General features: G+C 41.3%; 2 protein-coding genes across 4 annotated transcripts; both read right to left on the bottom strand.

Annotated features, from left to right (window-relative positions):
* Positions 1-14,747: 14,747 nt before the first annotated feature.
* LOC147620415 (uncharacterized) lies at positions 14,748-15,251 on the bottom strand. The gene has a single exon (XM_086825526.1). The coding sequence runs from the start codon at positions 15,249-15,251 to the stop codon at positions 14,748-14,750; it is 504 nt and encodes a 167-aa protein (XP_086681652.1).
* Positions 15,252-26,905: 11,654 nt separating this feature from the next.
* Positions 26,906-29,712, bottom strand: LOC147620416 (uncharacterized). 3 transcript variants are annotated; one of them, XR_015269922.1, is made up of 5 exons: positions 29,454-29,712; positions 28,719-29,167; positions 27,988-28,588; positions 27,295-27,896; positions 26,906-27,194 (listed from the first exon to the last, which is right to left on the bottom strand). XR_015269922.1 is itself a non-coding variant. In XM_086824630.1 (4 exons), exons 1-4 carry the CDS (start codon positions 29,535-29,537, stop codon positions 27,456-27,458), a joined length of 1,575 nt encoding a protein of 524 aa, XP_086680756.1. In that variant the 5' UTR covers positions 29,538-29,712; the 3' UTR covers positions 26,906-27,455. The 3 variants fall into 3 exon arrangements, 2 of the variants coding, with proteins under 2 accessions (XP_086680756.1, XP_086680757.1); XM_086824630.1 differs by having other exon boundaries at positions 26,906-27,896; XM_086824631.1 differs by having other exon boundaries at positions 26,906-27,896; positions 29,531-29,709.
* Positions 29,713-72,089: the final 42,377 nt, after the last annotated feature.

Here is a 72,089-nt window from a genome sequence, read left to right on the forward strand (position 1 = left end):
TTTCTCCTCATCATCTGGCATGCCTTGACTTCTGTACCTCATTTTTTTCTTTCTCTTTTTCTTCTCTTTCATGTTCCTAACTTGTTCTTGTCAGTATTCCTTCTAGATTTCCTTACTTTTCTTCTCTCGAGACGCTTTTGTTGCTCTGGCCTATAATTGGACCTAGTTGGTGGTTCAACATCAGCTTCTTTTTTGTGCCAATCTCTACTCTTTTCTTGATCAAGTTTTCTTGATTTTCCTCAAGATACTCTCCCGAGTGGAATTTCTTGCATCATTCTCACCATTCCTTGTGCGCTCTTCACTAACTTGGGGATCTCTTCCTGGACCTTTTGTTGTCCTGCCCATTGGTCTGGTTTCTTTTCCACTTAACATTCTTGCCTATCAGTGTCTTGCAAAGTCCTTGTGATCTTGTCATGGCCATAACTTCTGGTGGCTTCTCTTGTTCCTTTCCTGCATCATTGTCCACCTTTACCATGTTGATAGCAGCTGCATCCTTTCTTGTTGGGTTTGCCTCCCTTTGTGGTCTTGCCTCCTACAGTTCCTGCTGCTGATGGCGCTAGAATATGGGGCAATCATTTTGTCTATGCCCTAAACCATTGGAGTAGAAGCAAGCTCCCCTTGGGCCAAATCTTCCACCTCCTCCAAATTTTCCACCTCCTCCAAATCTTCCACGTCCTCTTCCATATGGTCTACTGATTTGAGGTCCTGTGGCAACCTGGTTGATAGCTGGGGCTTGCTGCTACCTTTCCACCACCACCCTTGGATTCTTGTTTCCAGTATTATAGCAACACATCTCTGCTGAGTGATTGTTCCTCCCATAGATAGTTCATACTTTGCTGGGATTATCTTAATTGGCACTCCTCTTTCGTATGCCCTTGATTGTTGCACCTCGTGCACCAAACATTTGGTCTGAGCCCGGATCCTACATGTCCTACGACAATCTTGGCTAGGGTGGCCATTAGTTCTTCCTGAACCTTCTCTACCTGCTTCTTGCCTTTCTTTTTCTAGGGCTTCTTTGGCATCCAAATACTGACTAGATTTTGACTCTAAGGTATCTTCTCTAGAATCCATTTTTGAGGTTTCTTCCTTTTGTCTTTCTTCTTTTTCTTGGAGTCTTTGTTTGTTTGCTTTAGGACCCCTTCAACTCTGGCAACTCCTGCTACTACTTGTTCGAACATAAGGGCATCTAGGTCATATGAGGCTACTGCAATCTGGAGCTTTTCCCTCGGTCCTCTCACAAACCACTGGCTTGGCACGTGGTTGGAGCAGGGTTGGTCTAGGTGCATCAACATTGCTCTAAATTTAGCTACATAGTCTTCTGTTGGCCTCTTTTTCTACGTCATCCTCTATAGCTTTTCTAGCACCTCCATTATGGTCTTGTCTTTCCTTAATCTTTTTAGAAAAGCCTTCTTCACTTCTTCAAATGTCTGGAAGTGCTCTAGATCATATTGGGCGTACCAGCTCTGGTGGCTTTGCCACCCAACATTATCGTAAAGTACTCTATCTTTTGTGGGCAACAGAGCTTTGGGGGCGAGGAATGTAGTTTCAAAGGTGAAGATGTGGGTGTCTGGATCCTCCTCGCTCTTGCCCTTGAATTTAGGGTACTTGAGGGACATCCTACCCATAGCTTCTAATTCTTCTCCTTCTTGACCTTTTTGCCTCATTTTTGGTGGGTCCTGGTGATCTTCTTTTTTATCCTTGAGAGGTTCTAGAATCTGTCTTTTAGTCTTCATTTTTGGTGGGTCCTGGTGATCTTCTTTTTTATCCTTGAGAGGTTCTAGAATCTGTCTTTTCAACTACCGTGGAATCCCGTCTATTAGTCTTCTTGGATGGTGCAGTGGTTCTACAGCACAGCATGTCTACGGTGGTACCGCATAGCCCTATTTGAGATCCCTTCATTCTCCATGCCTGGTCCATTGTGCTCTTATGACTCTCTAGTTAGCATTCTTGACACTAGTTAGTGTGTGCTTTCTTTCTGGAATTCTTTTGACTAGCTTACCCTACTGTGCAGGACTTAACCTAGAACTAGCCTCTATCTTTCTACTCCCCCACCTGGCGTACCCATTCCCTAGCAGGATTTCCAAAAGTGTCGGTGTCCAGTCGAGACCCGGCATTTACGTGGTTCTAGACCACCTACTAGTCAGCTCCAAAGGAGATGTGACTAATGCAACTATGCCCAATGCGTTACGTCACGGATCTGCCTAAGTTAGGGAAGTCAATCAAGACAGTGCAGAAGTTAGTTCCTACATGTGACAAGATTCCTAACATGGCTCTTGATCCTGTTTCCAGATAGGAGTCACGTCCACATAGGAAATTTTACTCTTGATCCACATTCTAGTTAGAAGACATCCCCCGACAGGAAAGTACCACACAGACATCCCCCGACAGGAAAGTACTTCACATAGACAAGGAAACAAATAGACTTATACAGTATAAAAAATGGAGAGTTTTATAGAAAAATCACTGTATCACTAGAGTGGAGGCTTAGCCCAAAAATACAACATAGTAACACACCCAATTGTCACTCTCAACTCTCTCTATCTTGTATCTCTGTTCCCTTGGATAGTTCCCTTTTCCTCTTTTACATTGGCCTGGGTACTACCCATTGGCAAGATCAATTACAAGGTTGTTACAAGAAAGAAGAATCATGCTCGAGAGTTTATTACCCAACGGATACACTGGGCGATGAGGCTCGCGCGGCAAGGCTGTTGGATGGCCACCAACAGCCACTTTGTAGGCTATTCAGTAAGCCTAAAGAGCTGCTCGTAGCTTGTGTTCCCAATCACTTCTTAATGTTTCAACTATTTTGGTTAGAATAACACACAAGGATTTATTTATGCTTTATGCCTCTCCATTTGCTTGCAAATAGTAGAGGGTTGCTTTTATATGTACCACAACAAATTCTACCAAAATAAGTTTGATTATTTCATTAATAAAATGGGCTCTTCTAGTGGGTAATCAAATTGTGTAAACACATTTTTATATAAAAATTTGGTAGTGGACCTAGCATCATTCGCTTTTCACATTGCTCTAGCTTCAATGATCTGCATGTACATGAGTAGATCCTTTCCTAACAATGATCCTTTCCTAACAATGATCTGCATGTACATGAGTAGATCCTTTCCTAACAATGATTCAAAAATAAAATTCCAAGAGGATAAGTAACAAGTGTTTTATGTGTCCAGTTGCACAGGGTTTGTTTACAAGGTAAAGCAATGCTTAATGATCCAAGAAAAATACAAAGGTATTAGCCAATAAGTAGTGGTGATGCTTCTTGACTGTATATAGCATGGCTAGTACTTCTTGTGTTGTTCCTTGTGGTGGCATAGTTTTGCTCAACATCTAGCAAAACTCACCAGGAAATCCTTGTGTTCTTTAGGTTATGCTAAGACACATCCAATTGCAAATGATAATGCATCTATGTGAACTTAAAACACAATGTTTCGCTATAGTGTTTATAAGATTAGAGCAGTTGCTAGGGCATTTTTGACTTTCTCATATGCCCATTGGTACTCATTCGGTCCATTCAAAGAAGATCAGCAATTTGTAGAGCGATTGAGCATAAATGGCATATAAAAATATGAATCATCTATAATACCTGACATGGCACATAAATTGTTATATTCCTTTATAAAGTTTTGTGGTGGTGGCAATTCAAGAATTAGTTTAATTTTTCTATCATCTGTGGAGATGCCATTTTTTTACACAATGTGCCCTAGGATAATTCCATGTTTTTTCCAAAACTGGCATTTGCGTAGATTGGGAGATATTCGATACAATCTACATCTCTTAAAAAACTTTGTAGACATGCCAAATGCTCTTTCCACATTAAATTAGCATAGAGATCATCTATAAAGATTTCAAGAATTATTTTTATAAGTGGTGCACATGAGGCATTAAAATGTGGCCGACATTTGTTAGGCTAAAAGACATGACCTTGTAAGCGAATATTCCCATTTTGTGGCAAATGCTATCTTGTGTTGGTTAGCTGGATCAATGAATAGTTAGAATCCATCTAAGAAGCTGCAAGCCTCTTTTCTCGCAACTCTTTCCAACACATACTCTGTATATGAAAGTGGGTAGTGGTCTCAAACCATGGTGGCATTCACCTTTTTGAGGTTAATACAGACTTTGCATTTGCCATTTTTCTTAGGCATAATTACAGTTGGTGAGACCCACTCCGTATACTTTATCTCATAAATGAATCCTATACTAATGAGTTTTTGCAGCTCATCCTTGACCTTTTAAGCATATTTTTCATTCATTAGATAGGGTCATTACTTAATTATTTTGCACCTTCCATAATTTAAATGGTGTGTTTGACCACTTTAACACTAGTTCTGTAATTGGACACTAAAGTGTCCTGAGGACACTAAAGTGTCCTGAAAGTTAGCATTTTTCTTGAATTTTTGTGGGCAATCTATTAAGAGTTTTGAAATGCTTAACATCCACAGATGTTCCTCAAGACCCCAAAAAAATTTGAGATTTTTTAAATTGCACTTTTCTTAGCTTTTGCAAGGCAATATTTTAATTTTCTTAGACACATGCTGATAAAACGCATGATTTTTGCTGTTTTCAAAATAGTAGTAATTTATACATAACTTTTAGAAGGGACATAGTTTGATCATGAAACTTGGCTTGATGGAAAGCCCATGATGTAAACTAAATCTTGGAATCATCAAACGATAATTATTGGATAAATTTTTGACTCGCTAATATTGAAATGATGTTTTTTATACAGGTGGAGCATGAATTTTTCTCCTTCCATATGCAAGCTAATAATGTAAAACTTGAGGTGCACCCATATTATATAGGGTAAATACTACTTTGTTTTGAATTTTCCAAAACTTTAGAGCCACTTTTTGGGCCTCTTCTCATACATGGCCTTTTGCGCATCCTGTTTTTAATACATAAAATGTCTAATTATGAGCCTAATTTTGATTTTCATCAAAGGAAAAAGCTGTGTAAGTGCATTATTTGTTGTAACTATAGGTGTAGACTACTTGTGCAAGCATAGTTATGATTAGTTTTTGAAAAAAGATGATCAAATTTTGTATTTTTATTTTTTACAGTTTTTTTAGAACTAGGCGATAAGAACCTACTTAAGTGGAGGCTAAGTTAGTGTCATACACATCAAATTATGGCTTATTTATCTCATCTCAAGCATGAAAACCAATAATCAACATTCTCATTGATAGGGCTACAATTTTTTTTAGTGGCGTGATTGAGTTTTGATAATACGTGTTACTTTTGCTGATTTTATACAACTTTTTTGGAAAAAATTCTAGGAAAGGAAAATGATTTTTTTGGTGAACTTCTACCTCCTTGGACTGATGTATGCTATCAAAATATCTTGGGAAAAATGCTATTGATATCATTGGATTTTTTTTTGAGAGAATGATGCTTGCATATTTGGAAAAATCCTGAAAAATCCTGAAAAATGTTCATTTTCAAGACATATGCTACTTTGTTGCTTATGTACTTCCAAATAAAAAGGCATTTTATATGTTTAGCATTTTTTACATAAGCATAGGGTTATGTTCTACATGCCCAATGAAGCATTTTGGTTTTTAAAGCCTACATTAGGAGTTTGATTTTTTTTCGCAACCCCCAAAAAAGGACACTCAAGTGTCCTGTTTTGGTACCAAACTAGTGTTAAGTGGATAACTTTCATGTCAGTATACTTCCGAATACATTGTTATATTCTTTGATTAAATTAAGCGACTCTTTTTCTTCTGGGGGTGAGAGTTCTTTATCAATAAACATGTATCAGTTCTTCTTCAAGATCTTCAAGACCTCTTTCAATTTTGCAGGGCCATCATATGAAGCATTAATACCTTTATTCTTAGTGCGTTGATTTGTAGTGAACAATGCGATCTATGATGTTAATAGGACTTGAAATAGTCTAGCACAAGGTATAGATCCTCCTCTTTTGGTGCATTTTTAATCTCCTTGAGCTTTGCCTTTATCTCTTTATTGGTTTTGACTATTAAAGCTTTGCCTTTATCTATTTATTGGTTTCCACTACTAAAGCTTTATTTTTCCTTCTCCTAGGTAGCTGAATGTGAGAGGTTAGTTTTTGTGGTATCTCTACAATGTTGATGTCTCCCTTTAGCTTACTAATCGTGTACAAAAGAAAACAAGAAACAACAATCCTAGATGGTGGTCTTGGTGCCAACGTTGTCACTAAGAAATGTTGGCAGGCTTGGGGAAAATCACCCCTTGCCCACACAAACCTAATAGTGAAACTTGTAGATAGATACTTCCAAACCCATGGGAATTCTCATTGATGTTAAAATAAAAACCTTAGGAATGGGCTTCTAACACACATTGGTAGTCATGAATTTTGAAATCCCAAGATTGTATAATAAAGTAATTCTTGGACGTCCTTACATATGTGACAAGCATGATTTTAGTACATGATATTGGGACATAGATCGGATTTATTTACATAAGAATAATCAAAAAATTAAAGTGGATTTGAAGACCTAGAAGACACATTCCCTCACATGAAATATTATTTTGGATGAGTTGAACACAACAACACGATTCACTATAATCAATGTTTGTCAAACATGCAATAAATGTATGATGGACGAGAGTTCATGTGAGCCAAAATTGGCACCTACTCTAAAACCTGATGATTCAAATAACTGGATGCATAGACTAGCAAGTAGGGACACTCTAACCTAGAAGTTGGGAACATGGTTGGGGCATCTCAATGGCACATAAATCACATCATTATATATAATAAGCACAACCAGTATTTTGAGTAACGTGCCTATTCATAACTCCACATCAGATAGAAATAATTCTATAATAGAAGAGACACATGCTCAAATAAAAAATCCACGATGACAAACAAAACCAAAAAAGAAAAGAACAGCTAGTGCTACATGGCAAGGACATGGAGATGAAAATTAGATAAGATATGTCCAGGCCGTCAAATTCCACACTACCTTTGCAAAACAGTGGGAAGTCGAGCTTAGTTAGGTCTCCACACTAGTTAACATTAGGTCATCACTCTCACAGTCGAGCTTAGTTAGGTCTCCACACTAGTTAACATTAGGTCATCACTCTCAAAGTATTGGCCAAGTTTATTCATTGGTACTTTTGCAAACTAAGCTTGTCCCATCATCACTATCATCATCTCGGTCAACCACTTTGGCTTGCAATTTACCCTCCATCCAATCTTTTAAATCCTTCCATAGATGTATATAATTTCCTTGTAGGATTGATCCTACTGGAACTTGAAGATAAGAATGATTTTAACCATGCAATATCACGGGCTCTATAACCCGACTCACTACTAGGAGATGGGCTAGATTTGGAAATTGCGTAAGGAAATGTCATGGATCTCTGATTTGGTGTGGATAGTTCTGAATATGTGAATCTTCATTATATGAATAAATCATCTCCTCTATCACTCGAGAAAAGATTGTCTTGTCATGTATAAGTAGCTTATCCTTCTTCTGTATCCTCAACCATTGCATCTAGAAGAGCTTTGAGTGGGCTCAAGGGGTCCTTAATTGGTAAATCGAGAGCCCCTTGTCCAATCCATTTTGATGTCAAGGGTGGATTCACTTCTTGCATAGGCTTAGGATCATGGATCTCCTCAATCTCTTAGGGTATAAGTTTCTCATACAACGCAGTCACTTGTTCAAGTAAGGGTTTGATTTTTTCTTGTAATGTTTAGCCAAATGTTGTGCCAGCTTGATCTTCTCTTTTTTAACAATTGGATTAGGGTATTCAAAGAGTTTCAAAACCTCATTTAGGTAGCTTACACCATTGCTAAGCTAGCCCTAAAGGGGCTTGGGCTAATTCTAAGCAACCGTGGAGCATTCAACAAAAAACCAGTTAGTGTGTTTAGGCACCGTTTTTGGGCTATAGAGGATGATTTTGACTAATTCCTCTTAGCCACCAGTTAGCTATATTAGTTGTTAAACATGTCCACAAAGTCTGGAGACAAATGGCTAGGATAATGGGCAATGGCAAGCTTATGAAATTTGGGCCACAAGAGGGTGAAGAGGATAAGCTTGAGATTAGTAGCTAATTAGGTGATTAATGAAGAGATTATACTAATACGAGTTAAAGCTAAGCTAATGGGGAGCTTAAACCAAGCTCTAATACCATGTTGAAATTCATGGATCAAGCTTCCTAATGACAATCAACTATCTAATTAGATCATAATCCTAATTTAATTAACATGTGATTAGTGCTAAGCTAAGCTAGGGTGGGTGATACCTAATAACAAACATAATGAATGAAGTAAGCTAATTTAGCTTAAGACTCAAGCATAATCAGGTTACAAGATTGAGACTTGTACTCATAGAGAGGCTTGAGAGCTTGCTACATTTTTCATTTCTTGAAATGGTTCCCTTTTATATGAGGAGGTACACTCTTGGGCTTGTACATCAATGTGGGATAAGTCTCCCCTTTTCTCTCTAGGTTACATGTCACCTCAAATCTCAACAATCATGCCAAAAAAGAATGGAAAGATAAGAGTGTATGTTGATCTCAAAAAGGTCAATGCAGCTACTAGAAAAGACCACTACTCTCATTACCATATATGGAGCATGTATTAGAATGGGTAGCAAGTGAAGAAGCCTACAACTTCTTAGACGGTTTTTCAAGTTACAATCAAGTGTCAATTACACCAGAGGACCAACACAAGGCAACCGTCAATACAATGTGGGGACCTATGCTTATAAGGTTATGCCTTGTGGCCTCACTAATTCCCCTGTAACTTTTGTGCACAGCTTTCAAGCACTACTTTGCAAAAGTGGCTTGAGGTATTCATTAACGGTCTTTGCGCACACTCATGATGGACTGAATATCTAACTTGCTTAAAGAAGGTGTTTGAGAGATGTCGATTATATCGCATATCCTTAAACCCTTTAAAATGCCAATTTTGGGTCAAGCCATGTTATATTAAGGTACATTGTGTCGAAGAATGGTATTTCCACCGATGAGAGCAAAGTGAAGCTGATTATGGAATTACCCCCACCAACAAACTACAAGGGTGTACAACGGTTTATGGGGCATATTGTGTACTATCAAAGATTCATCATATTCTATGCTCAAATTGCCATTGTATAGACTACTCATAGTCTTTGAATGGACCGAAGAATGCCAACACGCATATAATCAGTTGAAAAAGGCACTGGCTAGTGCACCAATTTTGAGACCACCCAATTGGGACCTTGTGTTCCATGTGCACACATCGATGCATCAAATTTTGCTATTATAGGATGCGTATTGGGGATGCGTATTGGATCAACTTGGGGAATTCAAATTGGATAACCTAGTTTGCTTTGCCAGTCGATAATTAAATGATGCAAAAAAAATACACCACAATTGAACGTGAAGGACTAGCCATGGTATATGATGTTAAGAAATATATACATTACATTGGCCAATAAGTTTGTATTTTTTGTGGATCATCAAGCCCTATTATATTTGGTGCTGTATGTGCTTATTAGCATACTGTGAGTGCTAATTAGCATACTTTAAGTGCTGGTTAGCATACTGTAAGTGCTACTTAGCATACTAAATGTGCTAGTTAGCATAATGAATGTGCTTGTTAGCATACTGTTTGTGCTAGTTTAGCACTATTTGTGCTAGTTAGCACACTGAATGTACCAATTAGCTAACTGAATGTGCTACTTAGCATACTGAATGTACCAATTAGCCTATTGAATGTGTTAGTTAGCATACTGTCAGTGCTAGTTAGCATTCTGCAAGTGCTAGTTAGCATACTGTGAGTGCTAGTTAGCATTCTGCAAGTGCTAGTTAGCATACTGTGAGTGCTAGTTAGCATACTGTGAGTGCTAGTTAACATACTGCACATGCATGGAAGCATACTGTAAGTGCTAGTTAGCATATTGTAAGTGCTGTGGCTACATACAGTATGCTTCCGTGCATGGCCTGTATACTAATTAGCATAACTAGCATAATAACCGCCTTCTAACTCTCATAATTGCAGGTTGAGCTCTTCTACAGATTCAAAGAAAAGCATCCATATTGCAAAATAGGTATGAGAATGTTTGAGATGATGAAGCCATTTTTTGTACGGCGGCTGAAAGATAGATACACATGCTACTGCGAATATCATGTGCAGATGTCCTTTTTAAAGGACACTTAACCATATGCGGTCTTAGTCATTCGGGCTGCATGGAGCCCAATGCAGATGTACATGCAGCGTTTGCATCAGAGGTGATGAAACTAGCAGGGGTTGCATGGCTTTATGTCAAACTTTCAAAGGTGTCACACATCTATGGGAGTCAGTTCTCTGCCCGAAGCAGATAGATGCTGGTTACCACAATAGTGAGTGTTTGATGGGCAAATGTAAGAAATGTGGTGTGAAAAAGCTAGAAACATGCTGCTTAGAGACACAAAGCCCAGGTAAGAGTATCTTTGTAAAATTGTTTGCATATGTGGAGGCAACAGATAAACACGGAGACAAAAAAAAGAGAAAAGATCTTGTGACTAAAGAAATGCAATGCTGGGAGTTTCTTCAACTCTTACAGACCAAGCTGAAGGTTTTTATCAAACATAACTATATCGCTCGATGGCAAGCACAATAGTTCAAGGATTGTATTCTTAGATTTCCTGACGATGTGGTTGTGTTGGTTGTAGACTTTGCAGAAAACTATGCATTCAAGGAGCAAAATGAGATTCAATCCATGCATTGGCACTCAAGTCAAGTAACTATTTTTGTGCACATAACATACTACCGCCCGCAGGGAAGGGGAAGTAGTCAAGAAAATCCACTTCTTCATATCAGATGATGAGTGCATAACACATTGTTTGTCCAACATTATTTTATGCTACATTGTGGCTGGTTACAGAGAGAAGGTGTCACTCCAAAACGTCACTGGGTCTGGTCAGATGGTGCTGCCTCACAGTTTAAGGCTACTAGGCCTTTCTATTTTGTTGCAAGGTATGCTGGACTGACAGGAATGGAGATGAGCTGGTTCTTCTTTGGATCAGGACATGGCAAGGGAGAGCATGATGGTGCAGGCGCAGTTGTTAAAAGATCATTGACACATGAACAACTGAAGCCTAATGGGGCCACTTTAAAGTGTGTTGCTGCAGATGTGGTTGCCTATTGCCAAGCCAACCTATCAAAGGGAGCAGCTGCATCATATCCTCTAAAAGAAAGGGAATGTGCCCGTGTGTTTTGGGAGATCAAAGTAGGTGATGTAAACAGGGAGGTTAAATGGAATTGTGCCACGGTTGAGAAGTCTCGCACCTTGCATGCTTTTCACGGTCATAACTGGCAGGATGCAACTGCCATTGCCACAAGACCATTGGCATGCTTTTGTGATGCATGCATGAACCATAGTTGGAATCGCGGCACTAACAAATCTCATGTGCAGCCTTGGGATTATCACATTCTGATGCCATTGTCTGATGAAGTTGAGGATGAAGAAGACACTCCGACTGATGATGCCCTTGAAGGACAGATCATTGGATATGAAAAATTCATGTATGAAGGCCACCATGATGCATTAAGTAGTGCTTTGTGTGTTGGTGACACTTTTGCAGTGAATCCGGATGCTACAACCAATGATGAGAATGTAGACTTTTACTTGGTAAAGTGCATTGCAGTAAAAGAAAAGGCAAAACAGGGTTACATTTATGAGTGGAACAATGTAATTGACAAAGGCTCTTATGTCGTGCAAGGACTGTATTACAAGCAAGTGGATGCATACACCTTCAAACTAGACTACAATCAACCTATGTTCACATACTTTCAAATCTTGTACGTTGTATCAAGATACCCATGAAACACATGCAAAAGAGAAGGCAAATGTACACAATCACCCCCCGAAGATTATGAAGCAATCTATAACAGCATGCCATTCGGTTTTTGACATGAGCGTCATGGTCTTTTATTTTATTTTGTATCTTGCGTATGCTTACTACTACCACAGTATATGCTAATTGTGTACTAACAAGCTTCTACAAAGTGTGTGCTAGCTAGCATACAGTGTATCCTAACTAGCATATAAAGTATGCTAACTAGTATATAGTATAGGTTAACTAGCATGGCTAACTAGCATATACTGTATGCTAACTCGCACAGTATACTAACTACCTAATTTATATTGTGTGCTTACTAGCATATAGCGTATGCTAGAGCTAGCATACAGTATATGCCAACTAGCATATACTGTATGCTAACTAGCATATAGTGTATGCTAACTAGCACAGTATATGCTCACTGTATGTACACTAGCTACTCTACTATATAGCGTGTGCTTACTAGCATATAGTATATGCTAACTAGCATATAGTGTATGCTAACTACCGCAGTATATGATAATTGTTTACTAACATGCTTCTACATAGTGTGTGCTAACTAGCATAAAGCGTATGCTAACATACAGTATATGCTAGTTAGCATATACTATATGCTGACTAGCATATACAGTATGACTAACAAGCTTCTACAAAGTGTGTCCCAGCTAGCATAAAGCGTATGCTAACTAGCATACAGTGTATGCTAACTAGCATATATAGTATGCTAACTAGTATATAGTATAGGCTAACTAGCATATATACAGTTAGCATATATAGTATGCTAACTAGTATATAGTATAGGCTAACTAGCATATACTGTATGCTAACTCGCACAGTACATGTTAACTGTATACTAACTACCTAATTTATATTGTGTGCTTACTAGCATATAGCGTATGCTAACTAGCATACAGTATATGCCAACTAGCATATAGTGTATGCTAACTAGGATATAGGGTATGCTAACTAGCACAGTATATGCTAACTGTATACTCACTAGCTACTATATAGCGTGTGCTTACTAGCATACAGTATATGCTAACTAGCATATATTGTATGCTAACTACCACAGTATATGATAATTGTGTACTAACAAGCTTCTACATAGTGTGTGCTAACTAGCATAAAGCGTATGCTAACTAGCATACAGTATATGCTAGTTAGCATATACTGTATGCTAACTAGCAAACAGTATATGCTGACTAGCATATATAGTATATGCTGACTAGCATATACAGTATATGCTAACTAGCATATAGTGTATGCTAACAAGCACAGTATATGCTAACTGTATACTAACTAGCTGCTATATAGTGTGCTAACTAGCATACATGATTATGCTAACTAGCATATAGTGTATGCTAACTACCACAGTATATGCTAACTATATACTTGCTACTTTATAGTGTGTGCTACCTAACAAAAAACCCAATACATAATTCTGTAACACATAAAAATGGAATAGTAGGAGGCAACTGTTGAAAAGATTATCTCATCATTAACTTCCAGCATTAAATAACATTACATAGGGTTTAATTTTACAATGAGTCACACCTGCCAAAAATCTTTATGCCTCCTCAGGAGGGCATTTGTAGTGACCGGGCTTTTTTGCTCCCTCCTTTTTCTCTGCTTTCTCCTTTTCCTCTGCTTTTTCCTTTCTCTCTGCTTCTAGGTCGCCTCTCTGCTGTCCCTTTTCTTTTCTTTCCCTCTCCAGCCTAGCTTTCTCCTCTCTCTCTGCTTCTAGGTCATCTTCCTTTTGTTTGCGAGACGAAGTTCTGCTTGTCTCTCAGCCTCTAGCAACTGTGACTGCATCAGAGAAGTTATCAGAGCCTGTATCAAAGAAATTGTCAGGCACATACGCTGCCCGATCATCCGACTGCTGCAGCCAAAGAAAAAGCCAATCTTTCAAAGTTTCTATAAGAAACTGTTGTCTCTCCTCAGCACTCTGGTCCTCTAGCTTCAGAGTAACGAGCCAAGCTTGTGCTGGGTTCTGAAACACTTTTTAGAGACTATCATCAATCAGAAGCATGTTTTGGGCGTTGTACGCCGGATTGTATTTCCAAAACAAGGCTAAATATTTCATAAACACAAGTTTATTCAAGATCTGCCAGGGTTGCGGACTGCAGTGCTCTTGCGCAAAAAACGGCAATCCTTGGCACTTGCAATTTAAAAACAGCCCTGTAAATATTCATGACTTTACGATGCATGCTTGTGCTCCAAATATACACACTGAAGAACTGAAGACACCGGTCCAAAAACATGTGGCTGTCCTTGTGAGACAGAACACCTGCTTATCCTCTACATTGTATTTTAACATTTCATCTGCATATGCAGGGGGCTTTTCGCCGAAGCGAGTCTCCACCACCCTCAGCAAAAGACCGTTGAGATCTAGTAAAAGAGCGCTTTTTTCATCACACAGTTGCTTAGGCATCCATATTGGGCGTGGAAGAGGATACCATTCAACATATATAACCTCCCCTGATGCGTGAACATAATTTAGGCGCTCAAAAATTCTACGGGCACGCTGTGAATATCGTTCGAGCCGCTTTTCAATCTCCAATTTTTGTCTCCTTATCTACCTCACTTTGCGGATTCGCCATTTCCGTAATTTCTGCCATTGCATGGCAGCATTTACATCAGGCAAGGCAATTAATGCCAGTTTCTCTTCCTCTGCAAAGAAACAGCGATACGAAGTGAAGAAGTTCATAGATTGGCAGAAAATTATAATGGACTGCTGCTCAACATTATATTACACAAAGACATTTTCACCGGGAAAATAAAAAAAAGTACATGACAGCCACAAGAGGCATTAGGTTTTCAAAATGGCATAGCCATAAGAGTGAAGGGCATAGGTATGGGAACACTAAGTAAAGGCTAAACAACTGAACAGTGACAGTTGCTTGCTTACAGTACAGAATCTGGGCAAAAAAGGAAAGGTCTTAACACAGTTTTTTGCAAGCTCTTGAGCGGGTGGCTTTCTTTTCACCTTTGGTGCTTTCAGCTTTGTCCTCCATCTTCTTTGGGGAACCATAGCCGTTGCTTGCAGTTTCTTCAGGTACCTCTTCTGGGCCCACTTTTCTCTTTACTTTAGCCTTTCGCAAAAAACCCTCAAGAGGGCTATTATCACCAACTTCCTGCGGGTCCTCTATGCTGTTAGTCTTCAATGTTTCCCTTGATGCACTGGCACTAGCCATTGTCTGCTGAGAAGTTTTTACTGTGTCAATTGCAGCAGGCATGGCACGCGCATGAGGAACCATGATAAAAAAATCATCTTCTTCTGATTTACTGCTCACGTCACCGCCTTCCTCTGTTGTTTTCATGCTTGCACTTTGCATTTGCTGGGATCCCACATCTACTCCTTCATTCATTGTATCTAGCTCACCACCCTTCTCAGTCGAAGGATTCTCAGTTGTTTGCAGCCTTTCCCTTACCTTTGGTGTCATGCACACTGCCCACATCATGTAGGGGCTTTGAGAAGCCTGCAACAAAAAAATCTTTGATTACACCCTTTATAAGCATGTCATGTATGCTACATAGTATGCTTCATATGCTAACTATGTGTGCAGCTAGGCCAGTATGCTAATTAGCATTCCCGTGTATGCTAGCTAGCATAATCATATATGCTAACTAGAATATCAAGTATGCTAACAAGCATACCAGGTATGCTAACTAGTAAACCTTATAATCTCTAAGCAATTCAAGTGTACCCAAAAGCTTCTATGTGCTTACTAGAGCACAATATATGCTAATTAGTATATCCAACATGCTTAATAGCATATCAAGTATGCTAATTAGCATATCCAATATGCTAGTTAGCATACAGGATATGCTAATTAGCATATCTAGTATACTAACTAGCATACTGGATATGCTAATTAGTATATCCTGTATGCTAACTATCATTCTAGCTAGCATATCCGGTATGCTAATAAGCATATCCAATATGCTAACTAGCATACCTAGTATGCTAACTAGTAGACCTTATAACCTCTAAGCTAATCCAATATGCTCCAAAATGCTTACTAGCATATAAAAATTGGTAATTAGCATATCCAACATGCTTAATAGCATATCAAGTATGCTAACTAGCATATTCAGTATGCTAATTAGCATAACCAGTATGCTAGTTAGCATATTGGATTGCTATCTGAAATGCTAATTAGCATACAGGATATGCTAATTAGCATATCCTGTATGCTAATTAGCATTTCAGATAGCAATCCAATAATTAGCATATCCTGTATGCTAATTAGCATTTCAGATAGCAATCCAATATGCTAACTAGCATACTGGATATGCTAATTAGCATTCAATATGCGAACTCCGGTATGCTAATAAGCATACCCAATATGCTTACTAGCATATTGGATATGCTAATTAGCATCCACTCATCCAACTATCATATCCAGTGTGCTAGTTAGCATACTGGTTACGCTAATTAGCATATCTTGTATGCTAGTTAGCATATCCAGTATCCTAACTAGCATATCCATTGTGTTTATTAGCATTCTGGATACGCTTTTTAGCATATCTGGTATGCTAGATAGCATGCTAGTTAACATATCCCGTATGCTAACTTCCCGTATGCTAGTTAGCATACTGGATATGCTAGTAGGCCTACTTGATATGCTAATTAGCATATCCGGTATGCTTGTTAGCATATTGGGTATGCTAACTAGCATATATGCTGCTATGCTAGTTAGTATTATACAGGGTGGTATGCTTACTAGGATGCTAGTTAGCATACAGAGTATGCTAACGACGAGGATGCTAGTTAGCATGCAGGGTATGCTAACTAGCATATACGGTATATGCTAGTTAGCATCCTACTAGCATATCTAGTATGCTAACTAGTATACTAGATATGTTAATTAGCATATGCAATATGCTAACTATCATACTGTATATGCTAACTAGCATATCTAGTATGATAACTAGCATACCTGGCATGCTAATTAGCATATTCATTATGCTAACTAGCACACCTTTTATTCCCAATATGATCAAGCTTGCAGACTGTATGTCTTGTATGCTAGCTAGCAAGCATACATTCAAGTATGGTTTCTTATCAATCTCTGGTGTGGTTGGATGTCGTTGTGTTGCAAGGTTGCACAACCATGCGGTAGGTATGCTTTTTTTGCAGAAGGGAGCCCTACATATGGTCCCAAGGGAGCATGTAGCAGCAAAGCACAGAAGGTGATAATTATGCTCACAAGGGAGCTTGACCATTGCAAGGAATGGTTGGACCTCAAGGGACAGACCACAGCCAGTACACAGGTTTGTTCCGATGTTATCTTGCACCTCTCTATCCTTCATAAAACTAGCAAGGGCTAGATTAGTTAGGGCAGTTTGGAGAAACGAGCCCTACAGCTTGGACTGCATGTGCATTAGAAGTTCAAGTTGGCTTTCAGAGTTCTGCACCTTGGATTTTGCAATTTCCACCTCAACCTACAAAACCAAGACAAAAAGAGCATGGTAAGTACATGAGTTACCTGAGCACATGTACCAAACATAAAGTGCAGAGATGAAACTTACGGACACTTACCAGTTTACAGGTTATGTCTATGTCACTATCTATGGGGTCATCTTCACTCACGAAGAGAAAACCCCATAGCCTCTATGGTGTCTTTGGTTGTCTCTATTCTGACTTCAAGCTCCATCTTTCATCGGGCATCCACATCATTGCTTTGCAATAGAGCCTGCAACTCCATCTCAGCTGCTTGCAACCTCTGTCTCATGGCCATGACAATAGGAGTGACCTTCGCATTTTTTGCATTCAAAGCCCAAGCAAGTTCCAGGCCCTCTTGCACTTTGTTTAGATTCTGTTTCTCATAATGTAGCTGTGTTTTCATTTGAAGGACAGCTGCCTTCATGCACTGCCATTCCTCCAACCCACAAAATGAAGAAGCTTCCATCTCTTGTCGACTATCTTGATGAGGCTGAAGTGTGGCCTTGGTAGATTTGGCGATACTCTTTCCTACCAATGCCATGTTTTTCTCGCAGATGTCAGCAGACTCATCCTCAAGTGGGGTGATGAAGTGCAAAGGCCAGAGCACCATGGAGCCCGCAAGCAAGGTGACGCATTCGCGTTCTCCTATACCCAAAAAACGTAGAGCCGCGTCGCCTTCTCCTATACACAGAAAACGCAGAGCCCCTTCTGCTTCTCCATCTCCCTACAAAAGCGCAAAGCGATCTCAAGGTTCCCCAATGTCCCTCTCGGGTACTCTCTCTCTCTCTCTCTCTTGTGCGAGTTCTGTGTGTTTTCTCTTCTACTTTCGGCTTCAGTACCACAAGAAGCTCCATGCAATACAGTTAACATGTCCATGCAATATAGTTGAGCACATTTCCCTTTACAGTTGAGCACATTTCCCTTTGATGTGTGCAAGCCGATGGAAAGCTCCGAAGGTCGTGATCCCCATGTAGGAAAAATTCTGTACAACTTTGGTAGAGTTCACTGCTGCTTATGGCCTTTCCATGGAGGGTTTAGATCCCAAAATGGTTAGGTGTGGGAGCAGGTCACTGATGCTCAAGCCAGTACCGCATCAAATGCAGCACCATCCACACCGAAATGTATAAGTTGATGATGAAACTGCACTACAATGTGTACCAGAAGGCCCCAACCAACCTGAAAATTTTCTCTGCATTTGCAAAGGGTTTCGTGAAAGAATTCAGTCCTGCCGTGATTGCAAGCGAGACCATTAGGTTCAATTGGGCCGAGTTTGTAGTGCAGTACTTGCAGGATATTCGAGAGAAGGGCTATTATGAGGGCCATGTTAACAAGTGGAGACTATGCAATCTTCAGCTTCCAGCTTGTTGTTGCTGGCTTCAAAGACTAGCTCGTAATTCAATATACCACAACTTTCATTGATTATTCTTTTTTTTTGAAGTGCTCATTTGAGCTTTTTGTATTAGCCAGAAGTTTTAAATATGATTACTAATATAGTGACTTACATGCCTAAACTTATGCTAACTAGGAATGCTTGTTCACACATGTGAACTAGCATAAAAAGCGTAGCACGTTAACATGCTTCTATCCATTAACAAAGAGATTAGATGATAATTAAGATATGATTAGTGAGCAATTAATTGATAGCTTAATGTAGGCATGGATAATCAAAAACCAGCAAATTCTCATTAGGCCAATGCCTCGATTTATAGAGTTTACATCCAAGCATCTAAGATGTGATTAGTGAGCAATTAATTGATAGCTTAATGTAGGCATGGATAATCAAAAACCAGCAAATTCTCATTAGGCCAATGCCTCAATTTATAGAGTTTACATCCAAGCATCTAATCCCACTGATTTCTCCTTGATTCACTCTATCTCTTTTGCTTGATTCTCTCCACCTCTCCCAGAATATCTCCACACCTCCTAAATCTCCTCATGCTACCCTTTATTCTCTCTCCCACTAGATTCTTCTCACCTTTTCACAGGTTCTCTCACATTTACAGATTCTCTTTTATATCCTCTAGGGCTTGTTCCTGCACACACCCTATTCACTTGTATATTTCAGCATGTTATACCTACACGCACAATTGAGAGGAGATGATATTGGGAAGATCCTGGATTTGTGCCACCAATTGTATCATCCCATGGGAGAAAAGGCGAGTGTAACTCTAGCATGGCAATGAACCCCTGACCATCCCATTATGGAGTCCCTTGAATAAAGGGAAGAAAGCAATTGAATGCGACATGGAGCCTCCCAAAAACAAGCAAATCAAGAGGATCCATGGACAAGGCATTAGTTTCAAACAAATCTCACACCTCAAGGGGACTGTCGAAAAAGCACTATATGCATCCAGTAAGGCAACAGTAGATTCCCAACTTCCAGTTCAAAGCCCAAGGCTATTATGATCATATCAACACCTCAGGGGTGTCTAGGCAACAAAATAAGGATCAATGCAAGGGGCAAGGGAACCAGACCATGAAGAAGAAGCAGCAACCCCAGACAAGCTCAAGCACCGTTAAGAAGTCAAATAAAGAGGGGGGTATTACTCTACATGCATATTTTTTGATGAGCATATAGGACCATCTAGGGTATCGCCGTTTGCATCATGAATAAGGGAAAGCAACCATTTCACGACGTGAAATCCTCCGCTTGGTAGCATTTCATGCCATGAAAAGCTACACACTATTTCACATCATGAAAAGCTAGGCTTTTTGACACCGTGAAATGGCCAAAAAGATCCAACGAATCGCATCTAGCCACATGGCATACCCAATTAAAATAGCCACCATGCCCACGATGGCTGGATCATAAAAACGATTACCATCCCCTTTTCTTGCACTTTGCATTACTTATCTTCTTCAAAAATATTATTCATTGGAGTGCGATTCTTCAGCCCAACACTTCGCCGCCTCCACTTCAGGAGCTCATCATGTGGATACTTCAATCGTTCTCATCAATCTTGCATGTGGATACTTCAATCGTTCTCATCATGTTTTCTTGCATGTGAAATAAACTCAATCATTCTTGAAACCCTATTACATGTTTTATCGATGCTATAATGCTTGCATTTGATTTTATTCTTTTTTATCTCATCAATTCTCCTACTTTGCATTGTCTAAAGTCATGCACTTGAATGCTTCCCCTCACAACAATCGTTCATGACATAGAGATCTCAAGACATGAAATAGGAGTCTACTATTTCACAGCATGAAATAAAAAACCTATCATTTCACAGCCAAACCATTTTCACATCTCATGCCTCCGTTTAATGTTAGTGCTCGTCTAACACATGTAATCGATCCCAAGAAAATAGCAACTAACAAAAACAGAACTGACCCCATAACCCTTTTCACTTTGTGAAATGCAATTTGCACTTTCACGAACTAACCCTTTCACGTTCTGAAATGCAATCTACACTTTCATGAACTAACCCTTTCTACGTCGTGAAATGCAATCTGCACTTTCACGGACTAATTCTTTTCACGTTGTGTGGTGGCTAGGTGATGGCCTCTATACACCACCAGCAAACACACAAGAAGAGAATGTAAGAGACAAAACTAGGGGACACTCAAATCCTAACTCCAAGGCACCAATCAACTCAACTCCTGTCCTCTACTCTCCACCTGATTATTATGAACACCTCTACACCCTCCCAACCTCCTTGTCTGGTCCAGATGCCTCCTCCAACTGTCCTCTTAGGTCAACATTGACCTCCAACACCTTTGAACATCTATCTTTTAGCCTCTCGTGACCACAACTGATATACAATTAACCAAAATCCCCTCTAGGTAACTTAGAACTGGTTGATTCTGCCTCCGAAGTCTACCTTTAGTCCCCCCATCACAATCCTAACCTCCAGGCCTTTAGAATGTCCTTCTCTATATCAACCAGCCTCAAAGCCTTACTTCAGGTCGTCACCTATCTTATCACCTCTCCTCTCCTAACTCTCTGGTTGATGACCTTCTAACCTAGATACACTCTAGCTGATCCACAGTTGTCCGAAATCTGACTCTGGAACTTTTGACACCTTTCTACCTCAGAACCTACCTAGCTGACTGCTGACTTCAACCAACTCACAATTCTTCCTCTAGTGTCCTTTCACACCCACAGATCCTTAGACAGCTCAGAACTCACCCGAATCTAGCCCAACACAACCTCAAATAACAACAGTTGACTCACAACTGCCTCAGAAACACCATTAGATCACTAGTCCTCATGACTCCAAACTGTCAGATCGAGCTCACATGCACTTCTCCTAAGCTCATACAAGCCAATTCAACCTTCTACACTTTCAGCTGACTGACCTGATGCTCAGCGCCTGACAGAACTAACCTTGTACCTACTCAACTAATCCTCACTCAGAAATCAATTCCCTAGTCGTAAAACTGGCACATAGAGAGGTTCAACCTTCATGATCTCTATGAAAACAACACCTTTTCCACAAACCGTAAATCAAACAAAAGTCTTTATATCTACTCACAATAGGTACAATCCAAAACCTTATGTCTTTATTAGATAAACCAAAAATCTTCTATGTCTCAATAGCCCTGAGACTAGGACTCCAAGAAAAATAGGAAAAACAACAAGAGGTTCAAAGATCTTCCACAGATGGACTACAACCACAACTCTCCAAAGTTTTACCCTTAACCATGACTACAAACCTAACAGAATTTAACTTTCTTAGAGCTGATATAATTGAGAAGTTCTGGACTAAAAAAAGTATCTAATGGTGGTGCTATTCAGATGTCCAAAGAAACTCACCTCCTTTGTCAACTCTGGTCTTTTCAGGGGGAAAGGCAACACCATGCCTTCTCTGTACATGCACTGATCGCTGGCACATGTACCCGTACAAGGGGGCCCGAGCCCTTCGGGAAGCCCTGCGGCTTGGGCCTAAAGCGCACTGTGCTTCAACAAGTGAGAGTATTCGGTGGAACCGGTGAACCATGCATCTAACCCGCGGCGGGCAGACCCGCACCATCTCTTGTGCCGCTTTGTTTCATCCAAACTACTCACACTGTGTTGTCCTTCTATCTATAAACATCCACAGGGTCTATAGCTTGCACTTCTTCCTAAAAAGAAAAACACCCTCTAAGGTGTCATCTAACGGAACACCCATAGCAGTATCCACACCTCCATCCACGTATTCATGCACATATGACTGTTGGTCCATGCTAACATCATCAACCCTTGTATCAACATAGAATGGTAATTTTGACAAAGAAAAAGTGTGAATATGAGCCAAAGTCTGACAAATAGCCTCTCCATAATCACAAGCCTTAAAGCTGACACACTCATTTTCATGAGCATCTAAAACCAAAAGGTCATATAAAACTTCATCCAATAGGTTTCCATCATCATTAGAATCTGTCGCATCATATCCATGGGTATTATCACATGGAGGTGTTGTCCTCTTACTTTCATACGCTACCAAGTCCTGTAATGCCTCATTTAGAAACATATCCAAGTCTTGGGTCAATTTGCACACCTGAGCATGGAAAGTATTTGGTATTTTCATGGTGATGGACATGAGAATGTTCATGTTTTTGTTTAATATGCTGGCAACAGATGGAGCTTGAAAGATGATAGGAGAAAAGCACTCTTCCTTACACAAGGTTTAAAGGGGTATGCCCTCTTGTGGTGGTGGCAAGACTTGCATGCTGAGATCAAATGCAACTGGAGGCTTCTATCTGAAGCTCTCATGTGTAGGTTTGAAGTTAGTGATGATCACTATGCAACATGGTTGGATGTGGAAGACTTGATCCAAGAAGATAATGAACCTATTAAAACGACTTTATGATCGGATTTGAGGAGCTTTGGTTTGATTATGTTTCTTTCTTTGATGAGATAGATCATGTGCATGAGATGCTTCAATTAGTTAGCTTCGTTCAAAGTTTGAATGACAAGTTGTAGGGTGTTGTGTCAACGATGCCATACATATGCAGAGGCAGTACATTATGCATGTTACCAAGAGCAAGCAATCTTGAAGAGGAAGAAGCATGCTAGAAGACAAAGTCTAAATGTGAAACATGAAGAAGGGGTTTTTTGGGAGCAAAAGAAAGTGACTGAGGATAAAGGAGTAGGTGTGGTTGATGATCATGCACTGTATTGGTCCACATATCCAACAGAAGATGGTGAGGTAGTAGTCACAAATGCTTTAAATACATGTATTGAGTATGAAGATATGTTGCATGGATTACTTGATGAATATGGAGATGCTGAGGATGCATGCAAGGAGCTAAGTGAGTTGTAGGTTGTTATTGAGTATGAAGATATGTTGCATGGATTACTTGATGAATATGGAGATGCTGAGGATGCATGCAAGGAGCTAAGTGAGTTGTAGGTTGTTATTGTGTGTGATGACATGCATAAGTGCAGAGGTGAAATTTGATGCAAGCAAGTTGAATTTTTTGTTCAATATCAACAAATTACATCATTGTTGTATCAAAATTTGGGACTAAGCAAAGGACAAAAAATCTACTTTGTGAGGCTAAACAAAACATCTAAACTCAAATAGTTTGGGAGGTAGTCCTACAAAATCGAGAGACCATTGCAAGGAGGTCATCAGGCATCCATGAGTCATCTACCATAGTGGTTAACTCTCTCTGCTTTCCAATCTACAAGAGAAAAAAAGGAACCCAATATTAGAAATGAGTGAGTAATCAACAAAGTTAATACACATCAATTGATGGAAATCACCTTTTTTCTTTTTTATTTGAAGCTTACCTCTTATTTTCTCGAACCCCATGATGTTGTAGTGCTCACGAGCTCTGCAAGGCTCCAATACTTACTAGCATTCACTCTTTCAGCTAAGCCACCAAGCGTCCTAATAGATACCTCAATTGGTACAACCTTCTCCTCTAATACTTGAAGTGGTATCCATTTTCCATGCTTTTTTATCCACATTGTTCATAGTGGAAGTGAACATACAAAGCACAATGTGCTTTAAAGTATCAAAAAAAGATAGATGAATCTATAATTTTGCCCTTATAGATGTCATTATTGTGTATCCCCTCCACTACATTATCCCAGTTGTCCCTTAGCAAGGTATGCATTTGCATTCCTTCTATCACTTTACATCTGAACATGGTGCGAGCTTGGGTGAATACGATGCCACAAAAAATATGCATAAAAGTATGAATGTGACAAAATCAACACTTGAGGCCTACCGACCTAGACGACTTTAAATACTTTAAACATGTGTGGATGTCACAAGCCATCTTTGATTTCAAATAAGTGACAAGTGTGTGGTTTTGGCCACTCTAGAATAGATAGTGGAGAACTAGGGATGGGTTCAAGATTCCCAAACCCACCAATCCCGAGTGAGTGCTATAGGTACGAGTGAGTAAAAGAAAACTCTACTATGTAAAAGCTCTATGGGCCTATGTGAAGGAAGCATTGACTCACCAATATTTGTATGGATAGCTTAAAATGTCTCTGTGAGGCTCCATAAGAATTGTTCCTCAACCAAGTTTGAAGGAAATATCTATGCAAAATAAGGCACAAGCATAAAAACTCATCGAAAAGTAAAACACAAATATGGAATGAAAGTTGGTACATTATGATAAATAGGCATACGAGGTGCTTACAATTGCAAGGAAACCTGGTTCCTCCATGTTAGGGTCGAATATGGATGTCGATAAGCCCATACACGTACTGCACACTGGAGCCACAAACCTTCCTCCTTATTTTTCTTGAACCCAAGTAACTTACCCTTTCAATGATGATTTAAAACACCTTGCTGACGAAAATGGTGTGGACCACGTGCACTTGGGTGCAAAAAACCCACACACCCTTATGAAAACTTACTCCTAGCCCTTCTCTCATTTCATCCTTTGTGTTGTATAATAGGAGCTCTTTAATCTCCTCCTTATGTCTTCTTAAAGTTCTTGATGAGACCATAATCTGATGGGAAGAGAGAGAGAGAGAGAGAGAGAGGAGAGAGAGGAGAGAGAGAGAGAGAGAGAGAGTTTAGGGAGGAAGACAAGATAAGGGACTATCAAAGGGGAGATTTTCTAGGAAAGATTTGCAAATGGACAATAATGTGTAGAGAAAGAAAGAGAGAGCCTGGAGAGGGAGAAGATCAAGAACTATAGAAGGGGAGATTAGCAAGAGAGTAGTTTATTGCAGGATTAAGAGCTTGGACTAGAGATTTGTAACTAGACAATAATATGTAGAGAGAGAGAGAGAGAGAGAGAGAGAGAGAGACCTTAGAAAGGAAGAAGGTTAGTGAATATAGAAGGGGAAGATTAGTGTTTATGGAGGGTAGAGAGAGGAAAGGAGTTTGGGGAGAGAAGATTAGTGTTTATGGAGAGGTAGAGAGAGAAAGAGAGCAAGAGAGCTTGGGAAGGGAGAAGATTAGGAGCTATGAAAGGGAAATTAGTAAGAGGGTAGTTTGTTAGAGGTTTAGAAGCTTAGAAAAGAAATGGAGGTTGAAAAATGACTCTCACCATAGAATATATATATATATATTGGGAGAGGTGAGTTTTCGGAGGGAAATGGGACCATTTTGGAAGAAGTTAAAAATTTTAAATTTTTGGGCCTTTTTGATGCATGAGAATTGAAGTGGACTCATTTGTGCATAAAATTGGGAGGGGCAAGGGAGGCTAGAAGTTAGTGGTTCTTAAAGATTAGTGGGAGTAGACAAGACTAGTAATTAGGGAGACAAGCATAGTCCCCTTCCCCCCTCCTTACTTTTCAAGTAGATAGAATATGCACACTCCTCTTTTCCTATTGGTCTATTCCTAATGAAATGTTAGTCAAAACGACCCTTTTAAAGTTCAAATGCCTCCTAATAATGACGAGGGAGTAAAGGCCAAGAGAACCTACTCTGATACCAATTGTGAAACTAGAGTCAAAGGTAGTTACACACACATAGATGTAGTAAGCAAGAAGAGATAGATAGAGGCATCGCAATCAAAGGTAGTAACACACACATAGATGTAGTAAGCAAGAAGAGATAGATAAAGGCATCGCAATCAAAGGTAGTAACACACACATAGATGTAGTAAGCAAGAACAGATAGATAGAAGCATACTAATCAAATTAGATTGAGTATGAGTGAAGTAAAAGTGATGTGACATGATAAGGTCACTTTACGCACTTACTCATAAGAGTGTGTGTACACACACTTGAGAAAAGAGAAAAAACCACGTAAGGAGGAAAAATTACCCTAATCCATTATTAACCTATGTCCACACATCACTTTAAATGGCTACACCCATTTATGTAACAGCCATGTAATCATAGGTTTCTCTTTTTGTAAGAGATACTTTGTACACATTCACACATCTTTCACTACATATTTATCTCTTGGCCCTTTACGCTCTTGGCTTCTTTGCTTCTATGTGTGTAAACCTACAATAGTTATGATTGTACTATAACCAATTCCCAACCCTCTTTCATATTTCAACAAATCTTACCTTTACTGTGAAGATCTCTAGCTTCCTTACCTTCATGAATGACCAAGGGTGGTGAGAAAAGAGGACACCACCAAATATATTATGCTATCTATCATAGAAACCAAATAGATTATGGTATCATAGAATTACAGAAAATTCTTACATTGCCATCTTAGTGAAGAAGCAAAAACCAAAATTTTCATTGTTTAAGTAAATAAGAAGTGAAAAATGTACTTGGAGCTTTAAGAGTAGCAACTAAAAAACATTTATTTCTAATTAACAACTTTCGTTGTGGCAATCTCAAACTTGGAAACCATATACGCAATCATAAAAGGCTTAGTGTCTCCTTTCATGCTTGCAAATTCCAAGAGTAGTTTCCTTGAAAGATGCGAAAATTGGAACATCAAATTTCGACTTCTTTACCTCCTCCATATGCTCATAAATGGTCATGTCTACTATTGTTTTATTCTTGTTTAGCAGCTTCTTTGTCTTTGTCTTGAAAGCTTCTATTGCCATTGGGCCAATGCTAAATTACATGCTAATGAAGAGAGAGAGAGAGAGGGGGGGTTATTAGAAGACCACGACCCACGTCCATGGTGTTATAATTGATAGTTTAGTCAATTTGCATGTTTACTTACCATAACAAATAAACGAACGCCATTGTGTGCCAATATAATCCTTCTATAAAAGTACAATGCTCGAGAGGCCGAGTATGATCCATCATGTCAGTGTTCATCTGGCATGGCACAGTATAATTATAGTCTCACATGATTTTATTTGTGTGAAAAGAACTAATAATCTAGAGTGAATCGCCGCTGGTAAACGTCTTGTGGCCGGCGCCGCTGTTGACGCCGTAGCCTGAGCCGACATACGCGCAGCCGTTGGACACTGCAAAGCCACCGTAGACGGTTGCGTTGGTGCTTCCCTGCCACAGAATCTCCCCTGTGCTGGCGTCAAGAGCGAAGACGGGGCCCGTGGCGTTAACGGAGCCCGCGAACAGGACCCCGTTGGCCACCGTGACCGGCCCATAGTCCGTCCCATTGGCCGGATCCGCTGTCGACCAGAGTATGACCCCCGTGCTTGCATTTATGCCCACCCATCCGCCCCCCAGCGTCACCTCGCTGGACGGAACCAATGTAAAGTTGAGATTCTTCCCGTTCACTATGTTGGTGTACACCCTCTCCCCGTCCGTCGCCGCCCCAAAATTGCCACCGCCGCTCTGCCCACCCGGCCCTGCCACCTGTTCACATCACATTAACAGCAGTAAACCTCCACCGACTTGCCGCACAGTTGCCGCCGATTTTGATCAGATCTAAACAGTGAGAACTTACCGCTGACCAGAAAATCCTGCCGTCCTCGCAATCCAGCGCCCAAACATCGCCCGTCTTCTGGCCGGCAACCACAACATCGCGGGACCTTCCGTTCACGTCGATGGTCAGAAGCATGGGCTCCTCGCCGAAGTCCGCGTCCGGATTCGGTCCTGGCGGACAATTGGGCGTCGACAAGTTCTTGCAAGCATTGAACCAAGCGTCGTAGCCGCCCAGCTGCTTGTACCACTTGATTTTGCCGGTGTCCAGGTCCAGCGAAAGCATGGAGTTGAGGTGATTATCCGGCACGATGCAACGGTCCGGGGAGTCGGGCTTGCTCTTGTCGTTCTGTTCTGCTTGGCATTTCTCGATTTCCGGCGGCGCCGTGTAGAGATTCCCGGTGGCGATGTAGACGGAATTTCTCTTCACGTCGATCGGTGGGCTGCTGCCCCAGACTGCGACGCCGGAATAGTTGCCCAGCTTGCCGCCGTTGTCCGGCAGCATGGGCGTACGCCACAAGATTTGGCCGGACAGAACGTCCAGCTTTAGGAAAGCACCGATGAAAGTGCAGCACTGCCCTATGGGCAGGCTTTCTTCAGACGAGGAGGTGCCCACGTAGAACCCACTACACAAAAAACAGCATTTCTGTTGGACAAAATCACACTAAAATCTATGCATTTTCTGCTGCAAATCGTCCAAATTCATGTACTTTCTGTCAAATTCTATTAGTATATGCACGTCGATGCATAGATTACCCGTTGTATGCTGTCCCCGACATCGTAATCAAACCCCTAGGATGAGAATCCAGCTCCTTAGACCACACCAGATCGCCGGAGGATCGTTTCAGGGCAATAACTACGGCAGGCCCAAATAACCCCACAATGAGGAGATCTCCGGCGACGGATGGTGACGCCCTGGACACCGTAACGTTCACCTTTCTGATGAATCCCGTAGCGTTGAAGCCCAGCAGCTGGGTGAGGTTCTTCTCCCACACGAGCTGCCCCGTGTCGGCAGTCACTGCGTAGAGATTCCCGTTCCAGCTCGGGAAGTAGAGCACGTTTTCTGAGATCGACGGAGTCGCCGTAATGTCCAATCCTGCCGTAAACTTCCATCTCTGCACCAGGCGTCGTGCCGACGTGACGTCGATCATCGTCTCGTTGGGAGCGTTCCTCCAATTGCGGAGGCCACCGCCATGATTTATCCACTGCAGAAACAAAAAAGTAAGTAACAGTATTACGAAACAAGTTCAGTGGAAAAATCAGCATTTTTCTGCAGCACCAAGGGTGCAAACTTCGAAGCATACACAAACTGGTTGCAATGCATAAGCTGGTACCCATCTCTTTCTCTCTCTCTCTCTCTCTCTCTCTCTCTCACACACACACACACATATGTACGCATAACCCCCTCCTCCTCCCCCCTCTCTCTCTCTCTCTCATATTTTTTTTGTAAAATATAAGGGATCAACCATAGATTGAGTGCAATCCACAGACCTCCGAGGGGAGACCATAAACTGAGGAGCAGAAGAAGAAAAGGAGGAGGAAGAGAAGAAAACGAGGAGCGTTTTTACCCATCATCTTCCGAGACTGGGTGTTGTTGCGTTGCCAAGCTTGATAGCCTTAGATTGAGAGCGAGACACAGCCTTAAATGCAATTGCCACAACCATCTTAAAGCCTAGAGGGCGACTCATCGAAGCCTATCATCATTTCCAGACTCAGGCCCAACGCTCACCCTCACGCCTGAAGCCCCACACAAAATGAGACCACTTATGATTTTAGTCGTGCGACATGACAGGAAAAGAAGAGTTCGCTTTATCCTGGAACCCGCTTAACTTTTGAAAAAACGGCCCACCTCATCTTAAAAGGAGAAGGAAAAGTGTCACTCCAAGCATTTATGAAGACTCCAAGCATTTTCTTCATAATTTCATTCAATTTTTACTATTTTTGAAAACTTGGACTGGCACTTTTACTTTTTCAACTCATTAGTGACCAACCCTTCTTAATTTTGGAGACTTCCAAATTCAAATTCTACCCAACCCTCCTCCTTGTGAGGTGGGATTTCTATCCGAAGGGGCTTGGTGCCTTGAGGGTATGCTAGCCCACCCCGAATAGTTTGCCTCTATATGGGGAGGAGGTGCAAGGAGAAGCAAAGCACGGACCCATGGTGGTAGGCACCTTAGGAATGCACTCACGCACCGAGTAGGCACGTTAGGCCTTCCCGGGTGCGGGAGAGGTTCCGTGGGTGCCGAGTGCCCCGGGGGTTGCCCTCCCCACCTTGACGATGAACGGGCCGAACATGGAGTCGGGACCGAAGCCGTTTTTCCACCATTTTCGGTCCCGACTCCATGTTCGGCCCGTTCATCGTCAAGGTGGGGAGGGCAACCCCCGGGGCACTCGGCACCCACGGAACCTCTCCCGCACCCGGGAAGGCCTAACGTGCCTACCCGGTGCATGAGTGCGTTCCTAAGGTGCCTACCATGGGTCCGTGCATTGCCTCTCCTTGTGCCTCCTCCCCATATAGAGGCAAACTATTCGGGGCAGCGGGCTAGCATACCCTCAAGGCACCAAGTTCCTTCGGATAGAAATCCCACCTCACACTCCTTTCTTTCTGGAACCTCCAAATTCTTCCACTTGAAACTCTTCCTTTATATAGTATAATATACAGAGAAGAGGTATAGAGATGGTGAGAAGGATTCAAATTTCATACCAAGTTCACTCAAATTTTTTTAAAGGAAAACCAGGTTTAAGAAGGTGGGTCTAGACTCTTCTTATTGCATTTCAAGGTCTCAAACTTCAAAGATACATCCTTACCCTTGAAAAAGCTAACAAGGTCTCATAATAAAAGAACAACACCCACTCACCCATGTACATCCCCCCCCTTACACATGCCAAAGAAAGCAAAAGTTGATAAGATGTGAAAAAGGTTGGGCAAGGACAAGGCACGAGCACGGATTCTACTATCCCAAGTTTCTTCTTCTTCTTCTTTTCTGGCATGGAAGGAGATAACTTTTTATTAGGAAATAACCACATTTGGTTAAAGATTGTATTTACCTTCTTTTAAGAGTGTTTCCTATTGGCTTCTCTCACTAGTAAGTTTTTAGTTGACATAGCTACAATGTTATTCTCAAAGCTCTCCCTTGGATGTTCTTCAAATTAGGTATCCATAGTTGGAGAAAGGTTATCTTCTTGATGCTTTTTTAAATTATATTCAATATAATATGCAAGTGCCCAAGTTGACCTTATTGTTCCACTCAAAACATGTGAGATATACCTCATAAAGTATGTAATGGTGACTTGCTTCAAGGTATATGTAGGTGCCCAAGTTAACCTTATTATTCCACGTGAGATATACTTCAAAAAGTATGTAATGGTAACTTGCTTAAGGTATATGTAGGATAAAACCACCCTACTCCAATCAATCTCAAGAAATTATGAATAAAACTCATATCACGTTTGAAACCATGAACCCATTCAAATCCATATCTCGACCAATGATTTTATTGAGTGGATCTCTTCCATGCATTGACTGGATCTCTAGTTGGTCACCTCAAAGGTGACCTTTTGGATCTAGTTCAACACTTTTACTTCCCTTTCAAATCCCTTAGACTTTTTCTCTCACTTCTACCAATGTTTACCTTGATCATTGGTCCAATTGTGTAGCCATTTAAATCATTATTAGAGAACTGTAAGAGGTACATCAATTCATCAAGATTAGATCCATTACTTCTCTTAGGAAAGTAGACACATCCATGGTAAGGTTATATATAGTGATAGTAACTTAATAACTCATTCACTTTTGATGTTGGTGGTCATCCTAATGCTCGGGTAGTCACTCGATATAAAAGCCCATGTAACCACGTGCTAGTAGACATGTATTTTAAAATTTATACATTTTTTAACTCGATTGTTTACCCTGTCTTGTACACATGTTTAGATTTTGAATTTCAAATCCCCCCTATGTTACTTTATATATATGAATTATATTAAACAACTATTTGTTTAATTTGCTCTTACATGTATACGGCATGTAAGTCCCTCAATTAAAAATACCCCTCCTACATGTATGCGGCATGTAAGTCCCTCCATTAACTATCGTACTATGTTGTTACATTTAAATAACGTGAAACCTCGAGTCTCCCAATGTCTTGCCAGTTTCTTATACCCTTCTTGTGGAGCTTCTTGGATTTGTCGATGACACCCCGACTGGAAAGCATATATGATGGTCCCACTAAGGTTAAGTCAAAGAAGTAAATCTCACTGGTCTAAGTGAAGAACCCAAGCTAATGTTTATTGCCAAAGACCTCACCCCTAGGCAAGAAGAAGAAGTTATATAGCCGTGTTCAAAGAATTTCAGGATGTATGCACCTAGAAATATACTAACAGAGAGCTTATCACATTAATCCCAAGTGTACGGACAAGACACGAATCGCAAGTACGGCCAAATGGTCAAAAAATAGCTAGACAAGCTCATCGACATACAATATTTTTGTAAGAGATCGAGTACACCTAGTGGGTGTCACTATAGTGATCATTCCCCAAAAGAATAGAAAGCTTAGAGTGTGTGTTAACCTCAAAAAGGTTAATGTCGCCATTGTTTGCGATCACTACCCCTTGCCTTACTTGCAACGACCACATGTTGGAAAGAGTCATCGGAGTAGAAGCTTACACCTTCTTGGATGGCTTCTGCCGAGATTCATGGGGTATGTAGGATATTGTAGAAGACTCATCTTCTTGTATATGCCAAACCTTTGTATAAGAAGCTGCTAATTATCTTTGAATGGATAGACGAATGTCGATGGACATATGAAAAACTCAAGAAGGCATTCAATTGGGATTTCATTTTTCATGTGTATATCAATGCTTTAATATTTTCTATTGAATGCGTGTTAGTACAACAGGGGAGAACATCATCGACTTCCTTGTGACCTATAATAACATTAAATACACAACTACATAACTACTCTAAGAGAGAGGAGTTAGCCATGGTATATGATGTTGTGAACAAGTACATGAATTACCTTCTATAGCTGTGAACAAGTACATGAATTACCTCCTATAGCTACCAAATTCGCTTAAATCTTTGTCGACCATCAAACATTGTTGTATTTGGTGAATAAGCACCATGTGGAGATATTGAGCTCAACTAGTGTTATGGACATTGATGACCCACCTGGGTAATAGCTTCGGCACCTATACCAATGGTGGCTAGGTTGGTGAGATTATGGACAGTATACAGGTTGTGTGATAGCCACTTTGGTATACTAGAGTTATACCTATACCAATGGTGGCTAGGTTGGTGAGATTATGGACAGTATACAGGTTGTGTGACAGCCACTTTGGTATACTAGAGTTATGACATAGTTATAGCACTAGCTCATATAATCGGGTTCACACTATATAGACCGACCTTTGTATGTTATAGGAAGAGATTACTTTCCCTTATAGTATGTACTCTTATCTCTTTATGTTAGGATTGTAAAGAAGAGAAGAGAATATAAGAAAATTCATCATTCATCTCTCTTGTTGTGTGCTTATCTACACCTGTGTGTGCATGTTTGCTTGCAAGTAGCTCAAGGTTATCCAAGTCTCCCCTATATTCATCTCATGGTATCAGAGCATCATTTTGTATAAAGAGCTTAAGAGGAAAGCACGAGGCAAGAAAAGGAAGCGGTACATGGGCAAGGGTAACTTCATTGCTTTTCCTTTATTCGAAAGATGAAGCTAAAGCAAGAGCTACATAATGTGACCAGAGGGAGGTTAAGTATAATGATTACTTAATGAAGGTCAAAGGGCTTGCAGATGCCCTTGCTTCTATTGGGTCACAGCAGTAGTAGATGAGACGATGATATGGTATCAATGACCTTGAATGGTCTTGGCAAGAAATATAGTTAGTTTCAGACCTTCATTTTAGAGTTTGGAAGGACTTTTCTGATTTTCAAGAACTAATTTCTCTCCTCATCCATGAGAAGATGAATATTGGGGCAGGTTACTTGTCCAAAAGTTCATATAAGGAGCATGCCTTCTACTTAGTTACAGATAGAGGTAGATATAGATAGTCATATAGAAGATACAATGGTGGTCAATTTAGAAATCAAAACTAGAAGCAACAACAATAACAAGAAAATCAATCTTATACGAGGCAGGGGGAGCTAAAGAGGCTGAGACATTTTAAAAATAAAAAATTTAAATAATAGGGAGTTTTATTACTGTGACAAAATAGGGCACTTTGTAAAGGACTGTTATATAAAAAGTAAATGATATTAAAAGTAGAAAGTAATAGCAAGGTAACTATGCATCATCTCGTAAATAGGGTGATAAGAAAAGTGAGCAACTGTTTATGATGCATCACATACTCAATTCCATGATAGGAGATGTGCTAAGATCGAGAGATATTTGGTATGTGGATTCTGGTGCCTCTAAGCACGTGACCATTTAGTAGCTTAGAGATATTTGGTATGTGGATTCTGGTGCCTCTAAGCGCGTGACCATTTAGTAGCTTAGAGATATGAAAAGAATGAAAAAAAAAGGTATGTAGTAGCATGTGATGATATTGTATACCCCGTTGTTCATATTGGTAAAGTGTCATTGTCTATGTAGGATGGAAAAATGAAGTACCTAACTAACACATGTACTTCATGTTTCTAATATTACAAGAAACCTGGTTTCTGTGTTGAGAAGAGTTTGCAACAAGTAAGGTTCAATCCTCAAGGGTGCTTTGTGGAAGACTTCAACAATCATTGATGCTTGGTTGCTTGGTTATAAAGGGTGACAGAAATGGTAGGATGTTTACTTTGTATGTTAACATGCTTGAGGTAAAGGCAACCATATTTACACATTGGGGAAAGATGTCATCATACATATTGACATATGGCACAAGCGCATGGCATAAGTGCATTAGTTATAGATCACAGATATTGATATATGGCACTAGCACACACATATAAGTACATTGGTTATATGAATATAGAATGGTGGCTAAAGTCTATGTAAGCTCAATAGCTGACTAGATTGGGTAGAAGAGTTAAGGTTGCATGGAGAGAGAGCTTTGCTTTGACACGAAGAGAGTGGCGAGAGAATCAAGTTCTTTTTGGGGGAAGATCTGTGTAGCTTTTTGAAGCCAGTTGTTTTGTTCTTTGAGAAGAAGGCGATGTGGGGACTGCTAGAGGAGACTTGGATCTTTCCAAAGCAGCGGTTGTAGGGATATATGAGAGTTATGTTTGGAAGATGGTGTCCCAGAACCTTTGAAGTTGCATCACTATTGGAACTTGGACTAGATCAAGGATTGCTCAAAACAATTCCTAGTTGTATTTGATGGTTGAAGCTTGCAAGCTATGGCTGCAGTTCTTATTGTTATTGTTGATCTTGATAGAGTTGAGAATATAAGACTGGTTTCTGTTGAGGGTTAATTGTGTGGGGTTCCCTTGATTTCTTGCTATTTTCTTTCATCTGTTCAGTCCCCAATTCTCTTTATTTAATTTTTTATCTTGATAGAGTTGAGAATATAAGACTGGTTTCTGTTGAGGTTAATTGTGTGGGGTTCCCTTGATTTCATATGTTCAATCGCCAATTATTTGGGTTTGTTGAGAGTGGCGCAGTTATTTATATTCACAAAAGGCGAGATTGTGTGGAATTTAAGAATTCTCTTATTTTATCCCTATTAGTGTTGTTAGGATAGAGTTCTATTAAAGGAACAACTGTGAGTGGAGAGTTGACCTTGGTTGAGTCTATGCTGAGTCGGTTAGCTTGTGTAGGAATCAACCATAGTCAAGTGAGGGCCAGATATGATCAGCTGATGGTAAAGGGATCTTGTTTTGGCTTGTTTGAGTTGAGGGAGAGTGATCCTGAGTCTTGATTGACTGGTGGAGGTCTGTTAGAGTTCAGTTGTCACAAGCTTTGTGGTCTGATGGGGTTTCAGTGGTGGGCAGCTGTTAATCAGTTTGTTGTCAGCCAAGTGGTTATATAAGGTTGGTTTTGAGTGTTATGAGGGCCTAGAAGTGCTAGTTGCTGACACAGAGGAGAGGATGCTTGCATCAGCTGTATCAGTTTAGTTGGCTAGTTGTTAGGGACAATCAATTCGGAGGGAGATGGGTGCTAGTTGTGGTCAGCAAAAACCTAATTGTGTGATGTTCCTTTAAATTTAGATGTACTTGATGGCTGTCTGAGGACATTTGGAGAAGATTCTTATTTACTGTAGGCTTCTAATTTAGACAGTTCTGTGTCAGATTTCTGAGGCAAAATTCAGCAAGGTATCCAAGAAGTTCTTGGAGTTGTGGAAATAAGGTCATCTGACTCTGAAGGACGATAGAGGACTCTAAAGAAAAATTTGGCAAGGTATCCAAGAAGTTCTTGGAGTTGTGGAAATAAGGTCATCTGACTCTGAAGGACGATAGAGGACTCTGAAGGACGATAGAGGACTCTAAAGGAAAATTCTTTGGATGGAGAAAAGTGGATCCATTCAATGGCAGAATCAAACTGTTTCGTGACAGTTGGGAGCTATTTTGGCTAGCTGGGAGTCAGTTGAGGTCAGTAGGGGCTTTTAGTAGGAAGATCTGAGCTTTTGGAGGTGAGAGCTGACCTGAGAAAGAGGATAGTTTGAGTCGGTATAGCTAGATTAGATAGGGAGGTTAGGAGGGTGTTAGAGAGTTTAATTATGTCAGTTGAGTATCAGGGGACGTCAAACTGGGTGTATTGGTGCCCTCTTTTGGTGTTTGTGCTGGGTTGTGGTGCTAGTGATAGTTTACTTCTCATAGTGGTGTGCTTTGGATAGGGCTATAAAGGCAGGTTCTCCTAGACACATCATTATTTTGGTGCATCCAGGAGGAGGGCTTTCAAGGCACCTTTCACACTATTGGCGAAATTGAGAAGTGTCGGCTGTTAAGATGGTTGCACTAATGACTTATCCCGTGTTCCATGGTCATGCTAATGAGGATCTGTTAGCCTAAGGCGGACATTCAGACGTATTACTTTTTACGTCATATAATTATTTTACGTATTCTGAGTCATGGGCCGGGCTTGTCGGCACCACATTTAAAGGGTAAGGGGATTGGGTGATCGCCGATGAGAGGCGCACCTCGAATTTCATCAAGATAAGGGTTAGGATCGGCCGGCCATGTGTGGGCACCCATGTGTGAACGGCCAGGTCACATATAAAAGTCAAATGTAACCTAAAACCTCTCATTCTCTGAGTGTTGAATACAAGGAGTGCTCTTGCTTCATCTTCTCCATCTCCTTCTCCAGCGCGCGCGCGCACGTGTGTGTGTGTGTGTGTGTGTGTGTGTGAGAGAGAGAGAGAGAGAGAGAGAGTAGCGATCGAGCATTGCGTGCAGCATGGCGGTGGCAGGGCGAGGCGGTAGAGCGGCGGTGGCGGATCCTTCTTCATCTTGTGCGGCGCGAGAATCCTTCACGACCGCGGTGTGAGCGGTGAGTGACTCACCATTGCTCCCTATTTTGAGCTTGCTCGTTTCCTGGTTGTGTGCTTGCAGCCATTCGTGGCTCGCACACGGTGCTTGGCAAGTCCCTAGCTCCGACACGTGCGGCAAGAGCACACATTTTTGGCACCGGTGTCGGGGAATTGCCCTGCACCAAGCTCCAGATGCAGCTCGGGCTGCTATTTGAAGTCTATTTTATCCTGCAGGAAAGGCAAAGAGAGACGTGTTTGTGTGTATGCTGTTGTGTGCAGGTTTGTGGAGTTGTGTGTGTGTTTGCTGTTCTTCAGTCATTTTTCAGTTCTGTTTTTTCATTTTCTACACATTTCAGTTCTGTGTGTTAGCTATTAGTGTGTATGCGCGCGCATGTAGACAGAGGATAGAAGAGCTGCTACGCACTGTGCTACTGTGTTGGTAGCCACGGCGGCAAGCTGCCAGCCCTAGGTGCACATGAGCTAAAACATTATCCTTAAGATTTTTTTTCTAAAAATATTTTTTTAAGTTAAAAAAAATAAAAAAAATAAATAAATAAATAAAAAATTAAATCAACCCAACCCGCATGGAAAGAAAATTTTTATTGAAAAAAAATTGAAAAAGAAAAAATCCCCAATCAACCGCGACCTCGGTCTTTTGATATATATATATATATATATAGGAGAGTGAGCCTCCATAGCTTTCTCTCAAGTGAAAGCTTAAGGGGAGTGAAGCTCTATATATAGTCTACCCCCCCACCAAGGAGTGGAGTGGGCATGTGGGACAAAGCCTTCACCTTTCCCCCCACCACAGGCACCTTTGGACTTTCTAATTTAAGCCTCATACCTAGGCACAAATAGAGTGTTTTGAGGGCCACGGGAGCTTCGAATAGGCGAGCAGTGTGCTGTAAAGCACGCTAGGACCCCTTGAACGATACGCTCGTCTTGAGCTCACACACCTTAGTCCAGTTTCGACCATAAGCAAGGGAGTAAAAACGTGTTGAAAACAAGATAAAAACAAGTAAAAATGGGGTGCGAAACACCTGAGCAACCACTTGTGTGGGCTTCAAGGGTAGCCAACGCCCGTAGGATACCCACGTCACATGCATCTATGCTCTGGTCGGGTGCTAGAGTTTGAGCAACTAGAAAGCGTTTCAGTTTACGCAGGCTCACACCATCCCTCCACGTTAGCATCTTGGCCTTCAGTTGGAACCCAAGGAAGTGCAACCCAAGATCCACGAATAGCGGCTAGTGACTCGTCTTCCTCTGACTCTGAAGTCATGGAAGGGCATCCTACCCAGAACTCTGAGGAAGCAAGCCAAAACGTGCCAGTTTGGGTCCCACAACCCGAATCTAACATGTTTAGTCGTCTAATAGAAACTTTTAGTAGAGCTACGCGCTCTGAACCTGCGACAAGTGAAGTAAATGAAGGAGGTGGGGAAGTAGATTTTCCATTCACATCTCATGTAGACCCTACCCTCCCAAAGAGTGTCCATGTGAATATTCTACCCACTTCATGTAATGAAGGCCCTACTAAGCTACCACCTTCTGACGCTCTTCCAGTAGAGGCCCCTAGAAGTCAAACCACAAGAAGTGACATTGCGTCCACTTCGAGAGAACCTTTTGGCATGCCAAGTTTAGATGGGATATTTCTCAATGAAAATTGGGAATATGACCTACACACGGAGACTCTGACTGACCTATACACGGGTTACACATACCATGTAGGTTGGTTAGAAGTCATATGATCTACATCTAGTGCCACCAATCTAGATGAAGAACAACAAATGATATGTGAAGTTATCCATAGAATTATCCAATTCAAGAGGCAGAATAGGGGAGTGAACCTAGTTTCAAGTGGCCCTATGAGATTTTTGGATACGGGCAAGGCTAAACAACCAACCCTGTCGCAATTGGAGACTCCCTCGATGAGTCCCGTAGATCCTTCGTATCAGTATGTTGTTTCGCCCCTGGAGTCTCAATGCAGGTTGAGCCCACAAGCAGTAACTTTAGCTTTCCAACTTTGGCTCAACTTTCCATTAGGGAATCCACAATGCCTACTCCGATGATGAGCATGACAGGAAGTGCACCTGTTATCACTGTAGTTAGTGCAACACCGCTACCTAGTGGTACAGTACCTACAACAGTGCGTACCAGTGCATATCGACCATATGTACCTATCGCTACTCATGCTCATGTAGCTCCTACGCCTCCTGTTATGCCAATGGCGTATGCTCCATGAATGCCTTATCAGAATCCTTATCCAAGAGGACTATGCCTAGTCACATATCATATCCTGCGTCAGCTGCATACATACCAAGACCAATGCCACCTCCTGTGTCAACCAAGCCATCCCAGAAGTGCCTCCACCAGCTATGCCTGCTCACTTAGGTGATCTAGCAGAGTTTGCTCAAACGATCGGACGATCTATTACGGAAAACATGCGTGGCATACCTGAGAGAAAGCCTAGAAGCAAGGCGGTACAAGTTGCCAAGCTCACTCAGAACTTCAGTGGTAATGAAGATGTTAGGAAGCATCGAATTTTAAGGATTAAAGAGTGTACTCACTATCCCACTCTCAAGAGATTGTTCTTGAAAGAATACATACGTGAGGGTGTGCTTTGGGGTGTAGCATCTCAACTCCAAAAAGCTGAATGTGAGGAAGGAGAGTTAGTGAGAGACTTTATTAGTCGACTAAAGCATCTAAATTCTCGCTATACTCCCGAGCGATGAGCGCTTCAATAACAACCAACTTCTTGATAGATTCATCCGAGGATTACACCACGAGGACATATACAATGGCCTAGTCATTAGAGGTCTTACGATGTGGGCAGTAGTCACTCTGCCAATGAAATCTAGTTAGAAGACAACTTGATGATTGCAGGTAAAAAGCTCGGGGGGTGCACCTCAAAATATGTAAGTCTACCACGTGCAATCATTAGGTGGGGTTTTTTTAATCCAAAATATTGGGTAAATTTACAGAAATACAATTACAAGTGGGGTATTTTAATTGTACTTTGGAAAAAAAACCGTAAGTTTATAAAGAAAAAGGGGTAGTTTTATTAACTCAAAATTCACAGATAAGGGGATTTTTAAATACCGCTTGAACGCACGTCGTAGGAGGGGCTTCCATATAGTGGACCCCCCGAGGTAAAAAGGTGTCTTCGGAGACAAAGTCTGTTAGTTTGCAAGTATTTGGGCACGAGCCAATGACTGTAAAACCTATTGCCAAGGAGCCCAAGATATCCGAAATGTCTATACCTGACCTTACTAAGGCTCTCCACCAAGAATACTTTAGGGATAATCGAGCTCCTCAAAATAGCCATATGTACCCAAGAAGAGAGCAACAATGGTGTTCGGTTTGCTTAGGACTACATAGCACGAGTGAATGTCCCACATTCAGAGTTAAACTGAATGGGACTTGCAATACATGTGGTAAGTATGGCCATCAATCTAAAGATTGCCTAGTACTTAAGCGTATGTTAGCAAATCAGGCACCACTAGCCTGGTCAAACACACCTCAAGTACCCGCACTGATGCCTGCACCACCTATCGCGGCGAGCAACCGTCACAACACATAGTTCCAAGGAACCCAAATTTAGTCCAGTCTGTGCCGTTACCACCGCTAGTGCTAGGACCACAACCTCCGCATCTGAGGGTTACCCCTATAAACCAAATGGGTTGTGAGTCACATAGTGCGTGTGGGGATTATGAAGAAGATATAGACCCCACTATTCCATATGGGATTGATACGTTTGAAATGACTTCCCAGTACTTCATGGAGGATCATTTCGGGCAAGTCAAGCCTGTATATCAACAAGCGGCTGCTCTCACCACATAAGAGGGCAAAACCATAATACCTTTGCTAGGAGACTACCTCTTCAATGCTACGATTGTGGTGGACTGCATCGTGTAGCGAAGTGCCCTAATAGGCCACAGAAGATCGCTACTCCAATGTAACCAAATCAAGGGAGCACGTCGGGAATGCCGGTACTTACATGTAATCGTTGCATAGATCATTTGATTGCTCAATGTCCACATAATCCAAGTGCACCCAAGATTACGCCATTAAATTTGATTGAGGTCACCAATGAGGCACTAGGAATCACACTTGTTGTACCCGCAAATGTAGTCACACAGTCAATGCTTCAAAATCAAAACTACATTCTTGAAGAGAGGGATACTGCATCAATTGCTCGAGCAAAGAAAAAGAAAATGCGACGGAAGAGATCGCTTAATGCCACAAGCTCCAAACCTAGTTCTCAAAGACTAATATAGGGACAGGAGACGACCCTGTGTATATGAATGATCCTGAAGGTGATTCTGATTCAATAGAAACCATGGAGACCAAAGCCACTACTTTAAGGGAGGAACCCACTCGGGAGCTCAACGAAGGAGAATCAAGCAAAGACATAAATCGGGGGAAACAAAAGGAATCTCCTCCTGCCCCACAACCAAGTTAGCTAATGCACTCTTGGCTACCCAGACTAACTGAGACTCTCAAAGACAAGCCACGTGGGCCAAAAACCCTTAAGAAAAAGATTGGAACTTACCCAAACCCAGTAGAGGAGATTGAACGAGTGCAACACTTAAGGGGTTTGGTGGAAGAAACACAAAGAGAACTAGAGCTAGAACCTAGAAAAATCAAGATCCCAGACACAGTGTTTCCTACACAAGTTCAGCCTCACAGGAGCCATAGACCGTTAGCTATACCTAGTATCATTCGGGAAGAAAGTGAGGATAGGACATCAGGAAGTGGGAAGAACCTAGAAAAATCAAGATCCCAGACACAGTGTTTCCTACATAAGTTCAGCCTCACAAGAGCCATAGACCGTTAGCTATACCTAGTATCATTCGGGAAGAAAGTGAGGATAGGACATCAGGAAGTGGGCAGACACCCTTCTTGCTTGAAAGAATGTTTAGTGAGGGATTTCCGGAAGTGATTCCATCTTCACCAGTCCCTAGTCAAGGGCCGATATCTCAAAAAGTACCGTTGAATGTGTCCAAACTAATGGATTTCATGTCCTCTAAAATCAGAACCACCACGATCATATCCAAGTTATACAGAGATCCTGAACTATTCTTAGCTCTTCGATCATTTCTCAATGGAGAACTGAAGGTGGGGTTACCACAATTTGCAAATATGGATAGACTCGACACGCTTCAAGATGTGGAGGAACATTTGGATCTACAGCCCACCTAGATGAAGACTCGGTCGTTGAAATACCTGTTAACAAGTTGGGACAATACTTTGAGGGTGACGAATCTAATGCATCCCTCCCCATTACTACCAAGGGATTGACTCTAAAGGGAATCCTTGATGGTGGTGCTGGAGTGAGCATTGTGACTAAAAACTGTTGGGAATCTATGGGAAGACCTGACCTAGAAGTCACAAACATAGTGGTTAAGATGTCAAACGGAAATATAGCTAAACTTATTGGAATGCTAAGGGACCTTAAGATCAAGGTTTTGGGATACAAGGTAAGGCATACCTTCATTGTAATGGATTTCTCTGAGCATCCTATGTCATATCAAATGATCTTAGGATGTCCTTTCATGAGGGAAGCACAAATGGTGCATGACTGGTCGAAAAACCATGTCTACTTACAATTCTAAGACTCTGTCATTCGAGTTGATCTTGAGAATGGTCGCGCGCATCCTTTAGGAAGCAAGGTTATCATTGATAATCGATCGGATACCACTATTCACTCAGTCCCATTAAAGTATTGCTGTGACATGCAAAAAAGAGACCGATGATGGGGAAGATTCTCCTTATATGGATGTCCTATCGGGCATGACTGAGTTAGATAACATAGATTGGGTAACCTAGCGGCGGCAACCATAGACACATGGGGAAATAGAGGCACAAGTTGGGTTACACCTGAGGGGGGCAAGATATGCCTCCATTAGTGCCAATAAACATGATAGGTGTTATGCACACTCCCTTGACACTGAAAGTAGCGAAGACTCTAACCAATGCGACTCCAAGTCTGAATCTCAAGAAGAAACTAACTCTGAGCCTAATAGGGGGTATGAATTGAATATTCACCCAAGTGTGGAAGCCACGTGCTCAAGGCCTAGGACAGTAACCTCTTGCAGTTCATCTGAGAGTGAGGGGGACACAAGTGAAGATCGATCAAGTGAGTCTGAATCTGATATAAACAAAAATCAGAAACTAGGTAAGAAGAAGACGAGACATAAGCGACAACACTATCGAGCTAATGTACGAGCAAGAATAAACAAAGAGAGATCCACTATACAGAATGGCTTAGTTATGTAGGAGCATATGACGCTCATCGTGGAAGTTAGTGTCATGTGGTGTAGTCCGCAACCTCATGACATCGCCCAATTAGAAAGCGAAGAGAAGCCAAAACTAAGTTGTACTGCGAGAAGGCGTCAAAACCGAGAGTTAGCTCAGCAACAAAAGGAAGCGGAATTTAAAGAAAAAAGCATGGCACAACAAGAACCGATAGACTTACACCCCGCACCTGAGCATTTCAAATCTTTTACCACGGGGGAACGTAAAGTCGTCTACAAAAAAGCCCAACGAACGCCTACCAATGGGAGTAGCGGTGTCTACGATGGCCCGGTGGTAGTCAAGGAGATAGAACTAGCAGATCCAGGTGAGGAGTCTAAACTAGTTTTTATTGCTCAAGGGCCTCACCAAGACGAAAGAAGCTACAAAGATATATCTTAAAGAATTCAAGGACACTTGGACATACCATGATATGAAGGGTGTTCCACCCTCTGTGGTGCAACACACAATTCCAATGATTAGCACTGCTAAACCAGTCCACCAACATCCCTACCCAATGAATCCTAAGTATGCAAAGATTGTACAAGAGGAAATTGAAAAGCTTATAAAATGTGGATTGATATACCCTATTGAGCACTCAGAATGGGTTTCTCCGATAGTCATTGTACCAAAGAAGAATGGGAAACTCAGAGTGTGCGTTGATCTCAAAAAGGTTAATGCAGCCACCAGAAGAGATCATTACCCCTTGCCGTATTCGGAACATGTGCTTGAAAGAGTTGCAGGGACAAGGAGGCTTATAGCTTTTTAGACGGCTACTCTGGTTATAATCAGATCACAATTTCAGTAGAGGACCAAGCTAAAACAGCTTTTAACGGAGTTTGGACGCCAGTTGAATGATGTTGAAATGAACTACACCACTACGGAGCGAGAAGGGTTGGCAATGATATATGCAGTAAAGAAATTTTGTTATTACCTTCTTGCCACCAAGTTTGTTTTCTATGTGGATCATCAAGCATGGTTGTATCTAGTGAACAAACCATGCTCCACAAGAAGAATCACACGATGGTTGTTGATTCTTCTTGAGTTTGATTTCACTGTTGTTGTGAGACCTGGTAAAAAACATGTCATGGCTGATCATTTGTCTCACATACCTAATGGTGAAGCTCCTACGGGAGTTGATGATGACTTACCTAACACTTCCTTGTTCATGGTGGAGACAATGCCTGAATGGAGTGAGAAGATTGTTAACTTCTTGGTTAATGGTTTTCCACCCAAAGAGTTTCGTAAAGATCTAGCTCGAAAGCTGATCAAGGAATGTGAACCCCATTGCCTAATGGCCGGGACTCTTTATAAAAGAGGAAAGGATGACGTTCTTAGGCGTTGTGCCCGAGAGGATGAGTATCTATACATTTTGCAAGAGGCACATATGGGCGTAGCCACCAGTGGTCACTTTTTAGGAGACTTAACTGCGCGAAAGATATTGCAATCAGGGTATTGGTGGCCCACTATGTTCCAAGATGCATCACTTTTTGTGAAGGGTTGTGATGAATGCCAACACTACAAGAGACCCCAACACGGAAAGATCAGATGTCCCCTACATCCAATTAAAGTAAACCAACCATTTGAAAAGTGGGGTTTAGACTTTGTAGGTCCAATTAGCCCAGTGGCCCGTAACACACAATCTCACTATATCATTGTGGCCACTGACTATGTGACCAAATGGGCTGAAGCGAAAGCGACACATAAGGCAGATGCGAGGACAACAGCCAAGTTCCTCTTTGAAAATATAATCACACGCTTCGGTTGTCCTTTTGAACTTGTGAGCGACAATGGTACACATTTTATAAATGAAGTGATTAAGGAGCTCACAACAAATTTCATGATATCCCATTATAAATCTACTCCTTATTATCCAGAAGCAAATGGCCAAGCCGAGAGTACCAACAAGACCTTAATCTCTATTCTGACAAAGACAGTTGAGGCTCATCGCACGGATTGGGATCTAAAGCTTACGTCAGCTTTATGGACCTATCGTACTGCGTACAAAGTGGCTATTAATTGCACACCATTCAAGATGGTATATGGCCAAGAAGCAGTCATGCCATGGGAATTTGTCATTCCTAGTCTTCGTGTTGCTACTCACAAGAGGGCTGCGATGGTAATCCCTTAGTAGAGCGTTTGTATATCCTTGAGCAGTTTGACGAAGAAAGACAATTGGCGGTGTACAATGCCCTTGTAGAGAAGGATAGAAGGAAGAAATGGTTTGATCGCCACCTGAAAAACAAGGACATCAAAGTTGGGGATAAAGTCATGATGTATGGAGCACGTAAACGAAAAGAAGAAGCTAAAATATGCTGGTAAGGGACCATACAGAGTATGTGAAATTACCCCGCAAGGTACCATCCGAGTGGAGACTCTCGACGGAGTTGAAACCATTGGATTCCTCAATGGGAGTAAATTCAAAAGATATTATGACCCCGTAAGCCAAGAGGAATTACATGCAATCCATCATAAGAAGGCAGCTAAGGAACAGGCTGAGCTTAAGAAGATACAAGAGAGAGTTGAAGCTAAAGAACATCAACAGCGTGTTAGGCGCCCGACGAGAGGCCAACTTGGGAATTACGCAAGCATTTTTCGAGGAGGCAGAGGAGGATTCACTAGAATCTGACCCGCCTCTACGATACCCAATTGAGCTACAGAGTCCTTACGGGGGAAGGTGCTATATAATGCATTATTGGATACGGGAGGTCAGCACAATTTGCTGTCATATGGAGTGTGGTGTCAACTTGGAAAACCTCCAAGAGTACCATTAAGGGTATCAATAAGAAGAAAACCACTGTCTCGAGAATTCTGCACACTCCTGTTATGACAAGGAGACTGTGGCTCAAAGCTTTTTCGTTATGCTTGCTGGTACCATGGAGGGAACTGTAAACTTAGGGCGCAAATGGATATTAGCCTGCAATATTGATTGGGCAACCAGGCGAGTTACAACGCAAGAACCAGCTCTCAGCTTGACCACTCAGGGTCCCGCACCTACGCCATCAACTCTAGACAAAACGCTAAATAAGAAAAAATCACAAAGTCAAGTGGCTACACCATCTTTGATTGTTTGCCACCCCTCTAACGCTTCAACGCTAAGAGTGGAGACAGGCAGTGTGGTCCCCAAGGCTCTGCTTACTTTACTGAAGAGTACATACAAATGGGTCCCAAAAGCTTTGTTAACGGCTACCTCTACTGCTCAATCTCGTTCAAACAAGAAGCCTCATAGTAGGAAAGTAGCTACCCGCCCTAGAAAAGGCAAGGTAACATCACGTTTGATTCCTAAAATATTATTAGCAGCCCAAGGGTACTACGAAGGGAATGACCAGATTTGGGTCCCTAAACATAAGCTGAATTCCTCTGCATCGCCTGTAAAATCGTGTAAGCCAAATGTTGCCACCCCAACGATAATTCAAGATCGTGGTAAGAGAAAGGTAACGGAGTACTCCACACCACTTCTTCTAGAGCTAGTTTGGATTCCCAAACGATATCGATCGATACCACCTAGCTCAGGAAGGGGGGAGTCACAGGAAGCTTCTAGCTCCTCATGCCATTCACACGTTGATATAGAAGTTTCTACACATTCTACACCTACCCTTGTCAATACCACCTAGCTCAGGAAGGGGGGAGTCACAGGAAGCTTCTAGCTCCTCATGCCATTCACACGTTGATATAGAAGTTTCTACACGCTCTACACCTACCCTTGTCAATACCCACCAAGAAACCAATGCGTCTACGTTTTCCCTTGTAAATGTATCGTCGGAAGCCATATCCTCCGTTCGTTCATGGGAGACACTACCATCTCTGCAATTTGATGTGGCCACAAGGGTCATAAAAAGCTATCTGCCCACATCACCACCTATAACCCATTGGACAAATTGGTTCCAAGGGGCTACAACATCATTGCAAAAAAAATGATCTACCCAAGGAAGGGGGGAGCATGTACTCACGTTCGACATTCTATTGCTTCCTCCCTAACCTTCTCCCCTGACCATGTAACTCCCAAATTCGAGGGAATGTATATATATAGCTTCATACACAAAAAGAAAAGAAAAGAAAAAAAAATAGTAAAAAGAGCAAGAGCACATTAAGAGGAGAGTTATCTGCACACAATTAGAAACAAGATTGACCTGTCTTCATGAACCTACTGATGCTATATCTGTGTTTGCAAATATGGTAGATGCACGAGCATCACACACTTCATCCACTCCCACCTTTGGTGAGAGGTATCATATGTACCTTTCTTAGATATTTCACATGTGATATCCTGTAATTAAAACCGAATTAGGTCATATAGATGTGCTAGCCAGTGAGGGAAATGTTGAGGAATTAGAATTGGGTCATCCTGTAAATTAAAATCGAATTGGGTCATATAGATGTACTAGCCAGCGAGGAAAATGTTGAGGAATTAGAATGGCTAATTCGCCTATTGACCACGACTGACCCCTACTCCGTAGAGGACGTATCCCCGATAGCCCAAGTCTTTACTTTTCCACAGGATCATAGTTACATTCTTGAGACGAGTCTATGTGGATGGGAGGACGAAGAAGATATATCTGGGATGGATGAGACTCATGGCACTATAGAGGCTGATTTTATTTATTTGGATGATACGGATAGAGCCTTAGCGTTAGGGCTACAGCCAGAACTCTACAACATCCTCTTACCTTGATCCTTAGTATTAGTGTGGTGACTGGTAGGTAGGTTAGTGTTTTCAAGTTGTTTCTAGTTTTGTGTCCTTAAACGAGTCCTTATTTTTTCCCATTGATGTGCCTCTCGAAGTATAGTGCTTGTTAGTTAATTGTATAGGTTGAAAAGTTTGAGGTGGGTTTGCTTTCATAGTCCTGGGACTGTCGCAATGTTCATACATGGATATCTACATCAAATTACGGGCATTTCTCATCGAATCAAGGAGATCTCCAAAATACAAGTGTAATTCGTCCATGCCCACTCTCTTTCATTTTTACTTTTCAATTAATTGCATGAACTATAATGCATGACCACGTGGAATTTGTCCAAGCACTACTTAGTTTTTGAAGTTGCATAAGGTGTTAGTGTAAATCATTAATTGAGTTTAACCTTATTTTAGATATTCTTGGGAATGCATGATGTCTTTAGTTAATCTTGGAATATGGTTGTCTTAGGTCTAGGGTTAAAACCATCTTAATGCTTGAACAACCTACTTTGTAAGATCCCTGTCCCCACCGCGCAACGGATTCGGGGTACTAGCAGCGGAAGTAGCACTTCTTGCACGAGGCAGGGTCCCACACTCGGGGTCTCGCCCACGGATATCCGGACAAGAGACTAATCCGTCGGTTTTTCCAAAACCAAACCCGGGAAAAACTTCTCTTATCCGGAAAGCACGGACGATTCCACCAGGATAACTTTTTACTCTAACGTAGTCAAGACCATTACTGATCAAGCTGATCCGACCGCAACTATAAAGATACTCGGTCAGATCAAGGAAGAAACTTGCACTTGGATCATTGGGATCAATGCTTTTTTTCCCATCAAGAGGCATAGCCGTTGATTCGTATCCATAGAACAATTACTATCCGGGATTTACTTTATCTATCGTAATAACAGAAATTGAGTCTCGATTTACGGATCCATCAGTCCAGCCTAACCCCATCCAGTCCCATGGGTTAGCCAACCGCCCAACCACTGTAGTGATGGGATCCAATTAGGAATTTGGTTAGGTTTTGTCCCAGGTACCAGGGGAAAAGAGTTCCCAGGTCCCCTAGCCGGAAGTTCATGCAACATAAAACTAGTCACACCACTTACACACCCAATATGAAATTGCCTTTTTCTCAGCATCAACTAACTTTAAAACAATCCTTTAATAAAACCATTATGTCACTGATGACAATCCTCAAAATCTCTGGTTGAATCCATATTTCCAATCATTCATCGGTGTACTTATGGCATCATTGGTAACCAAAACGCTCACCACCTGTTCACTCATCAGGGGCCTTTTCAATAGTTCCTAGCTCATAGTACCCAACAATATTTTCACATATAAAAATCAAGATGGAATCCTCGTTCAAGATCAGCAAGATCAATCAACAGATCCATATAAGAGAGCCATGGACTCATCTGTTGAAGACCAGCAAGGTCAATCAACTAGATCCATGCCCGGTTTCAGAAAACAACTCTTACTCCTTGTTCCAATATCTTCCACGACGCACGTGTGGGTATCTTCGGCGACCTAGAGCCCGAGCACCGTATGGTCAGCACCCTCTAGGATCCTTCGCAGGTGACCTAGCGCTTCTTCCTTGGTCCCTCATCCACCGTACCGAAAGCTCACCATTTAAATCGAACCGAGGCTGGTCAAGACCTCGATCGACCTTGCTACGCGAGACGTCCTCATTTGACTCTCTGTCAGCAGTTGCAACTTTATCAGTTCGGTCTTCATGACCTTAATCCTCAAGACGGTCAAAATGCTTCCCCAGCATTCTTGACATAAAACAGTCATTTACAAACAGTCACAAAATACAGTTTCTATAACGAACTCTCGTCTTTCCACATTATCCACTCTCGGACCACATTACTTATTCCACATTCCATTCAATGTGTACTCATTTTCATCCATTCACTCATATAGACTACACATTATTTCACATACACATTCACATTCATTATTTTACATACATATCCATGTTCGTACGTCCACATCATACATCCAATTTCACATTCATACATACGCATCTACATGCATACATCCACATCCACATTCATACATCCATACATCCATTTCCACATCCACACATCCAGATTCACATTTGGAGAGACGGAAAACTCTCTCACTTGTAGCAAGAGTAGTATGATCCACACTAAGCTCAATCCAATGGGATTTGCATCCCTTTCGGAGCTAGGGATTCAACCCGTACCGGTGCACAAAAGCTTATCCATTTGATGGAGAGAATGCTAAGAAAACTACTACTATTGACATAGACTCAACACACACTCAAGCTCAATCTTGCTATTGCTCACTCAACTCCACATTCCACTCATCCATACATCCAAACAAGAAGAAAGCTTAGCTATTGCTCACACAAGATCAAAGCATTCTTCATTCTCAAATACTCATTTCCCTAGCATGCACACAATCCTTGAAGCTCTCAATAAGAAACATGCACACAAGAGAATTGACATGAGAAGAGAGACAAATATCAACTCATTGCATTGAATTAACAAAAGAATAGAACTTACAACAATGTAGATGGGAAGAGAGAAGAGCTTGCACCTCTATGGAAGAAGAGGGAGAGCTAGTCTCAAGAGAGCTCAAACATGAGTTTGCCCAATGTGTCCATGCTCTCAAATGAGCCACCTTTTATACAAAAATTCTAGAACTCCCAAAAGTTCCCATGTGGGATTATTGTCAAGCCCTCTCCCACATTCATCTACAAAGTGGAACTCTTTACAAGAGCCCTAAGTATCTTTTTTGTTGCATCCTTGTATTAATCTTCAACACTCCCCCCTTCCTATTTTGCGCACGTCCTCGAGCGCGGTAGTAGCAAGAGCTGCAACAAAAAAAACAATGGATACATTAAAGTCTTTTATTGAAAAAAAAGAAAAGAAAAGAAAAGAAAAACCAACAATGATAATTTCACACGTGAGCATATAAGTGCAAGGCTGATTAAAGTTTTAATGAGTCCTAAAATAGGTGAGTAAAGACTAGTCCAAATGAGACTTAAGTGGTAGATAACGCTATGCAAAGGTAAGTGTGCTTTGTACACCGCCGGTTATGACCGCAGTCTCAATGTCCTACAAGTATGTAAGTTATTCCTAAGTGGCAAACCTACTCCTAAATATGAGCAAAGGTGATTGGAACTCTTTTTTTTTCTTTTTTTTTTTCTTAATATGTGTGTGTAGAAGGTGATAAAGATTAAGGTTCCATCCCAAAGAGACCCAAGCAATGGCCAAGAGACCTCCGCCAAGAGAATCTAAAGACCGCTAAGTATCTCAAGGGCGACAGACCCTTTTTCTTTCTTTTATGACCTAAGGAGTACCCCTTGAAGATGAGGGCATCGGTCTCGAGGGCCCATAGTGTACCCCAGAGTCCTACCAATATCCATCAAGGCGATAGATTCCTCAAAGGTCTTTTTCTGAAGCTTTTAGACATCAGTGTTCACCCCATGGAAACCAAGGCATCGGCCCCAAGGTGCTAAGACAACCCCAGGTCCTACCAAGCATTTCTCATGGCTGTAGACACATCATGTCTCAATTTATTTTGGATATATACTTTTTTTAGGGTACATTTTCGTAAATTTTTATTACTCCTAGCACCTAGCTCATATCTAAGAGGTAGCCACCACTAGGGATAACTAATATACCTTGAAAGCATAAGAACTTGGCATACTCCCTTGGTATATATCCTACACTGTCTTTAGATAGAAATATCTTTTCCTAAGTCTTCTAAGACTCTAGAATTCACTCACCATATTTTAACAACTAATCGAAAACTTAAACCAGCCAGCATTGTGTGAACATGCAAACCATATATTTGAAAGATAAGAGCACATAAAGAAATAAAAATTAAGATTTGAATACACCTGTTGTAGTGCCCTGTTGATGTTGTTCGTTTGCATTGATGAATTGCTGATTTTGTGCAGATTGCTCCTCCTTGATCTTTGTAGGCGTATCATGTCTCCCCCCTTCCTAATTTGTTTGCACGATAGGTGGACTATTGGGGCGTGTTTGATGCTCTTGTTTTTTACGGAGATTTCTGTAAAATTTTTATTAACAAACACGAAAAGAAAAAAATAAAATTTGCCATTGGTGCCAAACACCGAATATAGCCGAGGGAAAAAACCCAGTGGGAGAAAAGTACCCTGGCTTGTCGATCTTATTATGGAGTCATTGAACTTACCCTTGCGTTGGTGGTGGACCCGTGTCCTCGTATGCTGGAAAGATGGTATCAATTTCCTCAGGATGCAGAGACAACCCCTCACAAAAACCTGCCGCTGGAGAAGGTGTAGGAAGGAGTGCTTCCTCACTAAAGTATGGCATTGGTTCTATGGGAAGGTTAATCAGACAGTTTCGATTTTGGAACTGCGCAATGTGGGTACTCATATTGATCCAATATTGACATGTGGAGGCTTGGGGAAGGAGGGCTTGCAAGATCGGTGGTTGCAAGTCATTTAGGCTTGTATCCCTCCATTGTTGTGCTTGAACCTCCTCAGGTAATCTACGTTGATTTGGTCCTCTCTCTGGTATTCTCACATTAAGAAGATTATGGCGTTGGGGTGTAACTCCCACAATTTGCTTCATTAAGCCTGTGCCATATCGTCTAAAGTAAGAGCGGCATATCCAACAAATATGTGAAGCTTCTTCTAATACAAGCCGTGCACACTCTTGACAATGTGGAAATGGGTGATGCTGTTGTGATAGAATAATGTGACAAAGTGATGCCCACAGCAACTTTCACCTAAGGGAGCATAGAAGTACCTAGAATGTGTTTGAAATGGAGGAGCACTATAACCCCCGCGATGATCTGGTCGAGTACTATCGGGGACAATGCATGGTGGACATGTATCTCGCCAAATATCCATCAGGAGTTATCTGGACGTAGAATAATGAAATTTAGAACACTCATATCCATCATGACAATTCCAATAAAAAACAAGATTATCTCAAAAAGTACACATCTTCTAAAGGCATAAGGAACTACATTATTCAAACATTGATTTACCAAAGAGCTTTAATTGTAGTGTTAATGCCTTATCTTTAGTTTTTGGTATATCCTTTTTAAGCGGTGGAAACTTTAGCAATTGTCTTGGAATTTGAGCAAGATAAGATGATTTAGGCATTGAAGTGCTAGAATCTATGCTCAAATGAGACTCATTTGGACTTGTCGTAGGTACACAAGTTGATGGTGGAATTGTATAACAAGGAGAAATCGGGACAACCGGTGTTTCAATACATGTTTTAGGAAGATCAACACAAGTAGTTTTGTAGGTGCTATCACGGCCACCTTTCCTTTCTTGAAGAGTTTGTGTTGATTTCTTTTGCACCCACTGATATGGACAATCAATTGTGGCTTTTGGAATCTTTCTGAAACACTCTTTTACCCCTGTCAAAGCATGGCATTTTGGAAGCCAAATTGCTGTTGCACCCTCATAATAGCCTTGTTCTTTGAGCACATTTTTTGGAACCCATCGAGTAACAATCCGAGGTTTGGGCTTGGAAATGATGTGCTTCTTAAGAGGCTTAGCAACTGGACTAGATGTTACCAGTTTGTACGCAGCTTTGGGTAGCCACATTGATAATTCCTTCTTACCTGGCCTTCTTTGAGCAGCAACTAGAGTAGTTGGAACATGCCAGCCATGGCCCTCACTTGAGTACTCATCAATTATCCACATCATTTGTTTTGGAGCTTCAAGAGCAGATTTTGATTGTGGGTTGGGTAAGGTAGAAACATTACCCCTTTGACACGATAAAGCTCGTGGAGTAGCAAATCCCAAGATGCAATCAGAATCAATTTGCAACTTGTATTGTCTATTCTTCCAATCTAATGAGCAATTGGTAGCACTTAACCACGATCTACCGCGAACAACCTCTACTACTGCCTTGGACTTACGTGCCACATAAAAGGGTACTGACATCTGGTGATCCTGAATGGTCATCATAATGACACATTTTCCCTCTATAGGGTTATCTTCTCCGGAGAAGCTTCGTAGGTCCACAGGAATTTGCACAAGTGGTGGTTGACCCAAGGCTTTCCAGGTGTCAAACGAGAGAACATTATAATCTGCACCAGAGTCAATTAAGGCAGAGACAAAGTAGGTAGTCTCATGAAGATGAAGGCACACTTGAATATTGAATGGTTCGACATATGGCTCATCAGTAGCCAACTGTATGGCTAACATAGAAGCTTTGCGACGCTCCTTGGCTTTTGCAACTCTAGCTTTAGCCTCCTCTTGAGCCTGACGTTTAAGTAGGTCAAGTGCTTCTTTCCGTGTTTGTGCAGCATGCATCTGTTGAAGCATGGCTTCAGTTAATGGTTCATTGTATTTCTTGAGACGACTTCCATTAATGAAGTTAGGCATTTGCTCACCTTCTAGTGTCTCTAAACGCACTGCACCACTTGGGGTAAGCTCATTAATCACAAACGGTCCTAAGCCACGTTTTTTGAGCTTTCTCTTATGCTTCTTAAGTGTGTACAAGAGAACCAGGTCTCCTTTTTTGAATCGGCTAGTTGTTACATTTCTATCATACCATCGCTTTTGTCTCCTCTTCTCGGCATACATCCCCATTACCGCCAATAAGCGGGTCTCATCAAGCTTTTCCAATTCGTCAACGCGTTGCGAAAGCTCATGACCAGTCCAATCCAATTGTTTAGCTACTCGTAGAGTAGGTACAAGAAATTCAATGGGAAGAATTGCATTTAGCCCAAAAGCAAGTTCAAATGGGGTTGTGCCCACAGATGTTTTATAGGCTGTCCTATATGCCCAGAGAACTGAGTGCAACTTTTGCTCCCAATCAGTCCTATGTCCCTCAACAATCTTTGTGAGTGCTGTGCAGAGAATCTTATTAGTACTCTCGGCTTGTCCATTGGTCTGGGGATGATAGGGTGCAGAACGCTTGTGAATTACCATAAATTCTTGAAGCAAAAATTCTATGACTTCATTTACAAAGTGTACACCTTGATCACTAACGATCTCAATTGGTAAGCCATAGCGTGTAAACACGTACTCATACAAGAACTTGGCTGTGGTTCTGGCATCATTTTTGACTGTTGCCTTTGCCTCTACCCATTTAGTCAAATAGTCGGTTGCGACTATAATATATTCTGCATGCGTGTTACGAGCTGGAGGTTTAATGGGACCGACAAAATCAATACCCCATTTTGCAAAAGCACGTGTGCTTAACATAGGCCGCAATGGCATATTGTCCTTTGTGATGGGAGGTTTGGTCCTTTGACAATTGTCACAACGTTTCACATATTCTTCGGCATCCATTTGTAAGGTTGGCCACCAAAGCCCAGACCACCTAATCAACTTTGCTGTGGTATTGCCAGAAAAGTGTCCACCCCCAACACCTGCATGTGCATGAGTTAAGATTTTCAGATAGTCAGCTTCACATACACACATGCGTAAGTTGCCATCCTTGCCCCTCTTGTAGAGTTGGCCCTCTATTAGCATATAGTTTGCCGCTTCAATTTTAATAGCCTGCTTTCGATGTTTAGGAATTGTTTGATCCGTATGACCATGCTGAAGATAGTCCACAATATACTTACTCCAACTTGGTGTAGTTGAAATTTGGAATAATGTGACATTATGAATTGGCTTCTGAATTTTACATGAAGCACAGTTACGAACAAATGTTTCAGCATCTGCATGCATGGTAGGCCACCATTGCCCATCTTGAGATATACGTCGCACACAAGTAGTAGCTGATGCATGGATTCCATCGATACCCGCATGTGCCCATTCCAAGATCTCCTCATATTGGTCGGGGTTAGGTATAAGCCTCAACACTCCATCATTACTCTGATGATATAATCTCCCTACGATTAGCTTGAATGGTCGCCAATAGGTCCACATTAGGACCCGCTAGTTGTATCTGCCCACTTGTCAAAATTTCTAAAATGGATTCAGACCATCTAGGAGCTGTCTCTACAAGGAAAAGTGTTGAATCTAACATATCATCATCCACACCCACAGGAGCTTCGCCAGAGGTGATTCGAGACAAATGATCTGCCCTTAGATGAGTTGTTCCTTTTCGAACTGCAACTTCAAAATCAAACTCAAGAAGGATGATAAACCACCTTACTATCCTTCCAGTTGCACAAGGTTTATTCACCAAATATAGCAATGCTTGATGGTCCACAAAAAATATGAATTTGTTTGCCAAAAGGTAATGGCAAAACTTTTTCACTGCATATATCATGGACAATCCTTCTCTTTCTGTTGTGGTGTAATTCCTCTCAGCATTGTTCAACTGTCGACTAGCATATGAGATTGGGAAATCCTTATTGTGTTCTCTCGATTGAGCCAAAATACATCCAATTGCAAAGTTGGAAGCATCAATATGGACATGAAAGATTTGGTTCCAATCTGGTGCCCGTAAAATGGGTGCAGTCACTAATGCTTGCTTCAACTTTTCAAAGGATTCCTCACACTCATCAGTCCAATTAAACTTTACAAGAAGAGCATATAATGGTCTGGCTAGGACAGCATACATGTAGATGAATCTACGGTAATAGCCACAATGTCCCATGAAAGTTTGTACCCCTTTAGGGTTGATAGGCCGAGGTGATGAGACAATGACATCAATTTTATCCATATTTGTTGAAATCCCATTGCGAGAAACAATATGGCCCAAAATTTTCCCTTGTCTTACCATGAATTTGCACTTGTCAGGATTCAAGCATATACGATAAAGTTGACACTTTTGAAACACAAGTCTGAGGTGTTCTATATGATCATCACGCTCTTGTGAGTGAACACATAAATCATCCATGAAAATCTCAAGAAATTGCCTAAGGTACTCCTTGAATACATGACTCATTAACCGCTGAAAGGTTGCTGGTGCATTTGTTAGACCAAATGGCATAACACGATAGGCAAAGATGCCATCTTCAGTAGCAAAGGCTGTCTTGTGTTGATCCTTTGGATCAATTGACACTTGGTTGTACCCGGAGAATCCATCCAAGAAACTATATGCCTTTTTCCCTGCAACTCATTCTAGAACATGATCCGTGATTGGAAGTGGGTAATGATCACGCACAGTAGCTGCATTTACCTTCTTGAGGTTTACACATACTCGAAGTTTTCCATTTTTCTTGGGCACCACTACAATAGGGGAGACCCATTCAGTGTGTTCAATCTCATAGATAAATTCTGCCTCTAAGAGCTTGTCTATTTCTTCCTTTATCTTCCGTGCAAAGTTTTCATAGTAAGTATAAGGACGTTGCTTGGAGGGTTTTGCATCCTCTCGCAATGGAATTGTATGTTGACATATGCTTGGATCAACTCCTTTGAGGTCTTTATAACTCCAAGCAAAAACATCACGATACTCCTTTATTGTTTGTATTAATAACTTCTCCTCATCTAAGGACAAGCCTGTGGCAATCCACACATAGCGAGGCTCTTCTCCTGGCTTAGCAATATCAATCTTTTTTGCATCCTTTGGACCATCGTATGAAATCCCTGGCACGCTTGGTTTTTGACGCATGGGCTGTTGAAGAACAATCTTCCGATCTTGAAGAGTGTACTGTGTGAAATTGGGAGGAACATTTAGACCTTGCTCTTGTCCACTTGAGTCTTCACTCATTGAAGACCATGCGGTTTTGAGCTCTCCTTTGCTATCTTGCATCGGATATTTTTTGTTCAACCGTTGTCTTTGCACTTCCCACACTCTTTTTTGAATCGGTTTTAGACTTGAGTTTTGGTTTTTGTTTCTTCGTCTTTTTACGATTTTTGCTAACAGTTGTTAGCTTTTCCCCTGCTTGGAATCCATCTGATCGTTTGACTTGGTCTTTGACACTGTCTTGTGCTTGGACATAGTATAGATATCCATTCTTTCCTGAGAAGTGAGGTGGTGGTCGAGAGTTTTCACTCTTAGACTCCTCCTTTTCTTTTTGGAGTCTCTCACGTTGTTCACGCTCATCTTGTCTACGGATTCTTTTATGGCTCTTACAGCATTTACGTTTAGGTCGGCTTCGAGGGATCTCTACTTGAACCTCCCTTCCTCTCAAGAGTAGGCGTGCCTTTCCTAACTCTTCCTCAGGGATTGTCACATCGTTATTAAAATCAGAGTCCCATCCATCTTCCTTATCAGCATCATTAGCAGATTCGAGTGTTAAGTCCTCTACTGAGACTTCCTCGACATGCAGAGCTGTTGTGGATGTATCCCTATAGTACAAATCATCTAGAAGGGCACGTGGTCGTATAGGAATAATATCATATCCATCTGAGTCACAAAATTGAATTGGCTTCTGTAAAGCACATGTCAATAATGTTGCAAGGACATGACTCCATTCTAATGGATCAATTAAATGCTCAGGGAAGGGTTGTGGAATGTATGCCTCGTCTGATACACTTCGATTACCCTTAAGTCTCTCAGTGTTGAAATCCCTACATGAGGCTCCACAAATCCATAGATCTTCTCGCCCATCAGACAATGTAACTCTTGAGTCCTCAGATGAAGCAGAATCAAACTCATCTATTGGAGACCTTGTTACATCACGATATGAGTGATTCCTTAGGTTGACCCTTGTGATGACAGAATCATGTCGGAGGTACAAATAATTGTATCCCCAATCTTGAATCATTTGAAATTGTCGCATGAATGGTCTACCTAATATCACTTCGTAGTTTGGATGTTTTCCAAAATCCACTACTGCAAAGGTGTGCTCATATTCAATCCCACATGTGGTGACCAATATGTTCTCGAGCAGCCCAAGGGGATGTTCTAAGCTTCCATCTGCTAGCTGCAAGCACATCCTTGTACTCCTAATAGCTGGTTTGCCCCACTTTCCCCAAATGGACCTTGTCACAATGCCCACTCCTGCACCACTATCAAGTATTGCAGTTGAAGATACTTTTCGCACTTCTAATGGGAGGGTAGCATTTCCCTGATCGTCCTCACAAAATTTTCCCACTTTGTTGATAGGAACTGGCATTACATGCTTTGTCTCAGGGTGTATAGTACACTCATGGTGACCCTTTTGTAGCAATACCTGCTCTGACAAACATGTGGCAAAATCATTCCACAACTCAGGTCGAATTTTTATCAAATCAAGCAAAGGTAAGGTACAAGCCATTGGTGCTGACAAAATAGCTTGCATCATACTCATATCTTTCTCCTTTTTCAACCTTTTATGCATGGAGGGTATCCTCAAGGTTTGAGAACAGTTCTCATATTCTCCCAGATATGATGGTAAGGTTTTCATTGTATGCTTACTTCTAGGAGAAACAATTGTTTGAACTTCCTCCTGGATGCTTGGGTGTCTAAATTTGTTTTCCATGCCCCCGGTAAAATCCACCTCAGAGAATGGAGGCGAACTAATAGAAGACATGTTCTCATGAACTTTCTCATGAACTGCGGCCCACATCTCATTTGCCATGTCCTCATTAGCATCAATAACTTCATCATTGCATGGGAAGACAAGGCTAGGTGGTGGCAGGTTACCCCCTTTCAATTGGGTGTCAATTAGTGCAGACCTTTCACTATGAGCTTGTGAAATGAGCTCACTTTTCATTTCCCGACTCGATGACACTTCTGGTATGGTTTCTAATGTTGGCTTAAGAGAGGTTGGGCCCCGAGGAATAGGTGGTGGTGGTCCCTCAAGTATTGACTGAGCTTCCCTAATGAGTTGCTGATGTACAGCTAGATTGATCTTCTCCTCACGAGGGTTTGGGTATTCTTGAAGCTTCTTGGGTAGCTCAGATAAAGCTGCAATGCGACTTCTATGAGCATCAATGATGGCCTCTAGAGTCTCATTCACTTTATCCACAAAAACAGAACCCCCAGAACTAACCTCAGTCGTACTAGCCTCATTTTGTTTAGCACTAGGCTCAGGTTGAGGTTGATGTTCCTCATGCACTTCTTGGGAAGTAAAAGTTTTATCCCTCATGTTTTGTTTAGAGGCTTCTTGAGAACTAGTGGATGTACTTTTAGTTTGCTTGTTTCGGTTCTTCTTCCTCCTAGTGGTTTTTTTTCTATTGTCCACTAGATTTGTCTTTGCATCCCTATTTCGAGGTGTCTCATCAGTTTGCATTTCTGCATTTCGTGTCTGTGATCTAGTCATGACTCTAAGTGGCACGACATCCTCATTCTCAGATGAAGGTGGTGATGGAACTGTGCCTACAAGGTTGAGTGAGACCTTTGGTTGAGAGGTGCCTTCCTCATGTGGTTTCAGCAGACAGTCTTTTGGGAAGTGTTCTACACAACACCCTAGACAATATCTTTCAATTGGTGGAAACTGTTGTACTGTTGTATTGGATCGAGAAGCTTGCCTAGAGCGATGTGGACAATCACGAGCCCAATGGGGTTCTCCGTACTCATAACAGGGGCCCATTGGTTTGGCCTCTACTTTCCTTGGCTGCCATTGACCTGAGGGGCCTGGAGTCCTAGGTTGGTAGCCGCCTAGCAACATTAAAGAGTTTTGTTCCCCTGGTCCAGTGCTGGGCTTGGGTATGTGGGACTTTCAAAGATATTTTCTTTGGATGAATATGATACATATTCCTCCTCCACATATCCTGGGTTTACCAAGTCTCTACACATATTTGAATTGTCGTAGTTGACAACCCTCACAGGAGCAGTCCCTGGAGCAGGAGGTTGAGCACCAAGTACAGGTCGTGCTTGCTCTTGTGTCATCGGTGGCTTACGTTCAAAACTAGTATACTGTTGATACATTTGTGGAGCCACTCCACCCCTCGGCTGCTCACGTTCCTGTCTCATTCTCGCGATGCGAGTACATTCCTGTGTGGTATGAGTAAAGTTCCAAGCACAGGCTTGGCACCACTTCTTTGTGGGTTGGTTTGTGACTAGAGGAGAAAAGGTATTGCAGTCCTCTGTTTTATGGTCACCGCCACATGCTCCACAAAGATGAGGACCTGTAGGAAGTACACTCCTCATTCTCTGCTGCTGTTGTTGTGGCTGCATGGGTGGACGATAGGTCTGTCCCAATCTCCGTAGTACTAGGTTAGCTATCTGGTCTGGATTTACTAGCGCGCTAGACCCTGAACTTTGGTCATCACCCCACTGATCTCTAGGTTTCACCTCTGGGCCAGAACCATCTTGGAACTTGAAGTTATCGGTGAAATCCATAGCATCATGGCAACACTCATTGAAATTTGTATGTTTCTTCGCATAGAGATGTGTATGCAGTGTTGAATTTTTGAGGCCTTTTAAGAAGAGAGAAATTAATCGACTTTGGGCGGGCTTCTCATCCTCTGGGCAACGATTAATGTACTGCTTCATTCTATTTACACAGTCTCTAACACTCTCATTCTCGCCTTGCTTGAAAGAGTAGATGTGTGCTACCGTGTCATGTTGAATTCCCATCAAGGAAAAAGCAGCAATGAATCTCTCTTCCAAAACTCGTAAAGAAGATTTGTCTGAAGCCTCTAATGCCTGAAACGAAGCTAGGGCTTTTCCCTCAAGAGTGAGTCCAAATCCTTCAATTTGAGTATGCTTATCAACCACTTGCTCAGCTCGAACTGCTTGTCTAAATGCTGCTACATGATCGTATGGATCTCCCGACCCTTCATACTTCTTTACCAGTTTCTGAAGAGTTGATGGCCTTACTTGTCTTGAATACTCATCATAGGGCCTACGGCCTCTCACTCTCAGTAGAAATTATTCCTCTCTTTGGAAAGATGGTCCACATGTTTCCAAAATTGGTGTGGGTACCCTATTACCAGCCTCACCAAACCCCTCCAAAGATCTTGTCACCCTCATTTTAGGAGGTGCATTTATAGGAGGCCGAGTTGGCTCCTCTCTCCTCCTATTGTTATAATGAGAAAGATGTTGTGGTGGTGTGACCTGTGGTCGCACATTTGGTGTGGGACGATATCTTGGTGCTAGAGTTGGGCTACTAGCAGTGGTCCACTTAGATGTTGAAGGTCCCTCTCTAGTGAACTCTCGTAGGGGAGGAGCAACAGTTTCTCCAAGAAAGGCTGTCTCTCCTGGTTTGGCTGTATTTGTTGAGAACACTTCCATAAATAATGGTTGTCCTTTCCACGTGAGTTCCCTAATCTCTTTCCAATCTAAGGTTCGGTATTCATTGGCCCATTTATCAATTATTCTGTTCATGTGTCCTGCGAGCTTCTCAACTACCACCACATGAGCTAGAGGAAGATCTAGCTGTGGCAATCTAGTTGTGGCATAATATCCCTCTAACGAGTCCTTATAGACCTCTTGAAGTGGGTCATCCTGTAAGACCTTTGTCACAGGAATTTATCGTACAAACTCCCATCGGCATTCAGCCCCCTGATCCATTTTACTCTTGCCTTTCCTATCCCTTTCCAAATTTAGATCTACAAGAAGTAAATCATCTATGGATGGCTTTGAGGATTGGGCATTGGATGGTCCAGGCATATCCGGCTCAATGAGCCAGTCATCTCTAGACTTCCTTGCTCTGGAAAGTTCTGATAAGTCTAAGAACTCGGTTTTAGAGAGCTCCCCTAATTTGTCTACCTTTTCTGGATGGTAGGTGACTTCGTAGCGAACACCATCTCCACCCATATACATGTTACCCTGGTCATTGACTAAAGGTGCTCTATCAAGTTCTGAGAAAATATCTGCGATCTTAACAAGATATCGTTGTTGTGGGTCCCTAAAGATCTCAGCTCCTTGAGCATTTGTGTAGACATATTGGAGTCTCACATTGAGTATTAACCCCATGGTGTCGGCTTCAAATGGATTAAAGGATCTTGTGGGTGTTCTATTTGGGGCTACGGGATGACTATTTGTCGGCCCTAGATTGTCCATGGACAATGAACTAGTTGTTCTAGAGGAAAGGGTATCGGATTGGGATTCAGAAAGGGTTTCAGCAATATCTGCCAAATTTCCTACCGATTGGGTCCCACTTTCTTGTGTAGGTACTCTAGAAGGTGCCCTAGGCCCTATGCAGAATCTACAAGACGTCCCGACCGCAAGTGCATAAGGTCAAATTTTTTTTAATGTGTTTTTGTTTTGTTTTGTTTTTTTTTAAATAAAAAATATATATATATATGCATATATATATATATTTTTATCTTACCTAATCACTAAATGCAACTAAAATTAGTATGTGGGCGTAACTATCTATCCTATCTTTTTATTTAATTATGATTTTTTTTAAAAATGATTTTATGTTTTTTATTTTTTATTTTTTTTAAACTTACACAAAAATTATGAATCACACTAAAAAAATACTAATTATGCACAAAGTTACAAAAATTAAAAAAATGTAGGTTACACTAATTATGCAAAAAAATTTAAAAAAATGAAGAATTACAAAATATGAAAAAAATAGACTCCTAAAAAAAACACTTAATTTATGATTTTTTTTAATTTTTTTTTCGTTTGTTTCCTTTTGTTTTTTTCTCCTTTTGTTGTTCTTTTTTTGTTGGTTTGTTGGTTTGTTTTTTGTTTTTTTTTAATAAAACTAATAAATTTCGTACCAAATATAAAAAATATGAATTTACTAATTATGCATCATTTACAAAACTTCTTAAAAAAAATAAAAATAAAAAATGCAAGCTACTTTAATTATGCAAGACTTTACAGAAATTGAAAAAATGAACAATGGATTCAAAAAATACAAAAAAATAAAAATTGTTTTTTTTTCTCTTTTAAAAAAAAATAGATTTATTGTTTTATGGTTTTTTTTCTTTTTTTTTCTTTTTTCTTTCCTTTTTTTTTAATTTTTTTCTTCTTTTTTTTTCTTCTTTTTTCTCTCTTTTTAGAATCTCTTTTTCTCTTCTTTTTTTTAATATTATTTTGTTGTTTTTATTTATTTTTTATTTAAAAAATACAAAAATCATGAAAATTAAATAAAAAATAAAAAAAATAAAAAATCCACTAACCTTATCTCCACCGCTCGCCGCTCCCTCCCGGATTTCCCGCCGGCGCGCACGTGCCGCCTCACAGCTTCACCTTCGCCTCGCCTTCTTCTTTGGCAATGGCTTCTTCTCGACTGTCAGCTTCCACCGCTCTCCCTCAGCGGTGACCTTCTTCCTTCGCTTTCAGCTGTGGCCCGCCACCACCGCCTCCACACCGGCCAGTCAACGCGACCAGCTTCCTCCCACTTTTCTTCGCTCGCTTTTGCTGCTGTCCACGCTCTCGCCTCTCCTCTTCGACGCTCAGCGAGCCTTTGACGGCCTCCTCCTTTTCCACGTGGCCGCCCTGCAGCCTTCGTTTTCTTCCGTCGACCTTCGCCTCCTTGCCAGCCACTTCGCACCAAGCTCTCCTTCACCTTGGCTTCAGCCGACGTCGCCGCCCTTCTACAGGCTGCCACCCTTCTCCGCCTGCATTGGCCACATCAGCAGCCACTACACTGCGCCACCGCCTGCCGGCTGCTCACATCGCCTTCGTCCGCTTCACGGCCTTCTTCCAACTACCCACCTACCTCCACTACTGCTGTAGCCCGCCTACACTGCCTGCAGCAGCAGCCGCTTTCGAACCAGTCAGCGAACCGCCGTCAGTCAACTTCGGTTGTGTTTATTTATTTATTTATTTTTTTTAAACTCCACACCGGCCAGTCGCCTCCACTGCCCTCTGCTGCCGGCTGCTCCCACGGCCACGTCAACGCATAGAATATATATATATATATATATATATATATATATTCTTAAAACCGCCTCAACACAACCTTTCAACCGGCCTTCCAACAGCCGCACACACACATATATATATATATAAATAGATATATATATATATATATATGTCTATTTATTTATTTTTTCTTTGCTACGACGCCTCCCCACAAAACAACAAAACAATAAAGGAAAGAAAGCCACTTCACTACTTCCTACCTATCTCTCGCCAACTTGCAACAAAAATACAAAAACAGAAAGTACTTAAATTCTGATTAATGTCGGGATTACTCAACCGCAATGGGGTTTAAATTTTTTTCTTGCTTCTCATAAAAAAAAACGAAAACACACAAGGCGCCCTTGAGATCACACACTCAATGCCCTAAACCTCAAAACAAAAAGAAATAGTGGTAGTAATGCAAGCTTCTCAACCGGTTTTGAGTCTTCTCCCCGGCAACGGCGCCAATGGAGAGACGGAAAACTCTCTCACTTGTAGCAAGAGTAGTATGATCCACACTTAGCTCAATCCAATGGGATTTGCATCCCTTTCGGAGCTAGGGATTCAACCCGTACCGGTGCACAAAAGCTTATCCATTTGATGGAGAGATTGCTGAGAAAACTACTACTATTGACATAGACTCAACACACACTCAAGCTCAATCTTGCTATTGCTCACTCAACTCCACATTCCACTCATCCATACATCCAAACAAGAAGAAAGCCTAGCTATTGCTTACACAAGATCAAAGCATTCTTCATTCTCAAATACTCATTTCCCTAGCATGCACACAACTCTTGAAGCTATCAATAAGAAACATGCATACTAGAGAATTGACAAGAGAAGAGAGACAAATATCAACTCATTGCATTGAATTAACAAAAGAATAGAACTTACAACAATGTAGATGGGGAGTGAGAAGAGCTTACACCTCTATGGAAGAAGAGGGAGAGCTAGTCTCAAGAGAGCTAGTCTCAAGAGAGCTCAAACATGAGTTTGCCCAATGTGTCCATGCTCTCAAATGAGCCACCTTTTATACAAAAATTCTAGAACTCCCAAAAGTTCCCATGTGGGATTAAATTGTCAAGCCCTCTCCCACATTCATCTACAAAGTGGAACTCTTTACAAGAGCCCTAAGTATCTTTTTTGTTGCATCCTTGTATTAATCTTCAACAACATTCATACATCCACATTCACATGCATACATCCATTTTCACATCCTCATTCATACATCCACATTCACATACATACATCCACATCCGTATCTACATCCATACATCCACATCCACATCTTTATTCACATTCACATCCATACATCCACATCTACATACATACATTCATTTTCACATCCACATCCACTTACATACATACACATCCGTATCTACATCCATACATCCACATCCACATCCATATTCACATTCATCATACACATCTACATGCATACATCCACATCCACATTCATACATCCACACTTCCATTTCCACATCATTTACATTCGTACATCCATTTCCACATTCATACATACGCATCTACATGTTGCCATATACATAGGCAGTGATGTGTGTGAACACACTTAGGACCGCCAGGGCACTTTTTCCCTCTTTAGGAGGTTTTTTTCTCGGCTTGTATATACGCCCATCATTCTAGGGCTAACTTATCTTTTTGTACATTGACACAATCTAATACACTTTGTGTTGTGTGCATTCTTGCTTCTTCTTCTCCAAGCTTTGTGTGCTTTCCTGCAACCCTAATTCCAACAATTGGTATTAGAGCAGGCATCGGCTCCCCAAGGCTACACCGCCAGCACCCTCCGACTCACGTTCTCCGATTGAGGTGAGCTTTCACGAGCGCTTGCAGGTCCCTATACTCCGTTTTTTGCATTTCAAGTTTTGCACAGGTGTTTTCGTCATTTTCTGCAGATATTTCGACAGTGCAGTTTTCTGCAAAATAGGCATACGTACTCTATTGTGGACCGTGCTACATAGCACGAGTTGTTTTCTGTTCAGTCTTTGCTTCATTTTACAGGTAGCTTTTGCATCAGTTTCAGTCAGTGGCCATGGCTGATAACAGCAATGATGTATTTCGCATGTTATCTGTTGATGACAAATTGGATGGAGACAGCAACAACTACCCACTTTGGCATACATGATGCAGCATGTTTTGGTTGTAAAAGGAGTGTGGAACATTGTGCAGGGTATGGATGTACGTCCAGGTTCTGTGGATGTAGGATCTGTTGAGGATGTTACAGGTTCTAACAGCTCTACTGTTGCTGGTAATATCACCCCACATATTCGTTCAGCTAAAACAGCAAAACAGGCTTGGGATATTCTAGCTGGTTTGTATGCAGGCTGTAACGAGGCAAAAATTGCTTACCTGCATAAAGAGCTAGAATTGAAGATTATGCAGGAAGATGATGACATGAATGTTTTTCTTGCTGAGATTAAAGATCTTAAAGAACAGTTGATTTCTGCAGGTGAGATTATTCCTGATCATTCTCTTGTGCAGATTGTTCTTGATGCTTTACCTGAGACATATCAGACTTTTGCTTCCACGTGGAGACTTCTTACTGAGGACAGACCTGCTGATGTTGTCAAGTATGATACTTTAGTCAACAAGCTCTTACAAGAAGCGCAGTCTAGGCAAAACAGGGCCAGGCAACGTGCAGTTGATCAAGCATTTATTGCTGCCCAGCAGTAGAGAAGAAGTGGTAAGGCAACCCCTTCCATTGTTTCTTCTCCTATTAGTAGGTCTGCAACTTCTTCTCCTTCCATAGGTAGCAACAATAAGTCTGAGAAGGCTCTTGATAAAGGCAAGAAAAAGACCAGGTGCAACTATTGTAAGGCAAATGATCATGTCATTAAGAATTGCCCTAAGCTAAAGGCTAAAGAGGCAAAGAAGAAAGAGTCAAATGCAGCCACAATACTGGATGCTTCTACAAATGCAGATTCTGCAAATGTTGTGTAGGATACAGAATGGGCGGTTAGCGTGTATTGCCAGTATGACCCATCTGTACATGATGCATGTTTGGCAGTTTCTGTTGACTCTCATGTTTGGTATTTTGACAGTGGTGCTACAAAGCACATTACCTCGCATCGTGATATGTTCACTTCTCTTGAGGCTATCCCTAATGGTCACATGTGCAAATAATGCTTCTTACCCAGTCAAGGGCGTTGGTAAAATTATGCTTACGGCTGCAAATGGCAGCGCTTTCACACTTTCAGATGCTTTGTATGTGCCAGAGATAAAGAAGAATCTATTGTCTGTCTCTGCGCTTGCTAGACTTGGACTTGTAGTCAAATTTGTGGATGACAGATGTACTGTTCATGATTTGACTTCTGGTGGTACGATTATTGTATCTGGCACCTTGTTTCGTGGGCTGTATAGGCTCAATTCTTATGACAAGTGTGTGGAAGATTCAGCAAATGCAGTTTCTGATGAAAAGGCAGTTTCAGATGCAAAACTATGGCATGCTAGTTTTGGTCATCTGAACTTTGCTAGTTTGCTGCGTTTGCAGAAATTTGATATGGTTGCTTCATTGCCCCCTCTTGAGGCACCATTAAAAAATGTTTGTGAAGGCTGTATTTTGGGCAAAATGCAGCGTTCTGCGTTTCCAAAGGATGGTTCTGTGTGGGCCACTCGCAAATTGTAACTTGTACATAGTGATGTATGTGGGCCTATGCAAACTCCGTCATTTAGTAAACACTTGTACTTCGTGACTTTCATTGATGATTACTCAAGGCATGCATGGGTATATCCACTGAAGGCAAAGTCCAAAGTGTTTTTGTGCTTCAAACAGTTTTTGCTTATGGTTGAAAATGTATCCAATTGTAATGTGGGCACCCTCCGTTCTGATCGAGGGGGGGAGTACATGTCTAAAGAGTTTGATGCATTTCTGGCTAGTTGTGGGATAAAACACCAATGTACAATGTCGTATATCCCTCAGCAAAATGGTGTTGCTGAGAGGAAAAACAGGTCACTTATGGAGATGGCACGATGTATGGTCAAGAGCCAAGCTTTGCCATATGCGTTTTGGCTTGAGGCTGTCATGTGTGCTGTATATGTACTCAACAGGTGTCCCACTAAGGCCTTGCAGTCTATTACTCCATACGAAGCTTGGCATGGCAGGAAGCCTTCTATTGGTCACTTGCGTGTCTTTGGTTGCTTGGCCTATGCTTTAGTGCCTATGCAACAACGCAGAAAATTGGATGATAAGGCTGTCAAATGCATTTTTGTTGGTTACAGTGCTGAGAGCAAGGGTTACAAATTGTATCATCCACAGTCAAAGCGTATCTTGATTAGTTGAGATGTTGTTTTTGTGGAAGATGCTGTGCAGCCTTTGTTATCATGTACCAAAGAGACAGGTGTGAGCTCACGGGATGTATTTGATACGTTGTTGTCTCTCTTTACAGGTGGGAATTCAAATGTAAGTCCTGATGAGGTAAATATTCAGCCTATGCAGATTTCAAACGACATCATAGATCAGCCTATTTCTGATGCAGATTTACAGGATGTAATTTATGAAGATAGGGCTGAAAATGAGTAGGCTAGAGGTATGCCTAAATGGCTGGTGCAAACCTTGCGTGATAGTAAAATTGATGCACCTATATCTAGTCGTACTCGTTCAGGTTTTCAGCATGTCTCTTATGCATCAAATTGTTATGCTTTGGCTGTGTCTAGTATGTGTGAAGAGGAAGAACCTCTTTCATTTGATGAGGCACAAAAATTAGAAAATTGGTTGGCTGCAATGCAAAGTGAATATGATGCTATAATGAAGAATGGTACATGGTCTTTGTGTGATTTGCCCATTGGTAAAAAGGCCATTGGATGTAAGTGGGTTTTTAAGTTGAAACGAAAGCCAGATGGCAGTGTTGATCGCTATAAGGCTAGGCATGTTGCAAAGGGTTATGCTCAAGAAAAGGGCATTGATTTTGATGAGACCTTTGCTCCCACTTGTCGTATGACTACCATTCGTAGCATTTGTGTATTAGCAACTCATAATGGTTGGAATATACATCAGTTGGACATAAAGACTGCATTCTTGAATGGAGATTTGCATGAGGAGGTGTATGTATCGCAGCCTCATGGTTTTGTTCAAAAAGGGCAAGAAAACAAAGTGTGCAGGTTGAAAAAGGCTTTATATGGTTTAAAGCAAGCTCCACGACCTTGGTATGAAAAGATACATGCATATTTGACTGCACATGGTTTTTAGAATAGTCCAACAGAAAGCACTTTGTATGTTAAACGTGTGGATGATGTACATCTAATCATTGCTCTCTATGTCGATGACATGCTGCTCACAAGACCAAATGAGAGTCATATTGCTGATTTTAAGGCTGATTTGAATGCTTCTTTTGAGATGTCAGATTTGGGGCATTTGCATCATTATTTGGGGATACAATTTAAGCAGTGTGATGGAGGTATTGCTTTGTGTCAGACAAAGTATATTGAGACATTATTGTGGAGATTTGGCCTTGAAGACTACAAGCCTATTGCTACTCCAATGGAGATAGGTTTGAAGTTGAGTCTTCATGATGCTGGAGATCACTTTGATGTCACACTCTATCAGACAGCTGTTGGTTGTCTCATCTATGTATGCATTACGAGGCTGGACATTCAGTTTGCAGTCTCACAGGTGAGCAGGTTTATGCATAGCCCAGGGTCTCGGCATTGGAAGGCAGTTAAATGCATCTTTTGCTACTTGAGTGGCACCATACATCTTGGGTTGTTTTATCCCAAGGGGGGATCGTTGCCGCCAGATTTACATGCCTTTTCAGACTCAGATTGGGCTAGTTGCTATGACATAAGAGTGTCCACAAGTGGTTTTTGTTTCATGCTCGGTAGCTCATGCATATCTTGGTTGAGCAAGAAGCAACCTACTGTGGCTACTTCTAGTTGTGAAGCTGAGTACAGGGCAGCTTTCACAGCTACGGTTGAGTGTGTGTGGCTCAGACGGCTTATGGCTGATTTGGGTGTTGGACAGGAGTCTGCCACCTCTATCTACACTGACAGTCAGAGTGCATTCGCAGTTGCGAGAAACCCAGTTTTTCATGCTCGCACAAAGCACATTGAGGTGCATTATCACTATGTCAGGGAGAGACTCTCAGCAGGAGAGATCAACTTGGCCTATGTGCCAACACAGGACAACCTCGCCGATCTTTTCACAAAGGCGCTTCCTCGTGAGAAGTTCGAAGCTTTCCGCAAAGCTTTGGGCTTGCTCCCCTTTGTGGATTGATCTACTTCGGGCATGGCACTCCCCTATACATGAGTGCCAGCTCTCGTTCACACCATCACTCCCAGGGGGGATTTGTTGCCATATACATAGGCAGTGATGTGTGTGAACATACTTAGGACCGTCGGGGCACTTTTTTCCTCTTTAGGAGGTTTTTTTCCCCGACTTGTATATACGCCCATCATTCTAGGGCTAACTTATCTTTTTGTACATTGACACAATCTAATACACTTTGTGTTGTGTGCATTCTTGCTTCTTCTTCTCCAAGCTTTGTGTGCTTTCCTGCAACCCTAATTCCAACACTACATGCATACATCCACATCCACATTCATACATCCATACTTCCACTTCCACATCCACATCCACACATCCACATTCACATTCATACATCCACATCCACATCCACACATCCATACATACACATCCACATTCACATTCACATCCATATCTACATTCATACATCCATATTACATCCATTCTCGTCCTAACACATCCCATATACATCTTATCACATCTCATACACCTCTTATCACATCCTATCACTTCCCATATGCATCTTATCACATCTTATCACATCTCATACACCTCTTATCACATCCTATCACTTCCCATATGCATCTTATCACATATTATCACATCTCATACACCTCTTATCACCTCTTATCACATTTCATCTCTTTTTATAGAATACAAGAGAATTCTTATATCTGATATAAGATTTCTCTACACATTTATTTATGCATAAATTCCATTTAAGGAGACTAACACTTTCGAATTAAAAATCAATCTTTTATGCATCTTCCTATGCATAAATTCATTTTAAATGAATATGACACTTTTGAGTTAAAATTCAATCTTTTACGCAACTTCTTATGCATAAACTCAATTTAGATGAGAATTGACACTTTTGAATTAAAAATCCATCTTTTATGCATCTTCCTATGCATAAATTCAATTT

The sequence above is a fragment of the Cibotium barometz genome, chromosome 31 (assembly GCF_041138505.1).
Source record: "Cibotium barometz isolate CiBa-2024 chromosome 31, ASM4113850v1, whole genome shotgun sequence".
In the NCBI taxonomy this organism is placed as follows: domain Eukaryota; kingdom Viridiplantae; phylum Streptophyta; class Polypodiopsida; order Cyatheales; family Cibotiaceae; genus Cibotium; species Cibotium barometz.

Excerpts from the sequence above, each read along its gene's own strand:
- LOC147620416 (XM_086824630.1), bottom strand. The coding sequence starts at position 29,537 with ATGATGGGTAAAAACGCTCCTCGTTTTCTTCTCTTCCTCCTCCTTTTC. Across the intron at positions 29,168-29,453 it reads TTTATGGTCTCCCCTCGGAG|TGGATAAATCATGGCGGTGG; the intron begins GTCTGTGGATTG and ends TTGTTTCTGCAG. Across the intron at positions 28,589-28,718 it reads TCGGGGACAGCATACAACGG|TGGGTTCTACGTGGGCACCT; the intron begins GTAATCTATGCA and ends TTTTTTGTGTAG.
- LOC147620415 (XM_086825526.1), bottom strand. The coding sequence starts at position 15,251 with ATGACACCAAAGGTAAGGGAAAGGCTGCAAACAACTGAGAATCCTTCG.